General features: G+C 45.6%; 4 protein-coding genes across 9 annotated transcripts in view; 2 read left to right on the top strand and 2 right to left on the bottom strand.

Annotated features, from left to right (window-relative positions):
• Positions 1-1,433, bottom strand: part of SMCO1 (single-pass membrane protein with coiled-coil domains 1) — a 10,033-nt gene extending 8,600 nt beyond the window's left edge. The window contains 1 exon segment of the mRNA XM_019542990.1: positions 270-1,433. Within this exon segment, the coding sequence (XP_019398535.1) occupies positions 270-325 (56 nt within the window). The 5' untranslated portion in view covers positions 326-1,433.
• An 802-nt stretch (positions 1,434-2,235) lies between these two features.
• On the bottom strand, positions 2,236-8,511 carry WDR53 (WD repeat domain 53). Of its 5 annotated transcripts, none has more exons than XM_019542986.1 (3): positions 8,439-8,511; positions 5,853-6,348; positions 2,236-3,746 (listed from the first exon to the last, which is right to left on the bottom strand). In XM_019542986.1, the coding sequence occupies exons 2-3, from the start codon at positions 6,330-6,332 to the stop codon at positions 3,159-3,161; spliced, it is 1,068 nt and encodes a 355-aa protein (XP_019398531.1). In that variant the 5' UTR covers positions 6,333-6,348; positions 8,439-8,511; the 3' UTR covers positions 2,236-3,158. The 5 variants fall into 5 exon arrangements, with proteins under 5 accessions (XP_019398531.1, XP_019398529.1, XP_019398533.1 ...); XM_019542984.1 differs by lacking the exon at positions 8,439-8,511 and adding an exon at positions 7,957-8,047; XM_019542989.1 differs by lacking the exon at positions 8,439-8,511 and adding an exon at positions 7,957-8,048 and having other exon boundaries at positions 3,664-3,746; positions 5,797-6,348.
• Positions 6,440-17,382, top strand: FBXO45 (F-box protein 45). Its single transcript, XM_019543055.1, is given in 5 exon segments — positions 6,440-6,448; positions 8,168-8,383; positions 8,385-8,606; positions 10,005-10,361; positions 15,292-17,382. Coding segments are annotated over 5 exon segments (990 nt in total). The 3' UTR covers positions 15,478-17,382.
• Positions 17,383-46,415: 29,033 nt separating this feature from the next.
• On the top strand, positions 46,416-58,904 carry NRROS (negative regulator of reactive oxygen species). Of its 2 annotated transcripts, none has more exons than XM_019542983.1 (3): positions 46,416-46,501; positions 52,827-52,938; positions 54,732-58,904. In XM_019542983.1, the coding sequence occupies exons 2-3, from the start codon at positions 52,843-52,845 to the stop codon at positions 56,706-56,708; spliced, it is 2,073 nt and encodes a 690-aa protein (XP_019398528.1). In that variant the 5' UTR covers positions 46,416-46,501; positions 52,827-52,842; the 3' UTR covers positions 56,709-58,904. The 2 variants fall into 2 exon arrangements, with proteins under 2 accessions (XP_019398528.1, XP_019398527.1); XM_019542982.1 differs by having other exon boundaries at positions 52,824-52,938.
• Positions 58,905-70,525: the final 11,621 nt, after the last annotated feature.

Genomic DNA, 70,525 nt, shown 5'->3' with positions numbered 1-70,525 from the left:
ATGAAACTGCACTGCTGGTTGCTTTTCAGAGTTAAAGCAGCCCGAGATTCCCTGTGGTTGTGTTTACTCCGATAATCCCATCAATCTATGTCTACATTTATTTTCTAGGAAGAGGAAACAAACACAAACTCATGTAATTCACAGACCCATGATTGCTTTAGTGTTAGTGTCTTCCTTCATCCCTCCACCCTATACTCCCATCCCAGTAAAGTGGAGTCTTGCCTTATTCCTCAATGTAATACTCACAACACAACACAACACATTGTGACCTGTTTAATGTCTTGTTCAGGGAGCACAGCGAGATGGCCTCTTTAGTCATCTTCATGGGGAACAAGGATAGGAGAAATAAAATTTGAACAGGTTGGAATCCTGCTTGATCCTCTTCTGGGGCTGTCAAAGACGGCGTGGATCAGGGATCCAACTCCTGCTGGAGATCATTTTGCAGTGAAACTTTTTATAGACTGTACATCTAAATATAGTTCATAGACACACATGCAGGCACACATCCATGGACACATGGGTTATTGAATTACAATTTTAGTTCAGCTCTTCCAATATAATGAGACTCTTTTTCTTTATAGATGATCTGAAAAGGCATTTGAGTCCTATTCTGCTGCTTTTTGATGTATTAATTTGTTCTGGTCAGCATAATAGCTAATGTTTCAAGACACAAACAGCTTAGCTACTATGTTTGTATAGGCATCATGTAAAGGATGGATTTGGGTGAGGAGAGTTTTAATGGATGTTCACAAGGGTTTCCTCCCAAGTGTAGTGGGTAGAAAGGGAGAAGGCACAAAGGTACCCATTTGAAAATGTTCACACAGCTGGTGGTGTCTGATATTGGGGAAGCCTGAAAGGTTTCGTAGAGTTTGGTTGTTGTGTGCCTGTATTTAAAAAATGCAGATGCTATCTCAGATAGAAAACCGTTAACTAGATAACTTGTGACCACAAGGACCAAAGGCTCTTGAAACCAGAACTCGGTTGTCAGTTCAGGTAGTTAATGCATTTGTCCATGATGGTCTGGATGCTGTACAGATATTGCTGGAACATCCAGACTAGCATTGCTGCACCCAAAAGACAACAATGAAACTCTAAATTTAGAATTTTCTTTCTTATATTCATCCCTGACACACTAGCATCAATTACAAGCTGTGTCTTACGTCTGCTCCTCCTAAGAACGGGAGGTGGTGGGGGGTGGAGTGGGAGGGATAGGGTCCATGAAATGAATATAAATTGTTAGCCTTAAAGCTGTGCATCACTTTTTGCTCCTTTATTTTTCCTGTCTCCCTTTCATAATTAATTTCACTCATTCATTTCTTGTTTCTCCCATTACCCTTTTCCTGCTCACCTTTCCCCTTGCCTTCCCCTCCCCAACTCCTTAATTTGTGTGAAAAACTTACATATACTGTAACAATTTTTTAAGTACCAAGCAATACATTTCATAGTTGTTGAAGAGAGTAAAATGCTAATTCCAGAAGTGACTTAAGATTGTGATCCTCATGAGCAGAACCAAAAGGACAAAGATAAGAATAGCATGTGTATTCATACAGTAATAGCAATGGTACTTTAATACCTCAAAGTCATAACTGACAGTAAACATTACTTTATTGTGGCATTAGAATTGTAGGAGTGTCACATTTTCAGGAGAGCATAGAAGGGGTTTGAGTATATATAAATGTAAAGATTGTTTTTTTATCATTAACTGGTGTCTAAAGATGTCCATTGGATTCCTTGGAAACTAACTTTCAGTTCATAAATTTGCTCTTTTCTTATTAAAATAGTTACTCCATCTCCCTGGTTATATTACCCCTTGCCACGTAAAAACAGCTGCTAAGATTTACATTATTAAAGAGTTTAAATCAAAAGACTGTCCTCTGTGAAGAAGAATTTTTCAGCAGATTTACCCATTGTAGACTTCTATATGTACAAACCACCTGAAAATAACTAAATGTAACTGGGTGAACAGGTCTCCAACCTGTGCAATACCGCCCTCCTGGAACATCAAAAAAGTAGGATATGCTGAGAACATATATTCTTGTCTCCTTGGTCTACTTCCCTTTCAGAGAAGCAGAATATGCATTATTTAATTTTAAAATTGCAGGATTCCCTTTTATTTATTCCCATTTTTTTTAATTTGAGAAGCATATCTAAATCCACCTTAAGGCCAAATCTTGCTTGCGCATCTCATATCAGTATCCTGTGAAGTCAACAAGACAATATGTGTAAGGCAGAGAGTCAGATTTTGCCCTTTGTACACTTTTATTCTGCAGTTAAAGTTATAAAATGCTCTTCTTGACACTTTTGAAAGCAGAAGCACAAGGGGACAATGAGGGAAAAGGCTTTTATGTACAGATTTAATAGCTAACATCTCTTCTGGGACATCACACTTTTTTTTTAGCTTAGGCCAGGTAAATAATAATAATAATTCTTCCCCCCTCCTTATGTCTGCTCCATCATGAAAATCCCACTGAATTATTATTTACTGTGTTTAAGTTAAACATAATTCATAAATGTTTGCAGCCCATGCTTTCAGCTACTTCAGTGAAGATACTTTTCACTTATGAAATTATGTTCAGTTTAGGTCAGACTGCCAAAATTTTTGAAACACAAAAAGTAAAGCAAAAAACTAGAGATGAAGCAAAGAAAGCTAGTAGATTTGCTATTCTATAGGGATCTGGGTGGACTTCAGCCAGTTGTATCTTCATTAAAGCTTATCTCACCAATTGATTTGTTCTGGGATTGTTTTAGTTTACATAGGAGTCCATTACTTTTGTCAGAATGCAGACTTTCTTTCCCATTATCTCAGCATTTCCAGACTGAAACATGACTGAACCTGCTGTGTATCGCCTTCATGTTCTGAGGGTGCAATTCCAAAAAACATTTAACCAGCCACACTTCTATTTAAGATTTACATTGAAGATGGGCCACAACTGCAAAAGAATCCATGCACATATGTTATGCATGCAGGCAAGTGATGCCACAGCTAATCCCCCTGCCACTTCTAAATATGCAGGAGTTTTAGTTGTTTAAGCTATAGAAGGGGACCTCTCTAAAGGGTAAACAGAAGAGAAGGCGGTCAAGAAAAATCAGCTACCCCAACTTAAATCACCCCAAGGAATTAGCTGCTTGTGAAAAATTCCTTTAAACTCTTTTAATGTCTATGGCTCAGTGAGAGGATACACTGTTATGGAACTACTCTGATCAGCAACTAGTACTCTCTTGGAGCCTTTGAAGTCTGCACATGAAATCCAGTTCACCTTCTCTCCATGTTCAATGCTCAGTTTTGGTAAGATTTTGGCATGCTCATTTGTAACCACTGCATTGGGCTTCCCATCTTTTCTGGTTGAAGCAGGTCCCCTGGTCTTCCTCCTGTGGATGGATTTCACAAGACTTTTCTGTTGCTTCCCAACTTCACTGTTGATATCCCACAGCAACACCTTCTCATCATTTCCACCACTCAGCAACCAATAGGCTTCTGGCAGAAAAAGAACTTGTGATACTCCCAAACTGTGACCTTTGAACGCCAGCTCCTGTTCACACTTGACACCTGTTACCCTGAAGATCCTTATTTTACCATCTTCAGCACCACAAACAAAGATATTGCCACATGCAGCCACAGACAGAGAATGGGCTAGTGGAGGGTTAAAGAACTGGCCAGCTGATTGCTGCTCTACCTCTTCTGCTTCACAATCCTGCAAGGTTGTGGTCCACAGTGGGCGAGCTTTCTGTAGGTTCCACAGCATAACCTTCAAATAAAATGAGAAGAATGACTTCTGTAGCCCCAACCTTGTTTCCCAATTTGATGATAATACTAAAGCATCTAAAGGGAACTGAAAGTATCAAGATCTTTTCAGTAAGATTACACACTAAATTCCTCTTGCATGTCAGACTGCATTCAGATTGAACAGATCCTGCATCTCTTCCAAAACAGCAAGTGAAGTTCAGCTGCTAATTAAAACATCCTTAGTGTAAACAGAATTTTCTGCATCTAATGAAACAGTCTTGCTTTAGGATAACTAAACACTTTGATCTTTAGGGTGTAAAAGTAATGAAGAAATCATTCCCGCTTTAGTAATCATCTGGGGAGCAGCAGCCATGACACACTGAACATCTTGCTTGTAAACTGTGAGACTGAAAGATAAAGTTTAAGTGGTGAGCAACAATAGGATTGAGAGTCATTTTAAAATTTTAATCCAGTCCGTGCTTACTTTCTTGGCCTTTGGTACCCTATTTAATTTGCTTTTCTCTCTGACGTGGGGATAATGCCTATTTCACAGGGGTGCTGATTTTTTGTATGGCACACTGAATGTGTGGAATAATGGAAAACAGCATTTCAATCTCACGCTACTTTACAAAATCCAGTAATAAATGTTTTCATATTAATTTCAGTGTGTTGAAGAAAAAACCAAATATCCCCATTTCGTTTACATCCTTAGTAGCTTTGCAGCAGTGCATGAGAGTTAAATGGAACTGACAATAGGTGCATGTAGCTTCACTAGGCAAGCTGAGTAAAAGACAGAGATAACAAGTTATTTTTAAGTGGCATTAGATCCTTGAAGCACAACTTGTAAAACCACACACAAGGACTTTAGCTATATGGTTTCCATAATCAATCACACAGCAAACAACTCATATTTCACACACTGCTTACTGAAAGCATGAGGTGTTCTTAGTTTCTATACAGTCACTACCAAAACACTGTATTATGGTAAGGGATGATACCCCTAGGCAAGTGTGGTGTGAGATTTTTTTTTTTCTCTTTAAACACAGCACCACCAGAAAAAGCCCCATGGCAACAAATGTGCTTCCACGTGAGAACTCTGACTCCCTGCACAACCAGTAAGTATTCCCTATGAGCCATCCAACAGAACTAATGCAATAGTTGGCTTTGGCTACTGCTCTAATGTCTGCATATGGTATTTACTATTCTAAGTCTATCAGAACTCAAAGAACTAGACTCAATCTGTCTGATCACTGCACCATTGATGAACTGTCTTTATCAAACCCATTATTTTGTCATTAATAAACAGCACATCAATATCTATGAACTCCAATAGAGAGAACTTCTACATTAGACTAGAAAAATGGTTCTCAACCTTTTTAGATTCAAGACACCCCTACCTTGGCTTGTGGCACCCCTCATTAGACTAGAGGCACCCCTTGTAAAATGCTGGCTCTTAATTTTTGTTTTTTCTACTACCAAAAAATACTGGGGCAATTCTTCCATTGGAAAGAACTCAGAAAACCACAGATCAGAATGTTTTTGACACTAGAGGGTCCTATCTTGTGAATCATGGTTCAACACCCGTGTGTAGCATCTTGTTGCACCCTTGAAAGTATTTCAAGGCACCTTAGGCTGCTGTAATACCCCAAGCTGAGAATCACTGGACTAGAAATCTCAAACTGTGGTCCATGGGGGACATAGTTGTTGCATGCTGCTCATTGCAATAAGCTAAAATGCACTGATACCCAAACTATACATTTCCCTATGGCTGTTCTAAACTGCCATTTAATTTGCTTACCAAACTCAGCATAATGCAAATAAAATAGTTGTTCCCTTTTCCATGACAGCTATTGCTAATCTCAGGGATACTATTTGTTCAGGGATATCCTTAAAAAAGACTTCTAAAATAAGGGTTTGATCCTGAAAGCCCTAACCTCAAAGGGCAATCCTTTACATCAATGGAATTTCCACCATGATACAACGACATTAAGATTGCTGAAGAACCAGAAATTACTCTTACCACCCTAGAGTAAGAGAGAGGAGTGAGGTAGAATGAATATCTAATTGCATACCATTCAGCCAGTATTTAAAAATCTAGCAATCATTCATCTACTCCCATACAAATCACCTTCATGTCTAATCCACATGACACAAGACTTTGAGGCCTCTGAGGTCGAAATGCAACAGAGGAGCAGATATTTGAATGTCTCCTGAGGGACCGGCTGACTTTCTTGTTTTCCAAGTCTATAACCTTGATTGCCCCAGAATCATCAGCTGCAGCCAGGACACTGTCTGTGTCATTCACAGAAAGGCAATTGATCTCTTCCTCATTTACGTGGAAGCATTCAATAGGCCCCTTAAGGCATCTGACATCCAGCAAGCTAATGGTTTCCCCGTGAGATGTGTATAGCCTACTTGGGCAGGTGGGAGAGAATGCTACACAGGTGACATCATCTGCTTTCTGAAGCTGTATCTGTCCCAACAGAATCCCTTCCTCATTCCAGATAGCAAGCTCGCCTGCCTCTGCTCCTGAAGCTATCAGCCCTTCTTTGTTCACATTCAAGCACAGTATAGAAGAGGAATGTCCATCGGTCCACTTGACTGCCATGATGTTTCAAAGGATTCTGTGAAAGAAGGACAGAGTTAGGCAGTTTTTCCTATTTCAGTAGAAAGCTTATAAAGTATGTAAGACTACTGGGCTGCTGATGAAATAACATGCAGCAGGTGAGCTGCTAGTCCAAGATAAAATGGGCACTTGTGCAAGTTTGAGTGTAAGCACACCAGTCTGTATGATTACAATACTGACTCCTTAGAACAGTGGAATGGTATATTGCTAGAAGTGCTTGTATGCAAATTGTTGAACTACACCACCTTGTGCAGCTACCCAGATTAGGGGTTGGCAACCTACAGCCCATGGGCCAGCTCCAGCCCAGAGCCATTTAATGTGTCCTGCAGATGTGGGGCTTCAGCAACATTCAGTTGGCAGGATGGCTCTGGCAACAGTTGCTCTCCCCTGCCTTGGTGGGAAAAAAACAGTGGATAGGTCCTAGCAGTTGCTCCGCTCTGACCTGAACAGGGTCAGTCCAGGCCAGAGGTGACAGCTACAACTTGAAGCCTTAACCTATTCCTTTGACTATACAGTCACTAGGTCACCAGTAGCTAACTCACTGCAGTGTGACAGTCTTCGCTATCTGGAACAAGAAGTGATTCAGGAGGCAGATTTCTTTTCCTTCCTCTTTTTTTTAATCATCCTTGATCTACATGAGGGGTTGGCAACATTTTTGGGCTGAGTGGCAAAAATACCTGCAACCTTCACTTGGAAGATGTTGGCGTGCTTGTATGAATGGTGGGAGAGCTGTGAGGGGCCTGATCCTTATTGTGGCAGTGCAGCCCTTGCCCTGAGGCATGCATGCCAAATAAAATGGCTTCATATGCCATGTGGCACATGTGCCAGGGGTTGCCTACTCCTGAGCCACGCCATCAGCTTCACCTGGTTTTGCAGAGAAGCCCCCTACCAGGGAAAGCTTAAATCAGGTGGCTTTGCAACCAACAACGTTGTCGGCAATTCCCCAATGTGAGGACAATCACTATTGCGGCTCATCAGTGGCTTGAGGGCTGGACTCAAGACTCATCCACTGGCATCACTGGTTTTTCCGTAGGGGAGAGCAGATTGGGATTCCTCCCTTTCCCTTCCTCTGCTCTCTCCTTTGCTTCAAGGCCGAGATACTCTGCCAAGGAGCAGGCAGCTGCGCCACTGAGGCTGTGGCATCCGTGGGGTGGGTTGGCAGCTAGCTCCTCCCCACTCCCATTGGCCCAGGAGTGCTTGGGCAGGACAGGAGGCGCCACCCACGGCCCCAGATGCGGCGCTTCGATTCTTCCCAGCTCGGGGCCAGCAGCGTCGTGCTGGGGTTGCACAACGGGTGGGAACGAGCCTCGAAGCCCGTTGGGCGGCCCCGCCCCAGCACCTCCGGCCTGCCAAGGCCGCAGGGGAGCAGGAGCCGCGCGGGAAACACGAACTCGGCTCCAGCCTCTCCCTCGCGTGGGGTGCAGTCTCCTCGTCTCTGTCCATAAGGATCCCCCACCCGCGCGGCCACGCCCCGGGGCACGGGCACAGCCCAGCGGGGGGGGGCGGGTCGGCACAGCCGCGCAGACCACAGCGGGACCTTGGCCTTTCCCCTCCCCCCGTGGAGGTCTCGGGTCCCTTACGCCGGACAACAAAGGCGGGGAATTACCTCCAACCGCACCAACTCGGCATCCTCACATTTCTTCCGGCGCAGTTTGATAACGTAACCCAGGAAGGAGGGGGGGCCTTTTCTCTCCCTTGCATCACCACCAGAGCGTTCCCTACTGCGCATGTGCGCCCGGCTTCTTCTGACAGCTGTGCCCTCAAGTAAAATGGCGGGCCGCAGCCTCACCTCCCTCCTCCCTTGCAAGCAATGACAGCAGGGCCTGGGGCCGGGGGCAGGAGGAGGCGTCACGGCATGGCCGGCCCGCCGCTCTCGGAGTCGCGCCGGCAGTGAGAAGCAGCCGCTGCGTGTCCGGCGCAGGGCTCGCTTCCGCCCACACTTTGCCGCCGGGCGGAGCGGGCGGGGGCTGCTGGCGCCGCCCGGAGGAGGAGGAGGAGGTGGGGGAGGGGCCGGCGCCGGCCATGGCGGCGGCGGGCGGCGCGGGCTGGCGGCTGCCGGGGCGGGTGCTGGAGCTGGTGTTCTCCTACCTGGAGCTGCGGGAGTTGCGCAGCTGCGCGCTGGTCTGCAAGCTGTGGCACCGCGTCCTGCACGGCGACGAGAACAGCGAGGTGTGGCGCAGCCTGGCCGCGCGCTGCCTGGCCGAGGAGGCGCTGCGCACCGACGTACTCTGCAACGTGCCCACCTACAAGGGCAAGGTGAGCCGCGCCCGGCGCTCCCACCTCGGGGTGGCAGCGGGGCAGCCCCCGCCTGGCTCCCTGGAGCAGGCTGCAGCGGCCCCCAGCGGGACCGGCCGGGCAGCGCGCCCATGGTGGCCCTCGCCGCAAGTGGAGTCACTTGGGGATGCTGGTGGGGCATCTGCAATAGCCGGGGTGAGCCCGGGCGCTCTGGCTCTGTGGGGTGCTGGGAGCAGTGCACCTTGGGATGCTGGGGGTGGCAGCCTGCTCCTGTCTCTGTGGGGCAGACTGAAGGGGCCTTAACAGGAGCTGCAGGGCCTTTGCACCAAGCGGCACGGCTTCGAGATGCTTGGAGGGCACCTAGGAGTAGCAGATGAGGGTCAGGTGAGCCCCTGCACCAGCTCCATGCTGGCATAGCTCTGACTGGCTGCTATGGGGCAGGTGAGCAGGAGTGTGCCCAGGTGCCTGGTCCTGGGCTCTATCCCTGCTCTGGGGGTGGGGTGCTGGGAGCAGTGCATCCTGGGATGCTGGAGGACAGTAGCCTGCTTGTTTTGTATCTGTAGAGCAGACCTTAACTGGAGCTAGGGAGCATGGTCCAGAGTTAGCCTTTGCCTCAAGTGGTGTCACTTCAAGAGCCTTGTACCTAGCAATAGCTGGCAAGTTTTGACTTGTAGACTCTGGTGTTTTCCCTGCACTCAATGAGGTTGCCATGTAATGTGTCCATTTGTCCTCATCACCCATCTGGTGCTTGCAGATGATGTGAGCGTTGACTCTCAGGAGTGTACACCTCTCTGATTTGCTTAGGCTGCAGACAGATGTCGCATGTGTCTCAGGATAATCTGTTTTATCCTGGAACAAAGTGCAGTGTTCAGATGTCTGTCCATGACAAATCCTTAAAAGGTTCACGGGGTGAGAAGTAGTAATAGTTTATCCCAGGATATTGCCAGGTGCATCTGAACACTTGTCCTGGGGGTTGCATTGTGGAATCAATGGTAGAACAGTGCTACATTCAGCTCTTCCCTAAACCTTGATTAAAAGGGTGATTGTATGTACATACAGTTCCTGGATGTTTCTGTTCTGGGAGAAACACGGGTATGACTTGTGCAGGGACAAATGGAACATCTGTTCCTAGCCTCGGCCTGTAATTTGCATCTCTAGCCTGCGTTCTCTGTCCCTCAGCTCAGCTGCTCCTGATCTCAGAAGTCCAGGTGCACTCTGGTTCTCTGGCCTGTTTTGTATCTAGAGTCTTTGGGTAGCAAACCCATCTTCTTACTTTCTTGTGCCATCATATGCAACCATACTTTTTAAAAAACTATTGCTTGAAATTGAGTACAAACGTGCTGCAGGATGTTAATGGAACAATTGCATTCATGGTTTGTCCTCTCCAGTCCAAAAATTCTCTCCTCTCTCTTGTCTTAGGTACGTGCCTTTCATCATGCTTTCAGCACCAACGACTGCTCCAGGAACGTCTACATCAAGAAGAATGGGTTTACTTTGCACCGGAACCCCATTGCTCAGAGCACCGATGGGGCAAGGACCAAGATTGGCTTCAGTGAGGGTCGTCACGCGTGGGAGGTCTGGTGGGAAGGCCCTCTTGGCACGGTAGCTGTGATTGGAATTGCCACAAAACGGGCTCCCATGCAGTGTCAGGGTTATGTGGCGCTGCTCGGCAGTGACGACCAGAGCTGGGGTTGGAACCTGGTGGACAATAACTTGCTACATAATGGAGAGGTAAATGGCAGCTTCCCACAGTGCAATAATGCACCAAAGTACCAGGTGAGTGAGACTTGGAACTAGTCAGAGACTGCTGCATGTCTGGGCAGCTGTCCATCAAGAATAAGCCTGAGCACTGCTCTCAGTAGGGGTGCACCGATAGAGATTTTTTGAGCCAATATTGATGGCTGATTTTTAGCGAGCCATATTGACTGATCCCAGTCCAATTCCGACATGCAGCCAGGCAGCATGGAAAGCAGCGTCCAGCTGGTAAGTCTGCTGTGTGGGGAGGGCAGCTGGCCCCTGTGGTGAGGAAGAGAGGGAAGGGGGCTGGGGCAAGGGCAGGCACTGCACTGCCGGGATGGGGTGCAGGATGGAGCCGGGAGCGGTTTGTCTGGGATGTGTGGGGATGGAGTGGAAGGTGGCTTCTGCCACTGTACATACTCTGGGAGGGCATGTGGGATGTATGCCCCTGGATCTGCACATGGGGTGAGGGCGGCCTGGGGCTGGGGTGACACTGGGCCTTTCTCAGCAGTGGGCTGGGCTGTGCTCAGGATGGGCAGCGGCAGTGTTGGGAGCGGACCAATCGGAGGGGCTGCAGCCATCCTAAAATTTGCCATAGCCCCCACTCCCAGCGCTGCTGCCGCCTGCCCTGAGCGCAGCCTGGCTCAGTCTCCCCCCCACTGGGAAGAGCCCGACGCAGCCCCTGCCCCAGCCTGCAGCAGCAGCCCATGCTCACCCCGCGTGCAGATCTGGGGGCACATGCCCCCTGTGCCCTCCTGGAATGTGCACAACAGCAGGAGCCACCTTGTGACCCCCAGACGAGCTGCTTATGGGTCCATCCCACACCTCACCCCGGCTGGGCAGCACCAGCCCCTGACCCAATCCTGCTCCCTCCCTCACTGCCGGGGCCTCTGTCTGCCCCCTCCCTCTCCATGCCCTCCCCCGCTTCCCTCACAACAGACTTACCACTGAACCCGGCTGCTCTCCATGCTGCTGGGCTGCTCTCCTTGCCACCTGTGTGCTGTGCATGCACAGGGCATTCATTGGCCACATCAGCCAAAAAAAGCCAGTTGCCTTTACTGTCACTTTTTCCCTTATATCGGTGCCAATCTGATATGGGACCAATGTATTGGTGCACCTCTAGTTTTCAGTTTGTCACTTTTCCTTTTTTTATGAAAATGTCTAGCTGTTTCCTGAAGTGGTCTTATGAGGCAGCTTAGACCAGTTACCTGTTTACCTTATGAGGGTAATAATTTTGCCTTGTTACCCATTTTCTGCTTTGCCCTGTTTTTAGATTTCTTCCCTGTGTATTAAGAATTTCAGACAATTCTGAAACCTAAATGATCTCCTTCAAGGAAAATAAAAGACCACAGGTTTTATCTGAAATCTTAAATGAAATCATCCTATGTGTATGCATCTTATTTAAAGGCAGTTATTTTGTTTCTATTTTATTTTATTTTTTTAAAGAAAGGTGACTAGAATATTCTAGTTTACCCATTGCTATATCTAATAAGTGGTGCATCTTCTGGAAACACTTTCTAGTGTGAAGTGTTTCTGGTTGATACTTGGGTAGAACATCCCCGAGAATCCTGTGTAATGCTAAATGCTGTTTACTCACTAATTAGTACTCTTTAGAGGTGATATCTTTCAAATAAAACAAAATTGAGGTTTAGATAACTTGTGGTAATTAGCATATGTGATACTTTTTCCATATTTAGCTTTGATCTGACCCAGCTTTATTTTTAGGATAATTATATTCTACGTACTAGATTGCCTCATGCTGCAGTATCAGTTATGTGCAGTATACTCCTTGTCTCATTCTGTCAGGTAATGTTTTTGTGTGATATTATTTTATTTTTTTTTAGTCTGGAGGTGGTAGCATATCAGTGGTGGGTGAAGACTTTTAATAATTTTCTGTATAATGTCCCCAAACCCCACTTTAAGTAAAAATTGGCTTTTTTTGATTAGTGTAGTGAAGATGATCTTGAATAGGGGCACTGAAGTCTAAATTACATTTTTCTTTGAGATTTGTGCCTCCTGTTTTTAACAGTAGAAACCTAAAACTCTTGTGATTGGAAAATATTAAAGATTTTTCATTTCAGTTAATGCATTTGACATGGCTGTGTATGGTCTCTTTCCCCATTTATCACTTGTGTTCAGATTCTTTGTTTGGGCCTTTACAGGGAAAGCAATATTTTATAAAACTGCAGAAGTTCTCTTGGACTCAAGACTGTAGAGGATGTAACAACTGGTTTATTTTTACTTTGATTGAGTTTCAAGTTGCTGTTCTTAGAAATATATTTATGTAAAATAAACTAAATATATTTCTGTAAACTAAACTAAACTATGAAAATAAGGCACATAACACGATTTTTCTTTTTCTAAAAAAGTGAAAAAGGTGTATATTCTTTAGTGTTGTTTTACATAGAAGAAGGGCTTAAAGGAGATTATACAGAGGATAGTTTGACTTTTCCACAACATCCTAGGCAATATTGTTACTGCTTGTTGTTGGGGGCTGTTACCTAATTACATTTCAATATTGCACTGTGGGTAAATAGGTTAGCATGCAGCATCATGTTTATATGATGATCTGTGCTTTTTTTCCAGGTGCATTGAGTATCCCTTGCTCTTGTATAACCTTTTTTCTTTCAGTTTTCCCATTTGTTTTTGTCCAGAATATTTGCAATCCTGATGTGTTGGTAAATAAAAGATCAGTTGTGGTATTTGAAGCACAGGCATATCCAGAAAAGTTGTTCAATCTATCTTGCATATGCCCCCTACTTTCTCAGGTTGTTCTTTTGGCTTTAAAATTTACAAAGCCTTTTAACCACAAGTTCTTAACAGGCATATGCTGTCAAGAGAAATGCAGGTTAGAGGAAATTACTAAATTGCCGTATACTACAGAATAAATAGATGGATGTTAATTCTTAGGGTTACCGACATTTGTATGTAAAGGTAACATTTGGTGTTTCTAGCATTGTGGGGGTTATATGTACTCTGTCTGTTTGAAACAGCTATTGAGTGTTGCTAATCAGAATCTCTTGAGCATCAGTGAAATCGATGGATTTCAAGATATGCATTCATTTTTCTCTGGAAGAATAGAATGGCCAGCAAGTCCCTTCCAGGTCTGTTTGAGTCTAGTCCTCTGTGTCTACAGGGAATCATTTACTGAAAGGAATCCCAGAATTTCTACCTCAAACTCTCACAGGCATCTATAAAGCAGAGTACCCAGGACACCAAGAACACTTTATCACATACTGTAGACCAGGGGTGGGCAAAATGGAGGATCTGGCCATGGCTGGACTCCCATTTCCTGGCAGCCCCTGCCCGTGTGACTCCCATTTGGTCTCCATGGAGACCTGGGAATGCAGGGCTGTGACAGTGAGTGGCCTGGGCAGAGCTGCGGTGTGCTTCCTGCACACCCCTGCTTGCAGAACTGGGGCTTTGCCTCAGCCCCAGGTGCGCAGCTGGGTAGGGAGCTGTTCCAGTGACAGCAAGGAACCAAGACAGAGGCAGAGCTGTGATCCGCTCCTTGCATGTCCATGCTTGGGGCAGGAGTGTGCAGACAGTGGATCACGGCTCTGCCCTAGCCCCCTCCCTGTACTGTCAGTGCCCCAAGATCCTGTGATCTCCCTGGCCCCACTTACTCATCTCACTCCCAGCCATGGCTCCATCCCAGCTTCCTGGGTGTGTGTCTTGCTTGGGTCCCACTTCTGGTGGTGGTTGTGGGGCAGACAGGCCAGGGTGCCCAGGCATCAGGGCTGGGTCTGGCAGCAGCTGCCAGAAGGAGCTGGTGCCACAGGGGCTGCTGGGAAATAGACTCCACTGTGGGCTGGATCTGGCCCATGGGCTGGATTTTGCCCATCCCTGCCATAGAGGCATAGAAAAAAGCAGGGGAGAGGTGTTGGCATTGTCAATGCCTTGGTGCTGCAATGAGGCTGCAGCTGTAGGGAATAATTTAGTGAATGTTCAAAAGATCCCAGTAAAAAGACCATTTCCCATGCTATGGAGGAAAGCGAGGACCCCCACAACTTGTGTCAATCTGACATAATGAAAAAGTGACTCCATATTTGGCAATCAGTATGACTCTGAGCAGAAAAGCAAGAACTTCTAACCAGGAACTTCTGATTTTATTTTTTAAATTTTTTTAAAGCATTGACAGGAGCATCACTGCTTTCCTGTCAAAAACCCACAGTCTTGGCTTTGGCCAATGTTCCAATATTTCAGAGGAAGGTGAAACTCACTCCACCTCCTTCCACAAGTTAATAGGATTCAGGAGGGGTTGGGAAGTGCTTTCTTTTCCTTACTGGCAGTCAGTGAAAGCTCTGAAGTATGCGATTACCAGACACTAATTACACTGAAGGAGAGTTACATCTATAGTCCAATGTGGAAAGTGAAACTAAATGATTCCATGTATCTCACACCAATTGTTAAGCCAAAACTCCCTGTTTTACCATCCCATCCCTTCCATATACTTATCCAGTTCACTCTAAAAGTGTTTCACCCCACTACTTTGCTTGGAAGACCATTCCAAAAATACCACTTCTCTGAGAGGAAATTAGAAGATTTCCAACTGTCTTAAATTCTCCATAGCTGTTGTGGTCTTGTGCTGGTGATGTTTTACAGCTGAAAATGCTCTTCTCCTTTCCTAATATTCATTTCCTTGGGAATGCACTTGTAAAGGCTGATCACGTTTCCTCTTGGTATCCCTTTTGTTAGGCTAAACAAGCCAAGCTCTTCCATAAGAGGAGGCCTCCATTCCCTTAACCATCTCAGAGGCTCTTCTTTTAACACAATTCAATTGATCTTTTTTGAGCATTTGTACAAAAAAGACGCACAGAATTCTAAATAAGGTCTTTCCTTATGAGATCTATTGTTCTGCATGCTATTTTTAGTTTATTTTCCTTTGTTTCTCTTTGACTGTTATCTGATTTTTTTTTTTTTCTTCCTCTCTCTCTCTTTCTTTCTTTCTCTCTCTTTGTCTTTGCAGATAGGTGAGAGGATTCGAGTCATCTTAGACATGGAAGACAAGACATTAGCCTTTGAGCGTGGCTATGAGTTCTTGGGAGTTGCATTCAGAGGATTGCCAAAGGTTTGTCTGTATCCAGCAGTGTCAGCTGTGTATGGCAACACAGAGGTGACTTTGGTCTACTTAGGAAAGCCTCTAGATGGATGACATTGATTGGCTCTTTGGGACATCTGGATGTAGATGATCTGGAGGAGGAATCTGCATGTTGGTTAGAGGGAAACTCAAATTTGAATTAACAAATGGATGCATATCCAAGAAACATCTAGGAAAACAGTGGATTTGCTGCGGAGGACCAGCCATACTGCAGGGATTGTTACATTTCCTCTTTCTACCAAGCCAGAAAAATCCTCAGGGTTGCAGTTGGTTGAGTGGGCAGTTGACACATTCATGTTGCAACAGGTTTCATTGCTGAGATGGTAGTGTGTGATCTCAAATACTTAAGGAAGAATTTGATAGAAGTGGTTGAGGAAATTAACCTGAGATTTTTAAGTAGCGTGTTTTGTGAAAGACTCCCATTTTAAAACTGCTCGTTTGTTCCTTCCTTCCCTCCTTCGGGCCAGTGTGGGTACCAGAGGAGAATAAAACTGGTTGGTTTTTAGTTAAAATTTTTAACTTGCTGAGAAGCATGGTCTGTCTGGACTACTTCTTTAGTATATAATGAGATATAAAATGTGTGCAGCTATTTTTAAGTGTATTTTAAAGGTTGTATATACAGAACATGTAAAAAAAAAAAAAAAAAAAAAAACTTGCTCAAAACAAAACAAAGGATTTGCTTTGTTCTAACTGGGATATCATTAAAGGAAAAACCACTACATGGCATAAGAAGAACCTCTGACAGGTGGAAGACCTACATGCAAAAGTATATACATATATAATTTTTTTTTGTGTTGTAAAGCATCTAGGAATGCTCTTGTGGAGTAAGGTGCTACGTTAGTTCATTTGTATGTGGCTAAAAGTTTACATGGCTTCAGCAGTCTTTATTCTATCTATAAAAAACAAAACAAAACTCCCCATGAATTTTGTTTTGCCACAGATACGGATTCCTATGAAAAAGGGATGGCAAACCTGTGTGTGTTGTATTATTTCTCTTGACATATAAAAATTATCTTTAAGAGGTATTATGCTTCCTACTTGACATAAAATGGGGCTTTCAGAGTAGTATGAAAAATAATGTTGAACTTCTTGGGGCTAGATTTTTATTTTCTATTTAAGGTGGTTATTTAAGAGCTTAATTCTTTATTTTATTTAATTTGGTTTGAAAAGAAAACAACAACCCTAAATATTGAAGTCTGGGTTCTCCTTATCTGCAGTCAAAACTAAAGTCTTGCCTTTCTCAGGCTGTGAAACTAACTCGTCAGCATTACAGTATTCTTTGTGGAAGCTGAGAAGGATGTGAAGCCAATCAGTTGTGTGCTAAAGAAGTACTTGCAGGTGATATAGCAACTGCTTTCCCAAGAGGTGGAAAGCTCTGCAAAGATCTAGGAATCAGAACTCATGGTAGAGGTGATACCTTTTATTAGACCAACTAGATTTTTCCAGAAAAAGTCTTTACTTGCAATTGGAGAAAATCCTTTAATCACAATTAAAGAATTTTTTTTGCAAAAATCTGGTTGGTGTAATAAAAGGTATCGCCTCTACCACGAGTTCTGATTCCTTTTGCCTCTAAACTGATATGGCTACAGCCTGGATAGCTGCAGAGATCTGAGAACTTTCCAGCCTTTGAGTAGAAGAAGGCAGGATTAGCCCCAAACCTTGGTTTCCCCTGTGGTCATCTATATATCTTAACCTCTAAGTCCTGAGGCTTGCCCTTGTTACTTGTTTCCCTAGGCCCATTTGAATTTGCTCAGGATTACTGACGGAATACTTTGTAGTGAGAAAGAAGGAAACATTTATACAGCCTCTTTGTTTATCTCTGCTAGAAAATTTAAATCATGATCATCTTAGAGACACCTTTGTATGGGCAAGAGAAACATTTTTCTGAAGTTATTGCTAAGATTTTTGTTTGTTTGTTTTTAACCTCAGAGGAAGCCAGGGAAGATGGTACCCATGGCTGACTAGGATGTTTGGCGTGCTACTGAAGAAATGTGTTTGGAGTGCTTTTTACATAACAAGTAACAGGGCTTTGCCCTGGATCCAAGTATGTACATTGTTGCCACTTGAAGGGTTTTAAAGTATTTATTTGTTTTAAGTGTTGTTTGTTACTTAAAGGGAATATCTGTTGCAGTCAGTTTTTCTTGTCTGTTTGTTAGAAAACAAAGTCCACATTAAGAAATGTTTGAAAGATGGTACTGAAAACAACTGAATAAAGGCTAGTAACTTGCAGAGAAATCTGTTACATTGACTGTCTACACAGGCTTTACAGATACTGTAAAGTATCTCTCTATATCGCAGAAGCTTATGATGTCAAATTAAACAAAAAAATTAAGGCTGTCCCAAAATAAAAGAAGAACAGTTTGTTAGATGACTATTCTGTCAGTGTAACTGTGGAAGATGTGGCTTCTGCACTCGTTTTATGGACTCCAAGTAGATATAGGTAATCTAAGAGTTTTCAGGGAATTTTGTTTATGAATTAGGTTTCATTTCCATTTTTCATGTAACATCTTGCCCTATAATTTCTCTCGAAATTAGAAATGGTGGAAGCTAACATTCCTAAAGGGTGGGAGGGTATTCACTAATGTAAACTTATAACTTATTACTTGAGACCAGTGCTAGCTGTACAAAATATTAAAATAAACTCTGCTATAACACAGAAGAAATTGTTTGTGTGTGGTGTTGTAACAACATTTGGGGTGCAAGTGGGGAAGAGAGAGTAACATTTTGGAGTGTTTGGGACAACAAGAGTCAAAGATGAGAACATGGCAACTAATTTCTGTTTGATTGTTGGTGTAGGCACTCAAATGGCGAGAGACTGATAATCTGACTGGTATTTATGAGGGCTTGAAGTCAGTGATGTGTACACATGCTACTAAACCTGCGCTCGCAAACATGGGATATTCTCATGGGCAACAACTGGAAAAATTTCTAGCATTCAGTTGGGAGAATTCTCAAGAACCAGGATTATGTAAAACACATTTCCTACTGAGACCGCTCTGTCGTATTTGCAGTGCAATGCTGAGGTGTCATCCCTCAGATGAAAGATTCTTTTGGCTACTCTGGCTCTTGATTTGAAGTTAAAAACCTGTTGGAACACTTCCCCACTCCGTAATCTAATATGAAAGGTAATGTTTGATTGGAAATAAAGGACTTTGGGGTGGCATGTCAGTACTTTAACACACTGTTACTCAGATGGAAACCAGGTTTCCCTTACTTTCTTTTCAACACTGAAACTGTGTTCTAAGAACACTTTCCATGTTTTACATGGGATAATTGATTGGCAAGAGGAGATATTTAGTCATTAAGAGCACCATGATGACACAGTCATTTCCTTTCAGATCTCACCCTGGCAACCAGCTTTGTGGCAACTGCATTCATTCAAATAACATTTTGGGGTAATATGTTTTCTCATCCCTCGAGTTGTAAGGTATTTTACTATTCGTCATTTTGTAAACCTACTCATCTGTGGCTCATTTTCCAACTCTTTTTTTTCAAATAACATGTTTGAGAATTAGGAATGAACATTGCAAGGACTGTGCAGTTAGCCCAAGTCTCTTTTCTGTAGATTGCTATACTGAAATATATCCAGGCAATGTAAAGCTGAGTATTTCCAAAAATCTCTAAACAAAAGAGGTGACTTGGATTGGGTTGGGAAATAATTTTTCCACAGTCTGGATATAGATTACCAAAGGTAAGAAAGGTTGCAATCTTTGCCACTTTACGTACCTTTCTAACAAAACTCCACTAATCTGTTACATTTTAGGATGGTGTTGAGATGCCTGTAGAAGTACGCAGGGTAATTCTTCCCAAATGTTTGATTAAAAATGGGGTTCTGTATCTACATCTTGCTAGTTGTCTGTTTCCTTTACCTCTTGCTTAAATTACTCTGGCCGGGACTATACTGAAGAATTTTTATTAACTTCATGTGTTAGAAATGTTGCTTCCTATTACTTACTATGTTACTATTGTGTTCAGCTTGGAATGTATTACACTAGTTATCTGCAGGCTGCTCTGGCTCGTGCGCAGATGCTATTCGAGGTGATGTGTTTTGACTTGAGGTTCTTTTTCAGTTTGGTTCCTTGTTATGAGCAGACAACTTTCCTCTTAGATATTCTTTCTCAACAGAAATCAATTTCAGGTGCTCAAACCTGGTGTTCATGTTTGTACAGCTAGGTGGCGATGATTGAGTTCAGCTCTTCTTGGGTGAAATTATCAGAACATGATGGTCTTTGGGGCAAAATCCATATATTTATTCATTGTTTCCCTTGGAGGAAGGTGAAGTGAGGGGAGCAGTTTTACTGTGGAGGATTCTTTTCTGTTCTGGAGGAGTAAAAGAGCTTATTCTATTTTGCTCTCTGTAGGTTGTGAAATCTTGCTCATCACCAGAGCATGAGAGTGCCTTCCAGGAGTCTAAGTAACATGACTATGTTCTACTGCATGTTGTTTCTTTAATCCTCTCCCAACTGGAACAAATTTGTGCAATGGTGTGTTTTCTCTGGCCATCTTTTAAAAATACATATGTTTTTTGTTTTTAGTTCCATCTTCCCCCCAGGAGAATTAGGTCCAAAAATGCTAGGCACAAAAAGTATTGAGGTGTGTGCTGACCCTTAATTCCTGGAGGAACTTGGTCTAGTCCCAGTTCTTTTTTCTCATGTTCACAAGCTTTGCCCTTTTTTAAACCGTGTTTCTTTCTGCCAGAGAAAGATAGTTGTCAACCAAAATCTTCATCCCAGAACCTTAGATACATTTTTGGGCCCACTTTATGGAACAACTCACAGATAAAAATGGAGACTTTTGAACTTGATTCCAAATTCTGTGGGAAACCTGTCTAGAGGGTGGAGGACAGGACCAGTGTACTCATGGCAGGTCATGCTTCTGACGAAAGACATTGCAGTCTTTGCACCAGTTTCCTAAGCTCTGAAATTTTTGTGCTCAGGTATATTGCATTTCTGTAGTCCAACAGGTGTATGAAGGTAAGAATAATTGAGATCAGGTCAACATCCATTAGGATGTGAACAGAGTCTTCCAGACCAGCATTTCTCAACCAGTAGGTTGTGACCCAAAAGTGGGTTGCAAGAATATATGAAAGTGTTGCAAACAAACTTGAAAAATGGATTCTCCTTTAAAGGAGAAAAATGTGTGGAAACTGTGGCTTTTCCCTTGCAGGCTGGCAGAGTTCCAGTCTGAAAGGGGCTGCTTGGGACTCCCTGTGGGCCCCCACCTGTCCCACACACAGGGGTTGGGGCCTGGGGGCAGTGGGTTGGAGGTGAAGTGCATTGGGTTGGAACTGGCCATTGATGTTTACAAATGGGTCCTCGTCCAAAAAAGGTTGAGAACTACTGTTCTAGACAATTGGAAAGAGTGGAAAGCCAGCTGGAAGTGAGAGGATACAAGGAATACAAGATTACTAAACTGAGTGAAGGAGACTGCAGCGTGTCTGTGAATTCTTCAGAACACTTACCTTCTTCATACTAGCATCATCTCTTGTATGGCTTCAGCTTTAGTCAACTGATCTTGTCTCAGAACTGGGTCATCACAGTGTGGTCATATGTAGAAAAGGATAGGTAGAGCTGTTTGCCCTCCTTCTGTGACTAACACTTGATATGGTGTCTTCTGCTCAGTTCAGCTGGTGGCTGTTTGAAAGAGTGGAGAGAGAATTCATCCCTTTAGAATTGCTTTAGACCCTTCACTTGCAGTGGTGCTACAATTTGCTATCGGTACACAGAGCATGTGTACCTCCAGCAGAGACCCAGACCATGCTAGCATGAATTCCTGCTACCCAAGTCAGGCAAAACAGAAGCATCTTACAGTCCATAGTGTTAAATTCTGCAGAGAAGTCCAGAAGGATATGAATGGGTTTCCAGAAAGAGACCATTCATCAGTGCCACCAAAATGGTTTCAACTCCATGTCCTAGTCTGACTCCAGATTGGGACAAAACTTCAGTTAAATAGCTTGTAGTTGGTCTCTAGCTGGCTTGTTTTAGGAATGGATGCTTTAACACTGGCTAGAATGATGTATCCACAGAGTGTTTCTTAAGTATTTGTCAGACTACTGTGAATTTGAAGGGGGGTAAGGAAGGATACATTGGCTTTCTCAGTCGGAGACACCAGTTAGTTATTCATGAGTCAGAAGCCAGGAAGGTAGTGGGTTGGATTCACAAGTCTTGGGTTGAGGTCCTTTAGGGTTACTTGAACTTCCTAATGAGTTATATTGAACTTGGGATATGCATGTAGGCTGTGATACCTTTTTTTGTATTGATTCCAGTTTTAAATCTTTTGTTGCAAGCTTGCCTGGACAGGGAGAGGAGGGAGACAGTGTGATAGACACATGACCATAAAAGTCAGATGCCCATCTGTTCTTCCTGTATGGGAAAGCCAAATAGTGTTAGAAAGTGGAAACCTGTCAAAAACCAAGATCTCCTGTTCCTGCTGTGAAGAGTCATTCTGCAGGGGAACATCAGCCCCTGGACAGAAGCAATATGGTTCAAGTGATCACTTCATAGGACTAGAAGCCCAAAAGCTCTTTAGTTCTTAACTTGGTTATAGCACTGATTCCATTTTCTGGGTTCTGGCTTCTCCATCTGTGATATGAAAATCCCCAGAGGGGCTTTAGGGATAGTCTAAAATCAAATCAACATTATTTTGAAAATATACAGTGCTGTGAACATGCATTTGCTTTCATTTGCTTTTTGTGGGGGGGTGGGGTATCATTTTTCTTTTAATGTGCATTATGATCAAAGAGCAGTAGCAGTCAGAACTAACGATGAAATTGTGTTGCATGTTGGGGTTTGTTTGTTTGTTTGTTTTTTTACTAGAAGCAAAGCTACTTTGTGAGCCTTTACCAATCTTGGTTCTGTTTCAGCTAGCCTGGGGCAGACTGTTTTGACCAGAGATATGTTTGATCCTGTGAGTTAGACTTCTACATAAACATAGTAGTAGGCTGAGGTTTTTAATGGGTAGGGTGCATTTGTACTCTTTCTCCTCTATGCCTTCATATTCTAATTATAGCCAGATACAAATTAGCTTGTTCTATTGCTGATGTATCTGTATTTTCAAATTTTCTTAACACTAGGATTTGCCTTCCAGAATGCTGCCTTTTTTTGTTCAATTTCCATTTTGGTAATGATAACAACAATGAATCTAAATTAAAAAAAAGACTTAGATTTAAAACAATTTTGTTGCAAAACTGGTCCTAAAACTTTCTCATAGCAGTTAATTTGACATATAATTAATATTGGATAGTCCCCCAAATCAATATTTGATTCTGATGTTTGGCTATAGTGGACGCTCTGCCATTATGTCTATGAATACCACTTACCTTTTCATAAAAGAAGGAATATTTTGTGTCCTGTCAGTATTAATTGCAGGCTTTTATCAGTTAGACATTTTACTGTGTTTTAGTCTCTCTTGTCTAGAATAACTTGTTTCTAAATATTACCAAACAAAGATTTGTTGTTTTGTTTTGCCACATGTCTGCTGTGATTCCTCTGGGATAACATTCCAGCTACTGAAGTAGCTTTTCTTGCTGACTGGAATAGACTTGTTGAAATAGAAGTAAGAAAGCTGGCTGGCTGGCTGGCAGATTATGCCTTTGAAACTTTGTTCAAACAGTTTTGAGGCTCTATATTGCTTTCATGTCATTGATAATAGTGCTTATTCTGCTTGGTTCTTATGTAAGCAGATGTGTTCAGTAAGTTTGTGAGTTGAATTACTATTCTATAATACTGAAATCTCCTTAGGGCCTCTCTCTCTTTTTTTCCTTTAATTAAAAGGCCAAGATTTTAAATAAATTGAGAGCCTAAACAGATCTCACATTTAAAAGTGCTGAGCAGCCAGCTCCTACCACAATCAGATAGTATAGAAAAATTGGGGGGAAATTTAATGCGTTGCTGATTTGTGCTACATATTGAAAGGGCCGTTTTCAGTAATGATAAATTGGCTTCTTTGTGTGTACATAGTGTCTGCAGCATTTCTCATGCTAACATAGACATGCTGTAAGATCATGCAATGAATCATTCTCCGGTATCTGATAACAGTATACCAAACCTGGCTGCAGGTCCAGCTGGATTTCCATCACCTGCATATCTTCCCAACTGTGAAGAGCCTGTGACTAGTAACAGTGATGTCTTAAGGAAGAATAATAATTTGAATTTAAAAGCTAAAAGAAAGCATTAGCAAGAGAAGGATTTTTAAACAGCATTCCTGGATGTGCATTTTCAGTCTTTTTTTGCTGTGCTACAAGCTGAATAAGAGAGTTGTTCTTTCTCCCTGAGTTTTAGATGTGTTGTTTGTCAATGGGAATTGTTTTGTATTGAAAAGCCTTGCATCAGCCGTGGTCTTGTTATGAGTTATCCAGCATTCCATGCAGTGGTGAACCTGCTTGTGAAGCTGGCTTACGTTGGTGGATGTGTGTCCCCACGGCCTTCCTGCATCAAGTGTTGTGCATTTGGTGTCAACAGTGTTTTCCTGGCAACCTGGGTTGCCTGTTGGTGTACCTATGGGCCCTCTACTGCTCCAGGGTGATCTTACTGCGTACCACTTCTGATTACAAATGTGTGCACCAACAAGTGTCATTCCTGCCACTCCAGCTCCTTTTGGAATTTAACATGTATATGTGTCATCATCTTATATTTCTGGTTACCAGCCTGATGCCTCATGCTGCTTGTTCCAGGGTCTCATACTGAGGTGCTGAACTTGAGGAAAGGAACTTCATGTTGTCCTTCTGTCTGTCTGTACAGGGCAGGTGTGCAGGTACATATCACAGCAAACAGGTGACTAAGGGACCCAATTGAACTCTCTTCCTAGTGCTGAAGTAAAGCAAAGGAAATTGGGCCATGCTACAAAAATGTTCAGAGAAATGTGATGGTCTATTACTATGCAGCTCCTTGTCAGGTATCTGATGGATGCACCAGCACTCCACCAATTTGTTGTGCTCGGTAACTTATCTGCCCAACTCAATGTCAGTGTTCAAATAAACTTGGTAAACCTTGAGCCTGATGGTTGCAGAGGCCTTTAAACTAGCTAGTATCTTAAGATAGAAAATGACCTGGAACCCAACTGTGGATGAGATTAACCCCTATAAGTTTTAAGTCTTATCAATTCAATATACTTTTGGCATGGGGAAATAGTTACATATGATCAGCTACAGGGGGGATGCCATCCTGATAGTAAAGACTTTGCTGGAAGGGACTTTAAGGCCCACCCCTCAAGAGCACTGGAATTTGTACAACCCCTCCACTCTTGCCTTGATTTATGGAAACACTTATAACCTGGTATGCTGCCCCACATTTACTTACCAGGGTGCTTATTCTCATATCCCCTCTGCCTGCCTGACTCTCCTGCTATCCCTTGAACAAACTGGCTTGATTCTGAGACTGGCTTAATAAAGGAAGCTGTTTTAAGGAAGCCAGTTTTAATATGTGTACCTGCTTGTTTCCACTCCCCCCCCGCCCCCATAAGAGCAGCATGGAAGAAGGGGAAAGGAGGGATACAGTGGACAAGGCAATGGCACTAGTCTTTATGGAGCATGTGACCTTTTAGTTTGCTCCCTGGGTTCTACTACTAAATAATTTGTTAATATTAAAAAAAACTTAATCTGACTGCATTACCTCTTGTTTTGAAAAAGTAATTTGAAACATCTTTGTGTTTTTGAAGCTGGGTCTGGAGCCCTTTTCTCTGTTGTGAACTATTAACATCCATCCACACATAACAGGTGTGTCTACATAGTGTCTTTGGTGAAATCCAGCACACACCCAAGAAAGCAGCCTTGCCAATTTGCACCTGAATTTTGTGGAGCCCACTGCTTGTAATGGCCCTGGGTGCACACCCTGGGACAGAGACAGCCTGTGCAGGGTGCCCAGGCATGCACACAGGGTCATGCCGAAGCTATTTTGACTGCAGATTTGCAGCCCTAGGTGCTACAGAGGGTGTGGGTACATCTCTGTGTTGGGCCTTGTCTCCCTTGGGAGGTGATGTGGCTGTAACTAGCTGTCTCATACAGCCAGCGTTCTACAGCGTTCTACAGAGATCCCTGCAGGCTGCATGTGTAAAGCCAAACTTGAACTTGCGCGCATCACGAATTATTAAGTCCTTGCACTAGCTTACATATGCAACAAGCTGTGTAGCATTATTAATACATACCTCACATAAACCATTTTTCACAGGTTGTTTCTGGGTCCAAAATAAGGGGTAGGATGTTTCCTCCCTAATGTGTGCCTTTGAGTAGATGCATCATTCTGTAGAGACTTCCTAACTGCCTGTTCAAAACTTTCACCAAGTGTGCCCGCCCCTTCCTCTCATCTGCTGCAAAGCTCTCTCCCTTGTTCTCACATGGGTTGTGAAAAATGCCCCTTCTCAGTTTCTCCAGCCTCATCATCAGACCTGTCCAGCTTCCTTTCAGTCTCTAAAATGCCCAGTCCAAGGTCATTTTGCAACTATTCCAGCCATAGTTTAGTACCTTTCTTCACAAGCTAGGGAAATGGGGAATAACTGGTTCTCCCAGAAAGTCTGAAAGAATATCAGTGTCTTTGGGGACTAGGGCTGCATGAAGCTGATTTGATTTGGAGGAGATTCAGCCTGATTCAAGGACCGAATCTGAATTGAATAGGGAGACCAATGAAAAGCTCTGAATCTATTCAAAGCATACAAATGGATTAAGAAAAGCTTTGGAAAAGATTAGGCCATAGACTAAACAGGCAGCTGACACAGCTGTCTCCAGCTGGAATTCTGTTGAGGTTGGTGTTGGGGCTGGGACAAGCTGCCTAGCTGGGGCAGGGGGCATGTTCCTTGGGGAGGGGGGCTGGGGACATGGGATGGAGGTGCGGGAGCACTGGGAATGGGGGCTCTGCTCTGCTGCCACTTGCCCAACTGGGGGGGCGGGTGCAGCAGTGGTGGCAGCAGGGGCTATGCCCTGCTAGTGGCCAGAGTGAGCTGTGCTTGCATTACACTGGGCAGGGCAGCTATGGGGGCTTCTCCCATGGCCCTGCCCCCCCCACCGTGGGAGGAGAGGCAGGCACAGCCAGAGTAGCTGCAGGAGAACCTGCAGCCACACGGCTCTGCCTACCTCTCCCTGGGTAACCTGAATCTCTCCAAAACAGTGCCAGATCAATTCAGGACAGTGATCCGAATCGCCGAATGGAATTGCTGTCCTCTGAATCAGCTGAATCCAAATCAAATACTTCCCTATTTGCACAACCCTGTTGGGGACCATAGAAGTAAAAACTCCCCTAGTCATTATAAAGTTGGGATCCAAGATCCTTGTGTTGTCATGGTGGGTCAAATTTTTCATAAAGGGTCAAATTTGGGTAACCCTTCCACAGTGGTCAGGTCTTACAGCACCAGCACTGTTTCTGTTGAGCTTTGTGGGGGGGTAAGACTAAATCATGGAGAAGTAGGGCTGGAAAGGACCTCCAGAAGTCATTTAGCCCAACTGCCTGCTTGAGGCAGGATCATCCCTAGGATCATCTCTATCCAAACAATCTTGCACAAATCCATTGTCTGTCTTCTTAGCAAAACTACACAGCCAACCTTAACACATGGGTCCCCCTCCTGGATTCCAATGTAGAGAACAGGCAGGCCCTTTGCTTAAGTGTGCATTCCCTGGCTTGATGTCCTGTGGAGACCACACCTTCTCAAAAGCAGTACATTCCTCCATAGCAACAACTAAAATACCTCTATCCACAAACAGCAACATGGTTAGTCACTGAGTGGTAGCAACTGAAAGGTGATCAGCTGCGAAATAGGAATGATAACACACTTCTGCACTGTTGGGGGAGCTTTCCTGTAGGTGCTATGCTATGCTCCTGCAGCCCTGGTGTGGGCTCTGCACAGGTCTCTGCATTTTGACATCTTGCACTGATGGCCTTCCTAGGTTGACAGCACTATCCAGACCTATCAGCCAATATCAAGCAGTCAAGCACACAAGCAGCATTCCCAAGTGGCCAGCAAAAAATGCAAAAATGCCATCTCCTACGTCTGATGCCAACCTATTCAATATTCTATCAGCAGTCTCTTTACATTAATTATCATGAAGACTTCAGTTCTTGCCAATGTCTCCTCGGCTGCCTGACAGCACTTTGTAAATGGCACTGGATTGCCAAAAAAGTGACAAAACAAAAGAATTCTATGCAATTCGACAGCAACCCCCAGAATTCCATTGTGTTGCCATAGAAATCCCAGAAAGCAGATACAACAGCTGTGGAGCAAAGTGACCATGGGGCATCTGACCAGAATGCTGAGCACTTGCTCCTAAACATCGCTGGGCTATACGGTTGCAAAGGTCTGAGGCAACAGCATCTTGGTGATCGAAGAACAGTGGGGTATGTAGTCACTACTTACACAGCAGGTGTTGCAGATCACTTAATGCAGATGAACAAAAACCTGCAACAAGATGCATCTGTTACAAGCTTAATGTTCTCCCAGTTGGCTATGGACCTCCTGTGAGCCTCGAGGTGGTTTCAGGTAGCCCTCCTCTTTCCTGTATGCCTTATTCAGACTTGTTGCATTACTTGTACAGGAGTCATGAATTCTACTGACCCTGGAAGGGTCTCACTTAATGATCCCTTTGTTTCTGAGGACTTGCAGTCTGGTCCTAAGACTCTTGCCTGTGGGGAAAGGGGGTGAAATAGTTTGCTCTCCTCTGAAAGCCTTTTTTGTCAGCTGAAGTTCTACTGCTGTACAGCCAATGCTGCAGCATGTGTATGATCACATTTGGCTTTGTTTGCTGGTACAAGTGTGGCCGACAGCATCACATTTATAGACCGAAGCAACTCTCCCCCTGCCCCCAACTGTGATTAATTGGCATGTTTTGGAAGCAGTGCTCCTTTGCTGTTTAGCTAGCCTGCTGCAGGTCCTTCCTTTTGGCCTGGCATTCACCCTCCTTTCTGCTGTTCCTCAGGCTTCTGTGCCCTTTGCCATCACCTTGTCTGTGCCTTTACTTCAGAAAGTCCACAGTTGTGGCTACATGTGCTCCTCCACCCGTAAGGAAATCCCGTAAGGACTTTTTCTCAACCAAGCCTGTACAAAACGTAGGTGAGTAAAAAAAAGTAATTCCAAAGTATGCTGGGCATTTTTTAGGGGGTGTTGGTGGTGGTCTAGTCCTTGTGACCCCTGGACAGCAGAAGTCAATGTTTCAACCACAATAGTGGCAGATCCAGAGGAGTGAGGCAGTGCGGTCACACCTGTCTTTGACTCTGCCACTCATGAGCTCTTGGTGCAGGGTTTGCCTGGAACCCCTGCTTTTGTGCAGCTTGAGTGAAGGGGATGAGTCTGGTGCTACCACTCATCTTTTCCTTTCTCCTGCTGCTGAATTGAGGAGGAAGGGATAGGGGAAACAGCAGCAGTGCTCACTCCCTGGGCTCCAGAGCCACGTGAAAGCAGGGTGTCTTGCCAGACCCTGCCCAGTCAGCTGGTGAACTCAGAGCTCACTGTTTATGTGGAGCTTTGGCAGGGGCACTGCTGACCAGGCTGTGAGCTCAGAACTGTGCAAGGGTGTAGCAAAAGGCAGGGGGCACATCCCCTTGTCCCACTCCTGGGTCCACTACTGAATTGCAAACTTATTGCCAGAAAGCTGCTGATCACAGGACAGGTACAGCTACATCCAACCAGAGATTGTTCCAGTAGAAACAGAGAGAGAATTCAATACATAGGTCAGTCAAACTGGTTCAGTTTTGCCAGTCACGTCTGAGTGATTTGTTGGCAAGACTAAAACCACGGTCTGCTAAAAGAAGGCAAGTTCTGCTAGCAAAGCTTTCTAATGCAAACCAGACCTAATGCACCAATGCATGACCAATACAGACCTAACGCACTACATTTTGGGGAGCACAGTTTAGTGTTAATTCCTGAGCCCCCCACACCCCCTCCTCTGGCCTTGTTTTGTTACACTTGCCTATAGTTTTACTGTAATCAAGTTACTCTTCTAGAGGCAAGTGCTTTTACCTGACTCTAGGCAACTGATCTTTATTTAATTGAGAATCTGGTTAGATTTAAGACACTGATTTCAGGACTATTTATGTGGAGCTTCTGAATTTTAATTGAGATTCTTATTCAGCATTTCTATACAGCCTTTTTGCTGAAGATGGTTGGAGTTTTGTGCTGGCATTTGTGAATTTGGTGAAAGATTAATATATTTTTAAATTTGGTATTGCAGATTGGGTAATGATTTGAAATGAACTTCGTAATCATGTCTGAGATGATAATTTCTCGACAAATTTCCATTCAAGGTACTATTCTATGGACCAGTAGGCTGAGGTGTTAAAGAAGTGGCTCTTTATTTTCGATATTTCTAGCTTATAATATTCCATTGTGAACTCCAGTTTTTATGGTAGGTTGGTTCTGCAATGAGTTGAGGTTTATTTATTCAAAATAAATCCTGACTGGTAAAACTGGGGAAGCAAAAATTTACTTTTCACAAGAATGGAAGAGCATCTCATGTTTGCACTCCCTTCCAGTGCACCTGCATGTTGATGTCACAGTGATGAAATGACTGGACTTAAGATTTGACGGGGATGTGTTGGGTGGGTTCTGTCTAATGGAGGGATGTGTTCTACGGTTTTGCAACTCTTGCTCGTGGGGACACCCAACCCAACAGGAAAACTGGGGAGTTGATAGGTCTGCAATTAGGTATAGTGAGTGGGTGTGACCATCCCCTTCAAAAACCAGTGCCAAGTCTTCACCGACACCCAGGCTTACAAGCGGGAGAAGTACACTTCCCTGTTGACATCCTGGGGAGCTGCGGCTACAACGTGATGGTGGATGTGCTCATTGTGAGAGCCCTTGGAGCTTGAGACTCCAGCAACAAGGGTGTCCTGCATGCCTGCTGGATTTCCTGCCACTATGCCAAGCTGATGCGGTGCCTCATGGGGTCCGGCACCATCCTCTGGTCCCACGACATCTATGTTGAACATATCATAGGCCAGCACCAGTACACTGACCTCACAAGAGCAACCACCACCGAGGGGACTGCCTGAACCCCGCCTCTGCACCTGATGGACTCTGAGAGCTATTCTCAGCCAGGGACTACTCCACTCCACTGGGCAGGAACCCCCTCAATAGGGCTCCATGGACTTCTTTGTTCAACTCACCCCCTCCACCGCTGTGGACTTTTGTATGGGTTTGTTTGTATCTATCTTCTTTTCTCTCAGGGATGGGCAAAATGCGGCCTGTGAGCCAGATGCAGCCCACCAGGCCATTCTATCTAGCCCGTGGGGCCCCTAAACAAGTTAGAAAATTTAATGTTTATCTGCCCCTGGCTGCCTGTCATGTGGCCCTCAATGGCTTGCCAAAATTCAGTAAGCGGCCCTCTGCCCAAAATAATTGCCCACCCCTAGTTTAGATGGCTAACATTGTATTTATATAACCTAGTTGTGTTCCCCTTCTCACCCCCATCCCTCTTACATTAGTCCCTGGCTCAGGCACTGTATTTCCCTTATGGCCTTGTAATTCTTTTTCTATGATTCTTAACATTTTCTAATAAAGTTAAATCAGCTCTGCATGAGGAAGCTTCTCCTATTGCCTTGCTGTGCCCTGCCTTACGGAAGCGAGGCCATATGATCACTTAAAAAATAGTGTAATGATAATTCCCTTCAACAAGCTGTAGCATCTGGATTTCACTTTTATTAAAAGCCTCTGATAAAATCGGTTCAAGTTCAATCAATAGCCTTTTCAGGTCTTGGTTTGAATGCTGCATGGCTCAATCTAATCTTGTTTTGACAGCAGAGGGCGGCAAGTAACCAAACAGAGCAAAGAAGGCCAAGAAACTGGATCTGTAGGAGGTTGGAGAACCATGAAACATGCATCAAAGTCGACCTCAAAGCTAAACCAGGGTAATGTGGCAAGTACCGCTGTGCTAGTTCCTTTTCCATAAGAATTTTTTTCTTCTTCTTTTTAATACTCTGGGTTACAGAGAAAAAAATTTGCATACCATGCATCTCACTTCATGGGTCTAAGAAACCTTGTAAAGTAAGAGTGGAATTTATCAGGGTACCAAGTACTGTAATCCTGTCCTAAAGTTCCCCTCCCCTGAAATTTTATTTGGGGGAATAAGGGGGGGGAGTAATGAGATGCCTTCACACCCAAAGCAGGGCAAGATTACATACACCTTTGTGTGTCTCAAGTTAATGTGAAACCTGAAACATTCCTATACTTTAATCTGTTACATTTTAATTCTTGGAGCACGGGTCTCAGCTATGCTATATCCTAGGGCTTGCTTAACTTTCAGTACAGAAAGTAAATCTCCTGTGTGTGGCAGTTCTTCCAGCCTTCCTAGGCTGTGATTTATTCTTGCCTGACAGATGAGGTTGCCACTGCTCCTCTTGGAGAGCTGCCCAGCAGTTTGCTTCTTCTCATGGGTGTGTTTTATCATTGCCTATGCGTTGAATTGTCTCTGTTTTCCTGCATCACTTTCCCCTCTTATCAGTTCTTTTCTTTTACAGGTGAGGGGAAAATGAAAACACTGGCAAACAAGACTGGTAACAACTTTGCCTTGACTTTCTCTCTGGTATAACATCATCACCCCCTGGCATAACGAGGAATAACCGCTGCAAGTTGTTGGAGAGTAGGTTTAGATTAGACATTCGTAAGAACTGCTTCACAGTTAGGGTGGCTAGGATCTGGAACCAACTTCCAAGGGAAGTGGTGCTGGCTCCTACCCTGGGGGTCTTTAAGAGGAGGGTTGATGCCTACCTGCCTGGAATCATTTGAGCCCAGTTTTTTCTCCTGCCCAGGTAGGGGATCAGACTTGAAGATCTACAAAGTCCCTTCCGACCTGACTTCTGTGATTCTATGATAGTCAGTCTCCTGGGGTCCTACATAAGCAATGTGCTACCTTAAAATGGCCTTAAGGGGAAAGTCTGACTAGTATTTGTGATCACTTTCATTATGTTAAAGCCACTAACCGAATTCAGTAGGATGCCTCCAGTCCTTTTTTTAAATGTATGTTGCCTTGTCTCTGCAAACTTCTTTTCAAGGAGCCCTCAGTTAATGCAGACCTGCAAGATGCTGTTATGAAGATAGCATTAATGTTTGAAAGTATGAGAAAAAGGAGGAGTTGCAGACTGCTGACTGGGGACACTTCTGTTTAAAGTGAAACTGAGGTCATTGATTTCCTTTTATTCACTGTGAAAGATTCCATGCACGTGAATTTGTAGCGTCTAGTGCCCACATGGCTGGAATGGACAGCTTGCTTGAGGGGGTAGAGGCCTGAGAGGACTCACTATAACACTTTCACTTCCCTTAGCATTAATGACTCTTAAAGAGAAGTGAGAAATAACAGCAGGAAGAGGGTATATGTGACTGAGCACATGCGAGTTGCTATTTTGCCATTCTTGCATTGCTGAATGATGTCAGTAACAGAGAATTATCATTACAATTTGATCCTGGATGTTTTAGAACTCATAATCTTGAAAGGTTGACACTGGGAAAAATTAACAATGTTTCCCACCACTGGCCTAAGGGTTAGAATAGGTACGGTTTAGGTGTTTTCTATACTCCTGATTCTCATCCTTTCTAGACTCAAGGCAGCCCTTGTTAAACTCAAAGTACCCATCTGCAAATGCTAGCACTTGGCTTTCGCTTGTTTCTTGACTATGGAAATATAATACAGTAATTTATCTGTTGCAAAGTCCTCAGAAAGGCAGCAACAGGGGAGAATGTTTTTGATACTATGGATCCCTGTTTGAAATCTCTGAGTTTATCTTGTGACTTGTGTAGGTGTTTGCATACTTAACACTGCTAATACATACATAATTTTATGTAGGACCCTGTGGCACTCTTCAAAGTATCCTTGAGACCCCCAGGAGAACCATTGTTTTAATTTACACCTTCCTCTGAGGTGCTTATTATGAATGCCCAGCAGTAGAAATGCTTGAGGTCAGTCTATGTTACCATTAGCACTATGGCTGGAAAATGGTTGCAAAACTCTCCAGTGTTGCTGTAACCAGAGAGGTCAAGTGTACCCTTCAGCCACTCCCCTGCGAGTCTCCTCGCCTCTCTGTAGACCAGGCCATAAAGAAATATATAGTCTTGTGTATTTTAAACTCTTTTTCTGCATTTCTGTGCAAAACAATTACCAGCGGATTTCTGGAACATCTAATCTCCTGGTATCCAGAGGCATAATAGCAGCACATGGGGCGGCACCAGCTGCTGTGGTGCTGATGGCAGCAGTGCAGCTAGATTCCTGCTGTGGTGACTGCTATTTTTTCCATGCTGCCCCTGGAGCCGGTGCCCAGGGCTAAGTCCCTGGTTGTCCCACTCGGTTATACTTCTGACAGCTCCTTTGTTTTGATTCACAGATTGTAAGGAGGTGGAAACATGAAGCCATGAGTTTAATTCAGACCTGCAAGATGCTGTTATGGCAACATTTTATGTTTGATATTCCAGGCTTTGTAGTCCTCTCCTATTCACTATCCCATGACCTGGGATGGGAAGTTCATGTTCTCGGTACTTTTGTACAGTGAAAGTAGGTTTGTAAAATTAGTGGTTTCTCTGAGCCTGTATGTTGATTCCCAGGCCTGTGACTGTCCTAGCAGAGGCTCTCCTGTTAGTTGCTGACTCCAAATTCCTCAGTTGATGCTCCTGGAAAAGGTGAGTGAGTGGATATGAGAAGCAGCAGCAGTACCTTCCCACAAGGGTGGTATATGTGGGGGGTAGGTGGGGAAAGAGGGAAGTGAGATCACTTCTGTGGCTATCTCCTCCCTGGCCCACTTCCTCCTCATTTAAATGTCAAGTTCTGTCATAGCTGGCAGGAAGAAGAAAAGATGCCACCAAAGCCCCTGTAGCTCTGCAGTGCCTCCTTGGCAGAGGTCCATTCTCTCCCAGTCCCCTTCTGCAAAGGAACCAGAGGTACTCTAGCCCACTTATACGTGACCTGGTAAAGTGGATGTGGCTGAGCCACTGACCAGCTCACCCCTGAATACTGCTACACTCTTAGAAGTTTGGTTTTGCTTTCTACTAAGATCTCTGACTTCCTTCTGGCCACCTTTTTCATGGTAAGAATTTAAGGGTAAAAGGGTTGATCCACTCTGAAAGTAACTACAAATACTTTTTGGGGCTCTGTGTTCACCTGTGTTGTTGGATCTTGCATGCTCAGTTCCAGATGGGAAGACAGTATTCCTGTTGCTAGATTAGTCCTGCAAACTTATCTGGGGGTCCTCTGCTTCTTACAGCTTATAGTACAGCGTCATTGTCTCCAGGGGGGCTTCCCCAGTGGAAGCTAAGTAAACTGAGCAGTGCAAGACATCAAATGCAGCTGTGAACCCCCTCCTGCCAGCTGTTTTGGTTCTGGAGGGCTAACAGGCATGTAAGCAGCACGTTGCTACTTAATGCTTTGTAGTTAAGGGTTCCCAGTGCCACCCCCCACCCCACCTTAGGGTCGTTTTTCTGTCTGCTGTATAAACACAGAGAAAGATATATTTCCCTGATGCAGAGCTTGTAATCTAACAGAGGCAAAAGGCAGATGTAGTGTGTAGGTGTTTGGGGGGGGACAATTTTTGCCACTCTGGCAGGTAGATTGATTAAGCTACGAGGTGTCACTTTTCAGAACAGAAGTGCACTTTAAACAGAGTTAGGATGAATGTCTCTTTCAAACCCTCTCCTTTGCATGCATAAAACTGTAGCCTGTGCTCCCATGGGCAAACCCATCAGAATCAAGAGCGCTATTGATCTATGCATGGCTGTAATATCTGGAAGCAAAAGCTGAGCATACAGGGCTCGCACTTCCCTGTGCAAATTAAGATTTGTTGTTTTAATGGAAGGGGAGGGGGGCAGAATAAGGACAGCAAGATAAATGTGGTCATTCTGCCTGTGTGTGAATAAAGAGGTGAAGCCCCAGGGCAAGATGGCCACGGAGATCCTTGCTGTCCAGTCAGATTGGTGAAGTAGGTGCTAGAACCTGATCACAGAATGAAGGCCCTGCAACAGTTAGTCCAACTCCCAGCACTTTGACTCTTGGGGACACCTTGAAACTAGGAGCATCTGTAGCACAAATTTTCATTTGAGGAAGAGGTAGAAGTCTCAGCCCATGTTCCACAAAGGGAGCTGGAGCAAGGAAGACGTGCAGCTGACTGTTTAAATAAGGAGAGAATTTTTGCTGCAGCCAAGGAACAGGGAGACTTTGAAGTTGGTTGGAAATTGATGACTTCTATCTATCAAGTATTTCTTGTAGCAGAAACTAAGATGCAACATCCTGGTTTCTTGTAAAGCTGTAGGTAAATGATAATATTATGATACTAATCCTATGAAGACTTCCAGGCTCATGTAACTTGACACTAAAGCAGTGTTTCTCAACTTTTTTAGACTCAAGACACCCTTGTTAGACTTAAGGCACCCCTTGGAAAATGCCAGCTCTTATTCACTTTTTTTTTTACTAGAGCAAAAAACACTACAGCAATTCTTCTGTTGCAAAATGCTCAGAAAGACCACAACAGGTCAGAATGGTTTTAATACTATGAAGTGCTATTTGATATCTCTGGGTTTATCATGTGGATCAGTATGCCTACCAAACAATGCTAACATTATGCAGCATTCTTGGAAGAAAATAAGGGAAAATAGGGCAGAAAATAAAGAACCTGAGGAATTCAGTCAGCAGGGAGACCTGTACCCAAGTTTGAGTTTAAAATCAAGCCATTATATGCTGTTTAAACATCCATAACTGTTTTCTCTTACTTAGCTGACAAACAACAGCTTGCTAATTTTTGGAAGGGAATGTGAAAGGGAGAGGGTTTTTTTTATCCCTATGACTCATTTTAAAATACATGCAGCTGTGATTAGCATTTTCTGCTTCTGAGAAATGGTGGAACTTTGGTTTCCTATTAATAATGAAATCTTGAAATAGCACCAATGATATAATTTCCTAAAATCTGTTTATATCTTTTTATGATAAGTAGAAACATAATTTCCTTAAGATAGTGCTCAGATGCTCTGGGTAGAGCTGGTGGTAGAGAATCCTAAGGTAGATATTGCTGGAACATAAGAGTGATAAGTATTCCCATGCGTTTCAAGAGCCACTGTATTATTATTCTTCTCTGGAAAAGAAAACTCAATAAAGTAGAGGGCGGGAGGGGGAATAGAAAAGAAAAGAAAAGAAGCTATTAAAGAAACATTGCTTTGCATACATTACGTGGACACTGTTAATCAGCCTCGCTGTAAATGGGATGCCAGGGAGTTGAAGACTGGCTTTGATTTTTCTTTCTCCTTTTTGTTTTGTTTTGTTTGTTTTTTTCAGTTGCTAATGAACGTCATATTTTAAACAGAGCATTTAACAGGAAAAAGCCTTTTCCCCCTCAGCAGTAACTGGAGACAAGTGAACAAGATCTACTAAAATGCCACCCTTGACCAGAATTGAGACTGCTGATTTAAAGAGCATTGCAATTCCCTAAGTTTTTCTACAGAAGCAAATATTTCCCCTCCTGATGCCAAAAGGCAACATTGCAGTAGACGTGAATGTGCCGATCAGTATCAGTAGAATAGAAATACTGTAGCAGTGAATTAGCAATACTGATACTGAAAAGTTCAGTAACATGGTTTCAGAGCAAGCATGCTATTGAGAGAACAGGTATGCCTTTCAAAGCTATTGTTGCAACTGTCTGCAGATTCTGGTGGATGTCTCCATCAGTAATGCATGGATTATAAAGGTTTTCTCTACAACCGTAAGGGGTAGAATATACCTAATATTTAAAAATGTAAGGTTAGATTCTGGAGCATGAAATGAGTGGTTACAAGAGTAAAATGCTATGTGGCCAATCAGGTAGAGTGTGAATCTTGTGTCCTTTGGACTGAGATCAGACTTGGAAATAGGAAGCATAACAGATGCTGTTAGAGCTGCATAATACTTTACAAGCTTATAACACAGGGTGTCTTGCAGTTTTCTTAAGCCTTATCAGGTGCTACTTTTTAAAATCTTAGTTCTTTAGGTCTATCTCTGTCTCAGATTTCCCAGAATACTTGATTTCATGGACCTGTCAGCTTGCTCTTGCTGATGGACACAATTCACTCATGACTAGGAAAATGCCTGTTACCAACTCCAATCTAACGGAGTTCTGATAATGCATGCATCATCCTGAAGGCCCTTGCCCTGTGTCGATGAATTTCTTGTTAATTCTTCTCAGTACTAAAGTCAAACTGTGAGTAGATGTGGCTTGTCGATTAAACACCTCTATTCATTTCTATTCTCACTTACCCGGGGGTTCATTCCTCTGCTTTCTCAGCAGCTGCTTGAACTGTGGGTGACCTGTATTCTCGGTGGTTCTACGTTAGAAGAAATCATGTTTCAAACAGGAAAGAGAATTGAGCAGCAAACAAGGGGCTGCTTCTCTACCAGCTACTTTCTGTTGCAATTTCCCCAGCCCAACTGCCTCATGTTCAGTGGACACAGGTCCCTTGCTACAGTGCAAAGGCTGGGAGGCAGGCCAGGAAATCCAAGCCCTGCTGTGCCTGGGGGTTATGATGGTTTGGATCCATTTCATTCTAGGATTCTTTTAGCTCAACATAGGCAAGCTCATGGGGATTTGAGAGAAGAGCATATCAGAAGTAGATTGTGACTAGTTTTTTTCTCCCCCGCTTCTTTTTAATGCCACCCTCTGTCTGTCTTCCTCTTACCTTGTCATCCAATTCAAGACCAAATTTTGATTCTAGCTTAGTGAGCTAAAAAGGGACAATTGTTGGTGGCTTCTTGTAACAACGCCCCTGGCTAGGTTGTCTATAGGGATTGAATTTGGGATTCCTAGATCTAAGAGCAGGGGCCACCATGCTTGAGTTATAGGTTTGTTCCTTTGGAGTCAAAGGCAAACTAAAAATGAGCAAGAGCGAGAGTGAGAGAGAGTGAGCAAGCCAGGAAGAGGGTGGAGGCCTAGGGATGACAAGCAGGTAATGCTAATGTGCGTTACCCTTCCAGCTGGGAAAAGTTATCCTGAATTTCAGCACTTCACATTAGTTTAAATCCAAGCATGGGTCAGTGCTCATGATACACAATCCCTCCTGCATGTAGAACTCGTCTTATCTGAGAGGTGAGTTGCCAGGGAGAGTCAGCGTTTACCATGATTTAGTCCATAGTGTGTCCTTCTGTGAGTGAGCACTTTGGAGTTCTTCACAATTTTCCTTTGTTCCCTTGTGCCTCTCTCATTCCAGCTTCTCCCTGCGCCCATGCTGGAGGACTTAGCTTACAGTTTCTAAGAAGAAGTTGTAATTTTGTTGTGGCTGAGTTGGAGGCAGTCAGTTGTGATGCCAGCCATGTTGCTCCCTTGTGTTGGATTGGCTACAGAAAGCAGTGTCCCTTTTCCAGCTGAGCGTGACCTTTGGTCTCTTTTAAGTAGACCCTGCTGTGAAATCTCTACCCAAATAAGGATTCTGCATTCCACCTGCATCTACATTTTCATTATGAAAAATCAGTTGAGGTTCCCAGTGCTACTCCTAGGTAAAGCAATGACCAGCTTCTCATTACAATCCATGGAAATAAAATCATCTTAGAAAAATCTCAGCCTTTATACTGTAAATAGTCTAGCTTTGTGATGGAAGCTCATTGCAGGGGGCTTTGGTGCTTTTGAATTTAGAACACGAATACTGAGGAAATTGTGATGTGAGGGAAAGGAAGAAGGAGGGATGGGCAGCTGTTTCAGGAGGGATTTGAGAGGTTTTTATTTGTAGGATGCTGGGAATGTGTTGTGATGAGACAGCAGCAGTAGCCTATGACTGTCTGGTCTGCAGCCCCATACCGTGGAGCTTGTGAGTCTGAGAAATAGTATCGGGAATGATTGCTATTGGGCCTTCCACATACATAGCAAAACCCTAACGGACGAGAACTTAGTGAAAGGAGATGTAAGTAGGGAGAGCAGGACTAAGAACTTATCTAGGTGTAGATCTTGGCCTCATTTATCTGAATTGGTACAGCCCCCTCATGGATATTGTGACTAGATAAGGGTACTTGATGTTAATTTAGTATAAAGTTGACTGGCTCAAACTGGGTGGGTGGAGACTGAGCTGAAGAATGTGGAGAGATAGGACACCAATGGAGAAGACAAAAAGATGAAAGAACCAAAAGGAGAGAGGAGAGAAACGGAAAACGGAAAGGAAGTATATTCTGTGTGAGCAAAGTCACTAAGCCATGGTGTCCTCATACCTTTGGTATGAAGGTATGGTATAAGGGGGGTTATTTTGGAAGCATAGTCTTGTTTTTCAGTTGCTTCTTCCCCTCAGCATCTTTCTTTGTCTTTGGAACCGAGAAATCAGTGCACCATTGAGCCAAAATGTTTCTTTAGGCCTGCCTCCTTCTGTACCAACAGACCAAAGCTGGTTAAGATATTTTTAGATTTCTGTTGTTAGTCATGATGTAGCCCTTTGAGGAGGTGGCTGGGACTGGCTGAAAGATCAGGAGGTTTCTCTGCTCTGATAGCATGCAAATTTTTAATCAGAGAAGATGATTTCTCTGCTGGTTTGGCAGTTCTCCCTTTCACTCAGCATTTGTCTCTCCTGTCTCTGCCTTGTGTGCCAGCCTCTTCACTCCTTGCACTCCCCAGCACAGCAGTTTTGCCTCTTCCTCCTCCTTTTCTCATGGCAAATTTTAATGTGGCCACAGCCATTAGCAGCTGGATCACAGAGGCTCCTCCCATCAGCAGTGTAGGGATGGAGCCAGGTGCCCCAGGCAAATTGGAAGCAATGACTTTTAGTTGGTGCCTTGAACACATGGTTGCCAGCAGCAGCTGCTTTTTTTTTTTCACTTCCCTGCCCCCTGCCCCAGTTGCCAGTATTGCCTCCCTAGTGACATTTTTGTTAACTTCTGCTTCTATTCCATTGTCTAGTTGCTTGCCCAACTCCTCCATTACCATTCCATCTTCTGTCTCCAGTTTCATTAGTTCTCTCCATTCTCTTTATCTGGTCCTGCAAATGAAGGTCAAAACAATCAAAATCAGTCAAGGTGAACAATTCTGTGCTTCAAGTTCTCAGTTTTTCCAGCAATCTATCTGGATTGTGAAGAGTTGATGGGGGAGGGAGATTAGGTTTGGCTTTCCCATTTCATACCATACCTTTGTGTGCAGTATTTGAGCAGGCAGTGCAAAGAATTAAGTAGGGCTTCTTCACTGGAGAGCCTGAGCTATGAAGGTGTAAAATAGTTTTGGGAATAAGCTGCACTCTTCAGATACTTTCAGCCACCCCAGAATATAATTGAGGACTTGTCCTGTCTCTGTGTAACTTGGAGCACCTCCTGGGGTCTTTGCCCAGTCCAGAAGCTTCTGTTTCTGTTCCATTTAAGCAATAGATATTTCTCACTTTTCCTTCTTGATTTGTATTTGTTTGTTTGTTTTTAAAGTGTCCTTGAGGAGAGAGAAATGAAACCACAGTGCTGTGCTAATGAGGTGTGAGGACCCAATTTATTCCCTTAAAAGAAATGAGGTTCATAGTGAAGGGTGTGTGTGAGAGAGGAGACATCTAGACAAAAGCTTTGGCTTCAGTGGATTGTCAGGACTTTCCAGAAGAGAGTATTGGGTGAGGAAGAGAACATGAGGTCTCATGGCCATTCCCTGCTTTCTGATGGCATCCTAAATCATCTGAGATTTGGTTTGTTTGTCCCTGCAGCAGCAAAACTAGCTAACAGATTACATAAGTGTTGAAATGCCTGGCAAGGAGAGGAGGTTTAACAGTTTTCCTTCTGTGCTATGTGAAAGAGAGAATGGAAGGTTGCATGTCTTCACCACCCCCAAGCTGCAGATGTTCATTTATCGGTGGGCCTGATGCTTCCTGCAATACTACAAAATCCACCTCTTGCAACAGCACTGCAACCCTGAATTTCTGCTAGTATTTTCTAGCCTGGATTGTTGCCAACAGAGCCTTAAAAACATGAGCCAAGCATCAGCATTCAGTGTTGTCTTGCCAAGGCTGAAGACAGGCTGAGTGTGGAAAGATCTGGCCTTGTTACTGGTTTGCTGGCTCTGAACTGTGAAGTGACAGTGCAAATGGGATTTTTTTTTCAGTGTTGATCTTTATAACAGGAACAACTGAACAAGTGGATGCAGGCTTAATCCAAATGCTTCCTGAGGACTAGAGAGGAGGGGTTTTTGTGATACCTTGAATTAGACCAGCTGTAGAATTGAGAAGGAGATGCTGGACAAGCTTCTGGACACAGTGTCCCTCTGCAGGACTTGGAAAGAAGCAGTCGCAGGCTAAGCTAAGTATGAGAAACAAAACAGTGATTTGTGTTTAACTCCTTATAAAAGAAAGCATCCAGCTAGGCCAGGTACAGACGCTCCAGTCACTTACACCAGTAAAGGTAGAAACCAGTCTGTACCCATTAGAGAGCAGAAGTTTGGCACACAACACCAGTTTACAAGCCCTTGTAGCAATGTAGATCCTGCTCACTATAGGGTGGAAGGCATCATCTTTGTAACCTCACTGTTATGACTCTTGCTTTTAGAATTAGAACTGGTCAGGATTTTTTTTTTTTTATATGTTTTAGGGAAATGCCAAGTTTGTCAAAACTCAAACTCCTCATGGCAATGGGCCAGTTTCAAGAGCAGTTTTCCTGAGAAGGGCTTTTCTGGCCCAGAGTAGAACTTCCGGTCAAATTTATGAGCAGAGGGATCCCAAAATAGCCAGGAGCCCGGTGGTCAGTGCTGTCACCTCAAATGAGGAAGACCAAGACCCAGCTTGGTCATGGCAGTTGCCTCAGAAAAGGAAGACCAAAAGACATGAACCTTGTACTTCCCCGGCAGTGTGTTGATGCCCAGGCTTTTGGGATGGGTATCATTTAAGCCCTTCCTGGTACAGCTGTGGCATTTTATATGAATAATTAATAATGAAATATTCACTGGTCTGGAGAGAGAGGCTGATTATATTGCTCAGTGTTTAGGGCCCTTTCCTGGCAGGTGGAAGACTGAATGTCAGAGCCATTGTAGAGCTCCTTCTGGTGGACACTTGCAAGCCTATTGTGCTGGTTCTCAGTTTTAGTCCTGTGTGCTTCCCTGGACCCAGGTGGGTGGTGGCTACTGTTTCTTCCCTTGATCTCTCCGGCACAGGTGATCTGTCTCTGCTACCCATAGTGGAAATGGAGCCTTATGGTCTGGCTGCCCTCGGACACCCAAACCACTGCTGATGCCCCAGACACTCTAGCAGTGTGAAGCAGACCCTGTGCCACAGTGCAGCCGGGTGAGTGGGCTGGCCTTGCAGTTGAAGTCTATGATGGCAGCACCCAGACTTTGCTGAAGATCCTACCACAAGATTCTACTTAGCTTGCATGAGAAACTGAAAGATGCATATGAAATAATAAACACTTGTTTGCACATTCATTTCTCTGCCTCCCATTTTCTCACCTCTCTGGGGAGTCTTTGGCAGAATCCTATAAAGAATCCAGAACCTCATCGTGTACATGGTCTCATGGGCCACAAATACACGTGCAGCGAGGCTGCTCCAATGCGCTGTAGTTACAATGCGTCAGAGCGGACTTGATTAATCGAGTCTACCAGAGTGTGGTCATTACCGTGCTCCAGCAGACTCCAGCATCACGTGTATCAGTGTCCCTGCACTGAAAATGGTGGCTAGGGTGCTTTAATTACGGCTTATTTGATGAGCTTCAGTTAAAGTGCCCCCGCCGGCATTTTTCAGTATGGGGACACTGACACTCCGGGTGCTTTAATTGCAGCAGCTCTCGGAGCTGCTCTAATTAAAGTGCCTTCCCCCACCCTCCCAACTGCTGGACCACATGTATAAACACATCTCTTACCCTCCTCCAAATCTATTTCCTTTAACCTTTACAAGCCCCTCAGTTATGAAAGCATGCTCTTCCTGTAATCCTCTCCCCTGCTCTTTGTTCTGGCGTCTGTTGAGTTTATAGATCCTATCCTTGTTGCCTGGTGCCTTTCTTCTGCTGCTGAGGAATTTTTCTACTGTTCCAAATCCCTTCCTGCTGGACAAACTTGGCCGAACTGGTTTCCCAGCTTTGGCAACATCATCAGCACATGCAGTGGTCTGGGTACGGCAGTTATACAATGCTGACATAACAGTAGATTTTACAAGCACCAAGTCTGTCATGTTACAGCGAATGTATAACCTCAGCCAAAGTACTCCAGCAGCTAGGGTCTTGAGGGAGAACTGGGGTTGGGTGAAGACCTGGAAGTAGAAACTGGGACTGGATGACTTTGAGGTCCCTTCCAGTTTTACTTTCTTATTATTCCTAAAACTTGGGCTTGGGTAAAACTTGGCGAAGTTAACTGTGCTTTGACTTGGCTCAAGTTTAAGTTCAGCAAGTAATGGGTTGGACATGCAGCAGATTGAGGGTGAAGCTAAATGTTATTTAGGCCATACTAAATTTGTGGAATATAAGTGGCATTAAATTTAGAACGTGCTACGAGCAGTTGCATGTTAAGGGTTAACACCATTTTTTGCCTGTGCTCCAACTTGTCACTAGAGAGCTGGCAAGCAGGGGCATGGCTAGGAGCCAGGACACCTGGGCTCTATTCCTGCTTTGGGGTGGGGGATGTCTTGGAAGTAGTACATCCTGAGGTGTTGGAGGACTGCAAATTGCATTTTTTGTCTCTGTGGAGTAGACTGAAGTTACCCTAACACAAAATAGGTAGTACAGCCCAGAGTTAACTCTCATCTGAAGTGGTGCCATTCTGAGAGGTTCAGAGGGTGCTTAGCATGAGTTAACAAGCTTTAACATGAGGATGCTCGTGTTTTAAATACCCTTAGTATGGTCTAAGTGTAATGTGTAACTTCACCCTGAGTTAGTGACCCATCCATTGATAACACCATTGCTCTGCTAAAGTGAGGGTGTGGTGTTTCAACATGGTCACCCTTGCTCCACATCCACACAGAACAGGGCCAGCTGGACTGCAGTGATGCCCGTGTGTTAACTTGGACCAGTCCTTGCAGTGAGCCCTGAAACAGGGGTGAGAATTTGGAGGTGTGGAGGCTGGAATTGATGAGTGAAGAAAATGGGAGAGGAGCCAAAGACAGGTTGAAGGAGAGTGTGTGTGTGTGTGGTGGGGGTTATATCTAAAGGTCTCAACCCTGCTGCTGACTCGGGGATAAAAATGAGATGCAGTATGCTGGGATTTCTGTTTTTTCAGTCTGCTTGCTAAGAACCAGGACATCTCTGACATGCACACACTGCACTAAAAGAGGGTTGTAAAGGTTGCAAAGTCCAGAGCTCAGAAACTAGAAACGTAGAAATGCCAGAATTAAGGTTGCCCGTGCAACATTCACATGCCCACTTCGTGCATATACTTTTTTTTTAAAGAAATGTTTTGTGTTCCAAGCCAAATCCGCCAAATTGAGTCCAAATCCTTGAGTCAATCCAGAATCATAAGTGACTGTACAAGTGGCAAACATCCTCCACCCCCACCAGGGGCTTCAGATATTTCCAAAGTCTTTTGGCAGGTATCCAAAGTCTTTTGTACAGGCCCAATCCTAGAGGCTTGGGGTTCAGATGCCCCCAAGTTTTGCCTGCCCTTAGCCATATGGCTGCACATACAAGCTAGGGAGAAGCCTCCCATTTCCATAAAATGGGCATTAAGCCCCAACACTTGGCAGCTATTAAACCACACCAGAAGAACAGTTATTCCCAGGAGGCTTAAGAAAAACTGCCTTCTTGGACCCAGATAAATGGTGTTTCCCCTGCCCTTGTGTATATACATTAAAATGCAGGTGCCAAGAATATTTGTGCTCTGGGCTAGGTCTCGACCCACCTCCAGTGCAGGGCAAGCAGTGGCAGAATGAGTGGTAGCAGGGAGCCATGGGGGTTAACACAGCTCTTGCTGACCATGCTGCTACTGAAACACATGCCCAGTAGGGTTTCATACCCTGGAATTTGGTAGTGTTCCCCTTCCCCTCCCCCCTTTGCCCTGCCTCTGAATTCTTGATGCCTTCAGGAGCCTCTGGGGCTGGATCCCGCCCATGGGCCATAGGTTTGACAGCCCTGCATTAGGAGAGAATCCTTTACCGTATGGCAGCAGACTAGTTTTCCATGTGATCCCTGTCTCATTCAGGATGGACCTGTCTGGAGGACAAATCAGGCAAGAGGGACAGTTGCTCATAGGATCCTCTATTTCTTTTGTTGCCAAAGCTGGAAGGTGTGCAGTAAATGGGGCACGGCACTGCAGAGAGGGAGAGGGTGATCTCACAATTAAGCAAGCTGAATGAGTGGGAGCCAACCTCTGCCTCTGCTGCAGAGCTCCTTTATGTTGCCAGGCAAGTCACTTACACCAAGCTCTGCACAGGTGGCTGCTGACCGTGTGTTCCTCATTTGCCAAAAGTCTGACTTGAAACCGTGGGGTCCGATTTGCAGAAGTGCTGAGCACTCATGGTCACACAGGCAGCTGTGCTCAGAGCAGATAAGATGCTATAAGGACTCTGAAAAAGCTGGGTCTGAGGTGCGCATTTTGAGATGCCTAATATTGGCACAGGTTTTTCCACCTTAATCTCTTTGCGCCTCAGTCAGTTCAAGGAGGATGGTGGTGGCCCCTTGTGTCCCTGGAGTGCCGCAGTGACAAATGTGGTCATATTTGTGAACCATTCAGGTGGGTAGTGATGGACACCTGTGAGGCAGGTAACCAGTCTGTCTGCAGAGTAGGGCTTGAAGAGGATAATGCGCCAGGCAATGCCCACTGGACAGCAGAGGGAAACCAAAATTGGCTCGTGGCCCCCTGGGTCAGCCCTGTCCAGCTTGAGCCTCCAGTGCCTTGCCAGCATCCTTGTGGCCCTGACCAAGCAGAGGAGTCCTGAGGCAAGTACCAGAGCAGCCTGCTTGCAGGGGAAGCTAGCCTGTCCCCAGGAGGAGCCCAGAGCCACCAGCACAGAAGTTCAGAGCCTCCCCCAGGCCCAGCTTGTCCCCTCCCCCCTTGGTTCCTTTTTGTTTCTTGAGTGACTTGCAAGTGCGTGACCCTGGTGTAAGTGCTGAGATCAGTAAGCAAAGTGGCTTGCATGGCGTCCATGTGACTGCCATTTCCGTTGGTTCCTTCCGCAAGATCTAAATTAACCTTGTGCTAAGTGAGCGAGAGAGAGAGAGAGAAACCTCCTGGTTGCAGCTCTTCCAAGGGAGAGCAGGAGTGTGGCCACACTCAAGATGAATCCCTGCGAGCTGCGCGCGCCACCTCAAGCGGTGAGTAAATCCCTGGGCACTGCACTCTGCCACACTGAAGCCAGCGTTCAGGGGTGAGATGTGAGGGAGGTCACCGAGGTCCCCTGGTGAGGCTGGAAAGTCATTTGTCTAAAGGGCGTCTCTGGCTCACTGTGCTTGTGGGTCTGGGCGGGTGGGTGGAGGTGGTTTAGGGGTGTTTCTGAGGTCTGTGAGTGATGAGGTGTCTCAGTCGCTGGCCTGTGTGGGGCACCGCTCTGGTATGGCATGGCCTTCCTGGGCAGGACTGGCATGTGCAGCGATGGGGACAGGGCCAGGCCAGGCCGTGTCAGCAAAGCCCTCACTCATGTCTGTTTTTGTCTCCTGGTCTCCCTGTGGGATGCTCCTCTGACCTGTGTCAGGCGGATGCTGCAGAAGTCGCACCCTGCCGCTGGCATCCCAACAGAGCAACACAGGAGAAGAAAAGGAGGGCGGAAGGCTGGGCATGGAAGGCAGGGAGCTAATGGTGGGCAGAGCCTGGCATGGAGGTGAGGAAGGGAGAAGGAACCTAGCCAGCAAAGAAGCTGACAGTGGGGGAGTGACTGACTTGGAGGAGAGAAAACTGCCTGAGAAGGGAATGACGTAGATGTAGAAACAAAGAGAAGCATTTAAAAAAAGATTAAATGTAGTAGAGAGTGTAGTGGGAACAAGGATAAGGGTGCCAGGCTTGGCTGCCATGAGGAGGCATCAAGTCATTCTGCAATAGGGTTTTTATGCAGCCCCTATTACTGTGGTATCTCAGTGCCAGTGGAGTTGAGGCCCCATCATCAGCTGAGGTAGATGACTTTAAGTGGGATGACTGGTTTACACCAACTAAGGATCTGTCCCACAAAAAAAAAAATTAGAGAAGGGGGGAAACCCCAGGAAACCGTAACAAGTGATTTGTGTGATAAGAGCTGGGTTTGTGCTTTTTGATTCTGGTGGTTTGGAGATCCCTTGGGGGGGAAAAAAAAATTTGAAAATTTCCCCAGCTCTGCTCAGGATCCCAGGCCCAAGGTACACATTACATTTCTGGCACAATTAACATGTTAATTGTGCCATAAATAGCATCAAGCCACATGTTCATTATTGTTTATGGTGCTATAAAATGGGAAAGCAGCCACTCAACAAGTGCGTAATGTCTTTGTGGTTGGCTTTTATGGCTTCACAAATTGAACATGGTATACTTCACCATCCCAATGATGATAATCAGCTTATTATCAGTATCAGAACATGAGCATCCCCAGGTCTGGAACCTGGATGGGGCTGCCCTGGTCCCAATGCTGACCCTTACTGATTGCCCTGGTCCCAATGCTGACCATTGCTGATCAAGATGCACGGTTGCCAGGACCCAGCACATTAAACAGCCCTACCCTGCAGCCTCCGCTCTTTAAGATGCCCAGTTTTGGTGAGCCTCATACCATGAGGCAGCTCCTGTGGCAGGGATGCAACCCCCCCCGTCTGATCCCAAGGGTAGCTCTGGGTCTCATCCAAGACTGGGGTTGTCCAATATCAAATCCCAAAGCTCAGCTGAACATCAGGATTCAGCATGGGCAGCCTGGGGTCCAGGGCAAAGCTGTCCCCTGCTCATTTGGTGGGATTGGGCTGGAGGCAGCTCTGGGTCCTGAACCTGCCTGCCCCTATGCTCTTTCCTAAGAGAATGTTGGGTGCAGCTTAAAATGGGTGCACAGCTGAGGATGGGGGAGCTTCTTCCACTCCCAGCTGCATGTACCAGTTAAGAGGCAGCTGACACAAGAAGCGGGGTATAAGGAAACTGCACACATTGTACGTGCTGGGTGGCTCTTCAAGTGGGGTGAGCAAGCCTGATATCAGGCATACAGCTCCCATGAAACTCAGAAAAGCAGGTGGGCATTTCCAGGCACCTGTGGAAGCAGTGCATAGGGAACAGCGCTTTCTGCAATCCAGCAGGTGATCCCCTCACTGCCCCCCATACTGACAGTCACATGATTGGGAGTGAAATCATTTTATGCCCTATTTCCATAACTGTGTGACCTGCCAAGTATGTCTGACATAAAATTCCTCAGATCCCGAATTGCACAGTTGCATTAATGTTTGCCAGCAGCCCCAATTCACCCACTTTGACTGTCAAAGAGAAACCTTAGTTTCTTTCAGAAATGTTAACAGTTATGAACGCTCTGCTCAGAAAGCCCCTATGCAGAGTAGCATGGGCAAGCATCCGTGATTATTTGCCCAGGGACTTGGACACTTGACTTGTTTACACTGATCTAATCAATCTTTACACTGGCATCAAAAAGGGATGGATTAATGACATACAGCTCAATGCTGGTGTAACTTACTTGAATCTGGTGTAGACTTCATTTTGGCCAGGATAGATTGAGTTTGAGGCATAGCTTTTTTGGCCCACCTTTTCTAGGGCCTTCCTCAAGAGAGGCAAGCAGGCCCCTGAAGACGCCTGCTTGAACACCTTAATAGCTGGCTCAGGTTCCTTATGCCCCTTATGAAGTCCTGCGACCATCACACCAAGACCTTTAATGTATACACTGGGGCAAGAGTATGGAAGAGTGGTATGTGCCCTAGATCTACCATCTCCCCTTTACACCACTGAGACAGAGTACAGAGGCCAGACTGAGTTCACACATTCAGGGCCTCAATGGTTGTAGGTTCTGCCAGAAAACAGCATATTAGAGCTGCTTCTGACTGCCTAATGCTTCAGTGAAGGTGCATTTCTGCCAGGGTGATGCCCTTTAGTCTTGCTTCAACCAAGGAATACCCTCAAGGCTCTGAGGGCTAGGGTTCAGAGGTGCCCTATACTCACCTTACTTTGGAGGTTAAAATCATAGAATCATAGGGCTGGAAGGGACCCTGAAGGATCACTGGGTCCAGCCCCCTGCATGAGCAGGAAAGACATCTAGGTCAGATGACCCCAGCCAGGTGACCGGCCAGTCTTCTCTTGAACACCTCTAGGGTAGATGATTGCACTGCCTCTGGGGGGAGCTTGTTCCATAATCTGGACACCCTAGTTGTAAAGAAGTTTTTCCTAACATTTAGCCTGAAACTGTCTTCCAGGAGTTTGTGGCCATTGTTTCTAGTTTTCCTCCAGGGCGCCCTGGTGAACAGTTGTTCACCGAGCCCCTGATGTATGCCTCTGATATAGTGGTAAGCCACAGTCAGGTCCCCTCTCAGCTTTCCTTTCTTTAGGCTGAAGAGTCTGAGATCCCTCAGCCTCTCCTCATATAGCTTGCCATGCAAGTTCCTGATCATGCGGGTGGTCCTTCTCTGGACCCTCTCAAGCTTTAGTACGTCCTTGTTGAAGTGCGGTGCCCAGAACTGAATGCAATACTCTAGCTGTGGCCTCACCAATGTTGAGTAAAGTGGGAGAATTGCTTCTTTGGATTTATTGGAGGTGCATCGATTGATGCATGCCAGAGTTTTATTGGCCCTAGTGGCTACTGTGTCGCATTGCTGGCACATATTCATATTGTTACCCCCAGATCCCTTTCATTGTAGTGGTGGTTAGGTTAGCGAAACCCAGCCTGTAGGTATGCTGGGGGTTCTTCCTTCCCAGATGCAGCACTTTGCATTTCTCTACATTGAACTTCATCTGGTTACATTCTGCCCAACATGCCAGCCTGTCTAGGTCTGCTTGTATCTGCAGCCTATCTGTGGGCGTGTCTGCACAACCCCATATCTTGGTGTTGTCCACGAACTTGGCCAATGGACTTTTCACCCCCTCATCCAGGTCGTTGATGAACATATTGAAAAGTACTGGGCCAAGTACTAACCACTGGGGTATGCTGCTGCCCACATCTTGCCAGGACGACACCAATCCATTCATTTGGACTCTCTGTGTCCTACCCTGCAACCAGTTTTGCACCCACTTGACAGTCCTGCAGTTGAGCTCAATATCTTCCAGTTTTCTGATCAGTACCTCATGAGATGTGGTCAAAGCCTTCCTAAAAGTCAAGGTATATGATGTCAACAGCTTTTCTCTCACCCAGGTGACGAGACACCTGATCACAGAAAGAAATGAGGTTGGTCAGACAAGTCCGGCCTGCAATGAAGCCTGCTGGCTGTCATTCGGTATCAAGCCTTCTTCAAATTTGTCACATATAGCCTCTTTGATGAATATTTCTAGGATTTTCCCTGAAAGAGAAGTTAAGCTAATTGGCCTGTAGTTTCCTGGGTCTTCATGCTTCCCCTTTTTGAAGAAGGGCACAACAATAGCCGTCTTGCAGTCCTCTGGAATTTCTCCAGAGGCCCATGATTTTTGAAAGATCTTTGCCAGGGGCTCTTGCAATTACTTTGGCCAACTCTTGCAGCACTCTTGGGTGGAGTTCATCTGGTCCTGCCGATTTATATATGTCTAATGCCTTTCATTGATCATACACCAGTTCTATAGCAATGGTGGGAATGGTGTTAATCCCACCCTGCTTGCTCTGTGCCCTACCTGGCATGTTGTTTCCCTTGGTCTTGTGAAAGACTGAGGCAAAGTAGTCATTTAGGAGTTATGTTTTTTCCTGAGTGGTAGTGAGCGGGTATCCTGAGGCATTAAGCAGCGGCCCCACACTCCCATTAGTTTTTCTTTTACTCCCTATGTAGCTAAAGAAGGACTTCTTTTTGTCCTTGATTCTTGTAGCTCGTTTTAGTTTGGTTAGCTTGCCTTATCTGTTTTTTACAAGTCCAGGTCATTGTCAAGTAGTCTTCCTTAGAGGCTGTCCCAAGCTTCCATAGTTTGTATGCCTATTTTCTTTTTCTGTAGGAGGGCTGCAACTTCCCTGCTTAGCTAAGTGGGCATTTTGACCCTTCTGCTACTTTTTCTCCTTAAAAGAAATATTGCAACCTTGTGGTATTTTATAGGAGCTACCTTGCCATGAGTAGCCCCACCTTTGCCACCAGGGCCTCCAGTCAGATGCAGTTACCTTGGGGGAAAACAGCATAAGTAGTGTGTGTCTGCAGCTATTCTGGGATAACTGTTTACTCAAGACAGACAGACTTCTTTGCGCTTCCCTACTGCCTACTTGTAAGATGCTCATATATAGCTGCCTACTGTGTGTCACTACCTGTGGGATAGCTGATCATTTGTCTGCTCTGGATCTTGGTGCTATTTATGCCAGTGTGCAAAAGCAAAGTAAATTGCACCAGTGTAAATGTGCTGCATATCCTGCCCCCTAGGTTTGCATTTCTCTTAAGTGAAAATGCTATAAATAGATGGCATCATCAACCCATTACTTTTTATCAAAAGGCAGTAGGTTCCACTGATATGGACCACTGGACTGTTGGTGAAAGAACTGATTTTTCAGGACAATTTGGGGCTTGGTTTGGTGGACACCCAGCACTTTTGAAAATCCAGCCCTTTGTTTGTTAATAAGACATTAGATAAAGGGAATGGTCCATGTGTGGGATTCTGCTGCTTCTCTGGAAGGAAACTTTGTTTTGATACGCTGCAGGTGGATGGAAGCATCTGTTCTATGAGGTGCTGTGGTTCCTCTGAGAAGGGTTTTCATGTCTTAACGTTACAACATGGTGTGTCTCTGCACACTCGCTGGTCCTGTGAACTGATCCTGCATGAATTTCTATTGCTTGCATTACAGTGGGGTCTGGTCGGAGGGGAGTGGGGGGGTGGGGGGGAGATCCCTTTATGCTAGGAATATGCTGACACATTGTAGGAGATGGCCTCTCAGCAAAAAGTAAGATGAGGCTATGAAAGAGGCTCAGGTCGTCAGATCAGAGGAAGCTGGGGGAGAAAGGTGTCTTCAGTCCCTAAGTGGGTCTCAGGCCAGAGTCTGGCCTCCACGGAGCCCCCTATAGGTAAATATCCACTATAATCAGAGCAGCAGCTGCTGGGAGGTGTGGGCATACCTGAGTTCAGGTACCAGCAATCTGTAGCTAATTTACTTAGCTTCTCTACCTGTGCTGAGCTTGTACCCAGGTATTTGGCCTAGCTTGTGAACATCCCCTGTGTTTTGCTGCTCTGTATTAACCCTCTAGGAAGTATTCCACCAGCTTGGGGTGTCACTGATGCCCCACCTGCTCCATCCCCACTTTTATGTATCCCCCTAGTCCAGAAAACAAAGGAAGTGACAGTGAGTTGTTAGGCCCAATGTGCAAAGACAGCTCTGGTAAGCATGCAGCCTCATAAGAGTTTTTCACAGAGCAGAGCCAGCTGCAGGTCAAAGTATTCAGGGCCTGAATCTACATTGTGATTCAGTGTAAGACTGTATTTGAGGCAGTGACCATGCCATCTTGTGTTTCCTGAGAACTGGCTGGACCCTAAAATAATCCTTCCCATAGGATAAAGGCAGGCCAGGCCTCTCAAGTGTGGTCTTATCCTGGGTTTCTCTCTTAGCAGGAGCACTGCTGTTGAGATGGAGACAACGGTGCTTTGGCTCTGCCTGGGTCTAGCCTTTCTAGGAAGAGGATGGGGAAGCCACACTGGAATGTCTCATGGGGTTTGCAAACTGGTGAGTTCCCTGGTGCTAACTCATGTGGTTCCAAAGCGATCCCTTCTCTTTCCCCCTGACAGCCTGCTTTCTACCTAGCTAACTTTTTATTTAAAGTCACCAATAGTTTGGCTTGATGTGAAACTGTGCTTTCATCCAGATTAACTGTTTGTCAAGAGGGGGCAAAAAAACCCATTACCTATTTTTGGCAGCTGCTGCTTTAGGGATGGTGGAAGAAGCAACTCCAACCTGTTTTTCCCGTCATCTGTTAGACTGCAGCTTTATCTTGGCCCAAAGTTGTCTTTTTTTAATTAAATGTAGGTGGAACCTAGGCTTGCCTTTCTTGAATGTGAAGAGAGCATCTAACGTGGTGCACAGTGAATGAAACAGGGAATCCTGAGAACAGCTTTTTCCTGGGGAGCTGACTAATAAAGTGGGAGAGGGCACAGCAGATCATAGAAGAGGCATTTCCATAGTAACCGCATTTATTAACTTTGTCCTCACAATAAATAAAAAACAAGATGTGAGGTGGAGGAAGGGAGAGAGGGAGATCAAGAAGGAAGCAGCGGGATCGGCACCAGACCTGGATTTGTGGGTAGTTTGGGGTGGGAATGGAAAGAACCACTGTCCAAGAAGACGTTGGCTTTTTGGGTGACTGCTGTGATGTTGGGCTTGATTTTTATTTTTTATTTTTTCAGAAGTGCCAAGCACCTGTAGCTTCCACTCTGAAAACAAGCATTGTGGGCTAATCAGTGAAGTAGGCTTAGTGCTGTGCAAAAGGCAGTGGAAGATGCCCCCCAGGAGCTCCCATCTGAAGGGCTGAGTTTGACATATCAAGTTTTCTAGACTCTAGCCATTTATTCAGATGACTAAATAGGACCTCAGCTGCTGCTGTGGGTGCTGAGCCCCCCCGGAGAACTTGGCTTTGTATGGGATGTCCCTTCTGTTATTCATTCCTGATGAAACCTAGTATATGACTCCACCACAAAACCAGTGTGTCCCTAACTCAGTCTGACTACCCCAAGTTGGCTACTTAGGCTAGAACAGCTGAAAAGGCAAGGTGATACAGCTTTTGGCTCAGGTTGGCAGCTCAAGTAAAAGTTATTGGGGAATATGAGGCTGAACTTGATATTAAGTCATGTCAGTCTCATCTTTGCTGCTATTGTGACTGGATTTAGCCAGCCTATGGTAGGAACATGCTCCATTGCAGTGTAGATCTACCCTTAGATTATATCTGCATTGCGTCCCTGTGCTCCCAGAGATGGATACTCTTGAGTAACCCCATCCCACCTACATGAGCCAAACCTGACAGTGTGCCAGGAAAGCCTATCTGGGGCCATCCCTTGATCTTTGGTATGACTGAAAGTGGCTATGGGGGTTCTCCCATGAGTAGCTTCCATGATGCGTGCAAGCTGGAGGTTGGGGAGGGTGTGCTGGAAAGCAGGATTCCTCGGCACTACTGAGGACACACTGTAAGTATACTCCTAAAATCCAAAAGAAGAGGATGATCTGACTGAACATTTTTGGAGGAGTCCTGGGGAACACCATCAGCCCCTGCTTCCTCAGTAGAATGCCACCCTGCTCTTCACCATCTGTCCGAAGGGCTCTCTCTTTCAGTGATTGAGGTAACCATTGCTGTGGTTACAGTTCAACACTTGTCCTATGAAGGAAGGGGAAGGGATTAGGGGAGTGGTGATGGGGTGTGTGTGTGTGTGTGTGTGTGTGTGTGTCTCCCAACCTGAACTGCTCCTAGGCCTTTGCCTCTGGGCTTACTCTTTCCAGTCGTGTTAACGGCCATGTGTTTCTTGCTTCAGGGGCATGGAGCTGCAGCTTGCAATGGGAGGGAGCTGAAGTTGGTCCCAGCAGACCTCCCAGCTAACACAAAGGAGCTCTTCCTAGATGACAACACTATACAGATGCTGAGAAATGCCTCTCTGCTGCAGTACAGGCAGCTGGGGAACCTTGGCCTGTCTGGAAACACACTGAAGCTTATTGAATCTGGAGCCTTCCTAAACAACAGAGACCTCCAAGTTCTCTCCTTGGCGGATAATGCTCTCTTTACCAACTACTCTGTGACAGCAGCTGCTCTTTGGTCCTTACCAGCCCTGAGGAAATTGGACTTGTCTGGGAACCAACTCACTGAAGACATGGTGGCTACCCTTATCCAGAATCTGTCTTCCTTGGAGTCCTTGTCTGTGGCTAGGAATGTCATCATGAGGCTGGATTCTTTTATCTTTGAGAGGCTGAGCCAGCTGCAGGAGTTGAACCTGGAGAAGAACTACATCTTTGAGATAGAGAGTGGCACCTTTGAAGGCCTACGGAGACTGCAGAGGCTCAGTCTGGCCTACAACTACCTTCCCTGCATTGTGGAGTTTGACCTGACCCAGCTGAAGATGCTGAATGTCAGCAATAATATCATCGAGTGGTTCCTGGCTGTAGAGAGTGATGCTCTATTTGAACTGGAGACTTTAGACCTCTCCCATAACCGGCTCCTCTTCTTCCCATTGTTGCCCAGACAAAGCAAACTGAACTCCCTGCTGCTGATGGACAATGAGATGTGCTTTTATAGACATCTTCCCAATGCCACATACCCTCCGAATGTCACTGTGCAGTTCCTTCTGATAGATGGCAATATCACTAACATCACTACGCTCAGCCTCTGGGATGAGGTCATCCACAGCAACCTCTCCTCCTTGAGGTTCCTAGACATGAGCCAGAACCAGTTCTGGTATCTGCCTGAAGGGTTTCTGGCAGGTATGACTTCCCTGTCTTATCTGAAGCTCAATCAGAACTGCTTGCAGACCTTTCATATATGGGAGGAAGAACCTCCAGGCATGCTTATTGAACTGGACCTCAGTCAGAACCAGCTCTCAGAGCTACAGGTGGATCTAGGTTCTGAAGGCATACTGCCAAATCTCAGATTACTTAACTTGAGTGCCAACGGGCTACAGAAAGTACCTGCTAAACTCTTTGCCCACACACCTAAGATCACTACAGTGGACCTAAGTCACAACCGGATAGATGTCTGTCCCCAGCAAGCTAATGCAGATGGTAGTAAGTATTCTGTCTGCATAGACTTCAGGAATATTATGACCCTGAAGCAACTTTACTTGGCTGGATGTGGTCTAGACGTGGTGGATGGCCATGCTTTTAGTGGAACCTCGCTAACACACTTAGATCTCTCTAACAATCAGAGAGCCCTGTCCAGGAGCCTGAGGCCTCTGCAAGATATTGCACTAACACTCCAAGTTGTCTCTCTCAGGAATGCTAGCTTATCTTGTGCAACAGCAGATATGGACTTCTCTAGCTTTCAGAACCTGTTAAGTTTGGATTTGTCTGAAAACTCCCTGGACAGCTTCCCAGAGTCCTTGGGTAGTCTGAAGCTGCACACCTTGAACCTCCAGAGAAACCTTCTCACCTCCCTGTCACAGGATGCCATGCAGAAGCAGCTCGGAAAGAGTCTTAACATGCTCTACCTCAGCCAGAACCCGTACAACTGCTGCAAACTGGAATGGTGGGACTTCCTGCACAGTCTCCAAACAGTGCACATTGTAGACAGGGTGGAGGTCACCTGTCTCTACTCCTCCAGAACGCTTCATGCAGCACAGCTGCCCGAGTCTGTCCTTCAGGCCTGCAGGTGGATGACGGTGAATTTGGCTTTGTTGTACCTGGTGCTTGCTCTTCCCATTTGCTTGACCTTGCTTGTTGCCTTTGCTATCATGTTCCTTACTTTCAAGCAAAAGCTGCTTCAGATGGTGAAAAGCCGATACAGGGTGTCCAGCCCCTACTGATGGCTCTGGGGAAAGTAGTAGGCATTGGCACCCAAAATGAAGGTGGGATGGCACGTCTGAGACCTTTTTTAAGCAGTCAAGTCCTTGGGTGATGAAGTGAGTGGGTGCAAGGTGTGTGCTTTGGTGGGAGAGGCTAAGAAACCCTCTCTTGGGCATTCTCAGTGCTGCATTTCAGGAGCACAGTGCCCTGGGGTTTGTTCTCCCATTGTGTTGGGCAGGGCTGGGGCATCCTGCCAAGCATGACAATGGAAGCTGTCAGAGTCGGAATCCATGAGCAGAGGGCTGAATATGGCGAGTCAGAAGGACTGGTAACCCATGAATAGAATAAGCAATGCAGATCTTCAGAGACTGGGAATATATGTAACTGGGAGGGGAATTTGGAAGAGAAGAGAGGGTCATGCTGAAGAAGGTCTGAATAAAAAAATGAAGAAGAACAAATATGAAGAAAAATAAATGAGGCAACAATAAAGTGGGAGGTGTTAGAAATAAGGCCTGATGAGCAGCCTCACAGCAGGTGAGAGCTATTGCTGTTTACTAGAGAGTAGCTTAACCTGGGACAATGGAAGGGAGATGAGAGATGAAAACATAGCTCTGTGGAATATAAAGTGAAAAGGCATTTGTGCATGCTAGAAATATAAGCTTGGTGAAGCTGCAGGTCCTGAGCTGGGACTTAGCAGGGTGTGGTTTCTTCTCAACAGCAGTCAATTCCACATGACAGTTACTTGAATTTATGTTGAAATTGAACACTCAGTCAATCAGAGGTCATGGGTGATGTGCAGTTACCCACCACTATCTCAGCTGGGCATAATACATTGATTCATTGCTGTACTAGGTGGGGAAATGCATGGTTTTCTCAGATACATAGAATATTGTGCACTTATATAATCACCTGAACTCTGATTGGCCAAGGGCAGGGGCGGGAGTTGGGGGGAGGGCGGGAGTTGATATGCATAGAAATGAGCTAATTGTCAATGGAGTCATTGGGAGCATTGTATGTATGCTATATAGAATGTGTGCATTATAAATGACAGTGGAAACCATCATCACATTCCTTACAAAATGGTTATTGCCCAGGCAGCTTTTCAAAGTTGACTATCTGGCCCATTTAAAATAATTTGGTTCCTTGCAAATTAATGGCTGGGAATAAACTGCCCAGATGGTCCCCATGCTCAATTTTGCATTTTTAATCTATTCTCATTTTGAGTAGCAAAATGAAAAAAAAACACCCATCCCGTTAGTGATTACACATTCACATATATGACTTTAAATTTATGTTGTTTTGAAGATGTGGATTTATTAAAGATAACCTTTGTGCTGGGGTATGATTTAGTGGGTCTCTCTCACCCTTGCTGAACCTGGGAGCACTCTGAGAAGCCTCCCCCACCCTCGTGTTCCTGTTCTGTACGTGCTAAATTCCAGAAATTAGGCAACAGCTGTATTAACATAAGCAGTGCCATACTGGGTCAGAGCAAAGGTCTATCTAGCCCGGTATCCCCTCTCTGACAGTGGCAAGTAGTAGTAGGTGCTTTAGAGGGAGAGTATATGTACAAGGCATGTCTACTGTAATCCATCCCTTGTCATACCTCCCTGGCATCAATCATCATTGGGTTAGGGTTGTCAAAGGATATGTTTCTGACTGTTGTATTTTAATAGCACATTGGTGTGATATTAAGCACCTGCCCAGAGCCACTCTTGGCTCTGTCATGGACATACTTATTGGTGTGTGCCCACTGTGAGTGGAGGGGGCATGCTTCTCGGGCACTTGTTGGCTCAGTCTGAAGGCAAGGGAGACATACCTGGTCAGTTAAGTGTTGAGGGGATATTGCTGCAGATTTTCATAACAAACCTCCAGCAAAGAGGTCAAATGAGATGTGGAACTGAGGTCCGTATCCATAGCAATAATTATGGCTGTATGATAGCAGACATCTCTTGGGTATGCATACTGCTGTCTTTAAAAATGAGCATTGGGCAGTTCAGCTGAGATCCAACCATTGTAAATGCCTGGTTGTTGATGGTATGTGCATTTGTGGTGACTGTTTTTGTGTCCTATGAGAGAGAGATTACCAGTATGGCTGAGTATTTCTTGGCTTATCCACTGTAGTTCTAAAAATCATCTGTAAGCAGCTGTCCAAATTAAATGAGCCTATTAAATGTGTTGAAATGTAAAATAGTGAATAAAAAAAAGACCAAATTATATATACTTTACTTATCATAATTTTTTCTTCTTTTAAATCTTGGCAATGTCTGTGTTGAGACCAGGAAAAAAGGAGCCACAATACATTGTAAGTGGAGTTGTAACCCTTCTTCCTACATAAAGATTCAATGGAGTCTCGGGCTAGAGGGGCTGATGTTGGCTGGAAGCTGGGTCAATATTGGAGTGTCTTCAACAGCCACTCTACCTCCAGCAAGTGCAGGCAGCTGCTCTGCAGGGAGGTTCCAACGAAAATCGATACCCAACCAAAGAACATCCTTGTTTAACTAAAGAGTTGTTGTGGGTAGTAAATGATGGTATCTCTTGTTGACTATTACGTCTCATCACTGTACTATCCACATGACTGCTAGTTCTCTGCTGACTGCATTCCCTACACAGAAGCCTGAAAGAAAGGAGACATAGAAGCATGATTCTTATCCATAGCGAGCCTTTGGGTCACCACCCTGGCTTAACAGCCACTTAGCTCAGCCAGATGGGGACTGTAGTATGATCCAGGACCTGGTCAAGAGCCCTCCTGGTTGAGGGGGTTCTTTGCAAAATGATCTTCCAGAGATTAGACTGATCTAGGGTTTTAGCTCCAGCAGGGCTTGTTGTAGGAACCCACCACTTTGATGAAGGCTTCTCTCCACAGCTGGTAAGGAGTGACCTGTGGAAGGGGAGAGGAGCCTAGGAAGAGGCTGAAGATAAGGATGACTTTTCCAGCAGCATGGCAAATCAATCTCCCCAGGAGAGTGCTCAGATGCTGTATGAAAAGGCATAGAAAACCCTGAAGAGAAGTCAAACAGGTAGGTAGAGTGGTGAAGAGATCTGTGCCAATCTGCAGAGCTAGGAGAATCTGTAAGTGTGTTTCTGACCTCAAACCTTGTGTGAGGAGAGACACTGAAATGAGCACTTCTAACAGTCAAAACTGGCTCATGTCTAAGAAGCATCCACTAATGCAAAAACTCAATGCCGATCTGGTTAGAAGTGAAGATTTTCATCCTCCCAGTGTGGGGGGTTTCTCAGCTTGATTTTGACAATGTTACTGGAATGCCTTTGGCTAAAAACAGTCCTGAGGTTCACCAAGAAGGGAGCTGCAAAAAATAATCATTATCAGGGTTGCTTCAATTCAGGTCAACTGCATCAAGTCCATGGATGCTATTGCAATTAGTTACAATTTAGAGCAGCCCTAAGACTGCTCTAAATTGTAGTGGGATCTGAACCAGAACCTGGCTAGCCCCATTATTGATCTTATTGTCATCCCTCTCCCTCAGCTCTTTGGAGAAATCACCAATGGCTGAGGACTGAACTTTTCAGTTCCAGTTTTGCTATGCTTTGTCATAGGTTTTATAAGTTTGTAAGTGATTGTCCATAGAGGAGGCAGGCAGCGACATTCTGTGTGACTGGAAGCAGAGTCAGTGTGTTAAGTCAGTGTGCTGAAAAACTGTTAGTCGCTGAGATGGTGATACAAATTTTAGCACCTTGTCAGAAGGGTGATACAAGTGGCAGCTTTCTAGTCAAGGCTTAGGCCACAAACAATGAATGAGACCTAAGGGACAGAAATATGTCTCTGGAGTTCTTGGGTTTTTTAACACTGGAGTGGACAGACACCAGGAGTTGGTGGGTCTGGCTTATTCCAAAAAAAAGCATGGCCCCTGATTCAGTCAAGTGTTCAAACATGTACAACCAGCACGTGGATGGTCCTTTGGAAGTCAACGGATGACTCCCATACTTAACTGCACTACTGGACCAGGGTCCATCAGAGGAGGCATAAGCGTTTTGCCTTGTCCCTGGAAGAGGAATAGGGAGTCCACCCACCTGCATTGGATTCTTGCCTCTGCCACTGAGCAAGTATGGACCTACAAACAACCTACCCTATGTGATGTGGAAGGGCAGGGCTTGACTCTATATCAGTTGCTCCACGATAACAGCACAGGAGCTTGCTTTTATTCCATGGTAAGTGGTGGCAACACCACAGGAATGCCCCCATCTTTCATTGCGAGCAAAGCTTCCCCTGTTTAGCTTTCACTTACCACAAGGTAAGAAGGTACACATGAGCAGGTAGCCTGGAGCAGCTGACAGGCAGAGAAGCATTGCCCCATTCCCCCACCGCAGTATATTGTTTGTCTGTCCCTACCCTTTGCAACTAGAAATGTTGCTTTCTAATCAGTTGAAAAATACTTTAAACTGAAAGGTGCTGCCAAGCTCAGACTGCGTTGGAAAGGACCTTGTAGTGTCTTGTGCTATTAACAGGCCTGGTCCTGACAGGCTGTTTGCAACTATCTCCCACTGTCTCTGCACCTCTCAGGATTGGGGCCTCCTGGCAGCACTGAGACCAAATGCCTACACAGCTCCTGTGGGCCCCGGTGTCTTGGGGGCTGCTCAGCCCATGTGCCTTGGCTGGCTTTCCTTTCTCTGGCACACACACATTTTCTCTCTTTGGTTTGAGAAGATGGGTTGTTTGCTGATTTGGAAAAATCCAGAGCCAGAGGGCCCCCTTCATTTAAGGGAAATGCAGATTTGGACATTAGACATCCAAATATTAATAATAAAAAAGGCTGGTTGTTATTTCTGTATCAGACCAAAATAGCTGAGACCAAAGTCAAGCCCAGGGCTGGGGAATCCCTCAACCAATTTTAGTTGTTCTGCTCGTAACTGGTTTGTCTAATAACATAAGTGAGATGATGTCAAGCTATAAATATACGTGCCTCTGAAGACCTGGAGATATGCCAGCAACGCTTACTCTAGTAGCCCATCCAGGCTGGGAGTAGCAAGATCTTATTTGGACTGTACAGTTTTGTTTTTGCCTTTCTCTATGGTGGAGGTGGGGGTGGGCATGGCCCTCTTGCTTGAGTCTCTCATCCATTTGGCTTGTGGCAGCAGGACATTGATAGTGCCCTCGCTCCCCCTGCTCTGCCTGTTAGCAGGTTAGGGTGTCCCTGGTGTTTTTGGGCAGTGTGCCTTGTAGCTGTGTGACAGGGTTGTTACTGTGCAGTCATTTAGTACTTGTATAAACAAGTACTAATTGACCGTGCAGTAACCAGAGTTACTGCATAGTAGTGTCAAGGAATGGCTTTTTCATGACTCTGACTGCGCAGTAGCTCATGACTACTTCACAGTACTGTCATGTCATGCTTTCTGCCACACGATGTTACTCCATAGTAGCCACGGGCTACTGCTTAGTTAGTGTCTTGTGTAGATGTGACCTTTAGAATAGATTAGTCAAATACTTGGGTGGGATGGCATGGACAGGGATGTTCCTGCCTTGAGCAGGGGGTTGGACAAAATGACCCCTGAGGTCCCTTCTGGTCCTATTTGTCCATGATTCTGCGATTCTGTTTTTTGTCCTCTTTTTATTCCCATGCCTCTGGAATGGGGTGGAATCTGGGTAGGAGCAGGGTGGAATCTTAGTAGTGAGAAATAAAACAGCCACGTCAACAAACCTGTATCTTCCAAGGCCTGTATCTTCAGAGCAGGAGCTGAGCTGGAGGAACAAGAGTTACTGAAGGCCAGGGGAAGTAAAAATGGCAAGTTTGGTAACATCAAAGAAGATAGTAAAACCCTCTCTTTGAAATGCCAGTCTCTGAGTATGGGTGATCTCAAACAAATGCTGCTGTTCAGTGACGGGTTTGGCAGTATGGACAGTGGGCTGGCTGGCTGACGGTGTATACAAGACTGCATGGGCAGATCCAGGATTTTGTAAAGGGTGGCGCAGCACTGCAGAGGTGGCTCTACCTTGCGTCCCATCCTCCTGTCACCAGAGTGAGCAAACTGCATTGTGACAGCAGCTGGGATCTTTTTTTAGGTCCCTCAATCAGGTAAAAAGCTTCCTCCCTTTCTCTCTGTGTTCAGTGGCCCTTCTTCTTACTCCCCCTCTCCCCTGCGCACCGCTGCTACTGTCCCAATCTGTCCTGGGGACCATGGGGGAGGCTCCAGATCCATTCCAGCCCCGCTCCAGCAGGAGATGATGCCAAGCTATAAATATACATGTTTCTGAAGACCTGGAGGTATTTCAGCAACATCCACCATGATAGGAGCTGCCAGGCTGGGAGTAGCCAGATGTTATCTGGACTGTATGGTTTTTTGCTTTTCTCTATAGTAGGGGGTGGGCAGTGGGATGGACAAGTTCATTCCTTGGCTGGGCAGGAAATGACAACTGCTGTTCCCAGAACTGCTTGGTGTTAGTTACAGGCTTAGTCACAGAAGAGGCTCATTAGTAATTGGCACATTAGATTCTCCCCGCCCTCCCTTTCCATGATCTCCATCCTAAGCTCACTGAGTTAGAGGCAAAGCCCCCACTGGCTTCATGGTACAGGATCAGCCCTGGGAACAATGCTATGAGTGTTCGGATGTTGTGTGGAGCCAGCCAGTGCCCTTCTAGGCAGCTGGCCTGCCTGGCTCGCTGAACTGCTCTGACTTCCTGAGGCCTCCTTGTGGTAGAGGTTTGCAGGCAGGAAACCCACACAAGGAGAGCGTAGCCAATTCTCATTCTCTGCACTTGGGCGGGTGCACCCTCCCCCCTTCCCCTCTGTGGTGCATCTTAGCCATCTGCTAACACTGTAGCAACGGGACAGAAGAGCCTGTCAGGGTGGTGATCATCCAGTGCAAACTGAGGCTGGGATTACTGTCGTAAACTAGAGCCGCCCGAAGTTTCATGCAGATCCAGCAATGCATGTTGTAGTATGGTTGCTGCTTTGCCGAGGGCTGGATCAACATGGGTGTTTAGCAATGGGAACAGGCTAAGTGCATGTATGCAACAGTCATGTGACTCTTATCAGCTTTAAGATACAATCTGGAACCCTCTCAACTCCTGTCCGTGTGATGGGAGGGAGGAGGTCTAGTGCTCTCTCAAGCTCATGCTCACACATTCACAGCACTGCACAGCACCTGCCCTCTGAGGTTTTCACACAGCTTTGGAAACACAGGGCTACGTTGCCAGTCAGTGTAAAGGACGGCAGTTCCATTCAAGGCAGCCATACTGGTGAACACCAGTTGGGATCCTGGTCTCATTGAGCATGTCAGTGGAGCACACCATACCCCAAAAGTGAACAATGCAGTTTCTGTGCTCTTGGCCAAGTCACTGGAGGTGGGGGCTGCAGCAGTAGCAGCCACCAATCATGCGCTCCTTCTAAGTTGGTGCCCTGGGGCTGGTGACTTGGTCACTCTCCCCCCACCAGTTATACTACTAATGTATGCACCATCGGATGCTCTGTGTGCCTTGCTCCTTGCAACTCCCCTGTTAGGTAGGTAGGTGAGAATCATAGAAAATTAGTGTTGGAAAAGACCTCAGGAGATCATCTAGTCCAGCCCTGTGGTCAAAGCAGAAACATCACCAACTAAATCATCCCAGCCAAGGTTTTGTCTAGCCAGGTCTTAAAAACCTCCAACGATGGAGCTTCCACAAGCTCTCTTAGTAACCTGTTCCAGTGCTTTACTCACCCTACTAGTGAGAAAGATTTTTTTCCCTAATATCCAACCTAAACTACCCTTGCTGCCATTTGAGACCATTGCTCCTTGTTCTGTCATTTGCTACCACTGAGAACAGTCTAGCTCTCTCCTTTTCAGCTAGTTGAAGGCTGTCATTAAATCCCCCCTTAGTCTTCTCTTCTCCAGACTAAACGGGCATTTATACATGTACCTTTTTGTCCTGTGATGCACCAGAGATCTGTCGCATGCAGTTGTGTAAGTGGCTAAGTGTGCGTCAGTGCACCAAAAACACTCCTTGTAAGCCCCAAAGGGTTGCCCCAAGGATGGGGATTGGGAAGAGGCTCCTTGGGTTTCTTACACAGGCTAGACCAGGTGTGGGCAATTATTTTGGCTGGAGGGCTGCTTAATGACTTTTGGTGAGCTATTGAGGGCCACAAGTGGAACCCTGCCTCCAATCACCATCTTGAGTCCAGGCGTCCCACCCCAACCCCAGACCTTTGCCACTGGAAGGTCCCCCCCCTTTCCCTTAGCAAATACCCCTCCCCAAAAGAGTATTTCTCTCTTGGAACCAGGAAAAAAAATCATATACTAAAAATCAAACATCTACCATAATATATTTACGTTTTATTTGAAACAATATTTTTGTCCTGATTTTATGTATTTGCAGCGCGTATATATGATTGCGTAATAGCTCAAAATAAAGTCTTACTCCTGTATATTGTGTGTGTGATTTGTGGGGGGAGTTGTGTGGGCTTTGTGAAGGGGGTGGGTGTAGGCCACCCCCACATGGAGCACAGCCCTTGCTGCTGGAGGCAGCAGCAGCAGCAGCCGGCGGCAGGCCATCAGGGCACTCCCAGCCTGCGGCAGGCACAGCCCCCTGGTAGCGCGTGGCTTCAGCTGAATCCGAGCAGTTGCACACAGTGGCACAGAGCCTGCCTGGCCCAGCCCACTGCCACATGCCAAGCCGGACAGGGCTGGCTGCATGCCAGCAGATGAGGCTGCCAGCACTGCAGGCAGGAGCCAGGAGCCATCGCGACAGGCCAGCTCTGTGCTTCTATGTGAGGCTTTCAGCACTCCAGCAGGGAACTGCGCATGGAGGCCCAGAGCCTGCCTGGCCCAATGGCATGTGGATCAGGAGCTGTGAGGAGTCATGTATCATTGGGCTAGGTAGGCTCTATGCCACCATGTGCTCCTCCCTGCTGGAAGCCCCATGTGGAGGCATGAAGCTGGCCCAACCCGATGGCGTGTGGCTCCTGCCTGCAGTGCCAGGAGCCCCATGAGCTGGTATGGATCCAGCCTGGTCTGGCTTAAAGACGCACACCAGCAGGCTGGGCTGGGCCAGCTCTGTGCACCATATGCATCTCCTGGGATTCAGCTGGAGCTATGTGCTGCCAGGGTCTCTGCCTGCTACTACTGCTGCTGGCAGGGGCTGTGTGCCGTGGCAGGGGAGCCCCACACACACCCACCCCTCCCCCTTCTCCAGGCAGGAGCTCCCTTCCCCACTCACCAGCTGTCTGGTCGTGTGCCCTGGTGCTTGGTGCCTCTGCACAGAGCCCACCTGGTCCCATGGCGCATGACCTCTGAAAGCCCACTTCCTGCTGGCTTCAGAGGGGCAGCCGCAGGCAGGTAATAATTGGTTTTTTGGATGGGGCTCTGTGGGCTGGATAAGGTAGCCTGGAGTGCTGAATCCATCCCACAGGCTGTGTTTTACTCACCTCTGGGCTAGACCATTGTAGGATCATGTGCTGTCTCAAGAGGACAGGGGGTGGGTTCCCTGATCTGCCTGACTACCAGCAGGCTTGGCAGCTCAAACCCTGTGGGGTGCAAAGTGGGCATGACTATGGTTGCCAACTCTGTTTGAATCTATTCCGGGAGGTTTCTGGAATACAAATGTGCTCACATGCTTGCGTATATCAATTACAGATTACAAGGCATAGACTTTGTGTCAGGGAGGCAAATACACATTACTATGACATTTTAAAAACCCACTGGACTACTGTATACATCAGATTCAATGTTTAATATTTATTTTAGTGAATGCCTTATTTTTTATCTGCCAGATGACTCTCAGCAGTCTCCTGGAGATTTATATCTAATTCCTGGAGGCTCTAGGGCAATCCTGGAGGGTTGGCAGCCCTAGACACGGTGCTTCCTTTTGCTCCTCTCTCCCTGGGCTGTCCTGGGCTTTGCAATGATGAGCAGCTCTCCATCTGCTCTGTCTTCTGGACTAAGTATGGACTGTTGGCCCAGAGCAATCCCTCCCAGGCAGTCAGGGCCGGGCTGTGGGAACCTCTTTGTTTCATGCTCCAGGCAGTTGCTGTCAGCGCTGTTTGTGGGAACTGAGAGCGTGGCTTCTGCCTTATCGGGCGGATATGTTTGCTTCCTCTACTGTGCTGAGCAGCAGTAAGCCTCATGTTGCTTCTCCTTTTTGGGGGGAAAGGCAGCCTCAAGCCCAGCGTGTAGGTGGGGAAAATGGGCATCTGGCATTGCCCAACAGGAAGTGGTTGGAAAAAGCCCAGTTTTATCTGATCATGTTAAATCAACGTAGAGAAAAATGTGTCTGGCTAGAGACTGGAAAGTAGAAGGTGCTTTCTGAAGGTAATGAATTACCCCAGCTGGAGGAAGCCTGAGACTGAAGAGGCCTTGCACCGATGGCTTTGGCTTTGCTTCTAGAGCTGTCACCCTTTAGAAGGGTTGAGTTCAAGAGGTCTGTGTCCCTTGGGGTCAGATGGTCATAGAGGGGCCATTGAGGTATGAACCCTTGTTTTGGGGTGGAGAGGAGAGGAATTGGGAATACAGTAAAGGGATTTTTCTCATCTGGGAGCGGATCAGAGCTTGGGCTGGGTGTGACAGCTGTAAGAAGGAAGTAGATCAGTTTCTGTAAGGCGGAGTACAATTGAGTGTGTCCCAAGCCCTGGACTGAGAGCACCAGAGCTGGTTGTTAAATGGGGCAGCGGAGTTCAATGGAGGGTTGGGTGGCTGGGAGGGGAAGAAGAATGTTTGTGGGGCTAAGATGATAACCTGTACCTGGGAGAGAGGCCTGGACAGCACCTTAGGATCATAGGAAAGCAGGGCTGGAAGGAATCTGACAAAGTCATCTAGTACAACCCCCTGCTCAAGGCAGGATCATTCCTGATTAAACCATCCCAATGAAGTGTCTGAGTAACTTGCTTTTGAAAGTTTCCAAGGATGAAGATTCTAAAGATCTCTAGACAGCCTGTTCCAATGCCTGACCACCCTCTTTTAAGCTTAATTGAAGGTTAAACCTTCCAGGCCCAGGACACATCTGTCTCTTGGCTGGGCTGCCACTGTAATAATCAGCAGAGGCACCTGGGTTGGATTCCCCAGGATTTAGGCGAGTGCCTGGGCTTACCCTTGGAGTTCAGTCCTCCCCTTCCTTACCTGCAGCAACTTATGCTGCACCATCAGCCACAAAAGCCTTCAGTTTGTGGGTGTTTCCTGTGGAACTGAGAGCCGAGGCTTCTTATCTCTGGGCGTTCCTACACATGAAACTTCTTGTGGGTTTTGCGTTTCTGCCTGACGTGATCCACAACTAGCGCATGAGGAGCGCACTTGAATCATGCTGTGATTCTGCTGTGAAGGTACTATTTGCCTTGCATCACTACAGCTTCACAGTACTGCAGTAATCTGAAATAAGCTTGTAGCATTCAGAGCAGACAGCCCTGGTGCACCACTCCATCCCAGTACTGCATACCCTCTGGGATTTGTCTACCTCCTTAGTGGCTTATAAAGCTGGGCATGCAGAGGAGGTTGGTAATAACTTTGCACACCTGCAAGTCTTGAATTGTATTGGGAACAAATGGCCTGTTTCTCACCCTCAAAGCAGGCCTCAGCAGGAAAGAGAACATTTCCCCAAGGCATTGCCTGGAAGTCTCACTGACATTTATATGGAGGAAAAAATCTAGGGGCATCAGGATCTCTTGTGGGGGAGGGTTTGGACTGCTTTGCACAATGTCCAGTGGAATTTTTGCTTCCCCAGTCCGTGTAGACATTGAAGTTTCCATTCTTCCAGACCTTCTGGGAGTTGGCTGCTACATGGCCTTTTATGGTCACTTAGACAGGAGAAAAGCCCTATCCCTGGGCATTTGGGAAACAACACTGGAACATGCAACTGGAAGACTGAAAGGCATGTGGGGAATCCTGGTATGAAGGCTGGAGACAGATGAGCCTCATGTTATTCATTTGTATACCACACTCATCTATTTCTCTAAAATTAACAATTGACAATTGGAGTGCATGTCTTAAATGAGGAAACTAATTCTGGAGCTCTTGATTAAAGGGAAACCCCTCACCCTCTTTTTCCCTTCATTCTGCCTTCCCAAAATAAGGTGCATGTCTTATCAAAGGAGGGTGGGGGCATGGTATGTAAGTAAATACAGTATCTGCCTTCTAAATAACTTCTTACAATGTTTTGCATACCCATGGTGGGAGCGAAGGAGAGAAACTTGCATTTGGGTGGAACAGAGGAGGACAAACCTGCTGAATATTTTGGCAAACCAGAGAAAAAGTCTCTGGGAAGTGCTACTTTGGGACACAGAGGGCCTGCCTGCGTGGACTTTCTCTGACTCCTGATCCACCAACAATGAAATTGTGCCTGGTAGTCCTATGTGAGGGTAGTTTCCCAAGTTTTTAAGGACAGGTTAGAAAAACACTCAAGTAGAAGGCAGGGCAGATTTGCACCTTTTATAGACCAACCAACGTGTGTATGTACATGTGTTGTGGGAGGCGTTGTACAGCACAAGTATTCATGGGCTGAAGCTTACTTCATCAGATGCTGTGAAAGGATGTGGAGAAAACAGAATATAAGAAGAGAGGAATTAGATTACAAAGATGAGGAGTGGAGGCAGTGCTGGGAGAGATGAGCAAACAGGCAGTAAACCCATGGGAATAAAGGAGTCACCACAGCTAACTCAGATAATGGGATAAGAACCCATAGTCCCTGTTTAACAAAGTCCAGACTCTGGATGATTTCGGATTAATATGGCTAACTGTGTCTCACCAGGATAGTTAGACAGGTTTGATCTTGTCTTGAGCAGGGGGTTGGACTAGATGACCTCCTGAGATCCCTTTCAGGCTTACTTCTCTGTGATTCTTCAGTTCTGCTGGGCACACAAGACACCAGCAAGTAGGCAAAGCAGATGATTCAGAGGGGCCCAGAGTGTGTGCCTCAGGGTTGTGCTCTGGCTCCCCACTTTGGAAAACCTAGGGGCAGAGGGTGTGTATGTGGGGGGGTGCAAGTGCTCAAGTCTACTCTGAGCTGCTTGGAGCTGCTTCCGTGTGGTCTATTCTGCTCAGTTACCAGAGGGTGTGTGGGCAGGGCTTAGTTGGCAGTAGTCTTGGGGCTGGGATAGAGGCTGCAGCAACACGGCTAGTCACAGAGGCAATGTGCTTTTATGTTCAGGACAGGAACTACTTGTGAACAAGGAATGTGCTCATGGCTAAAGCTTTATTAATCATTACTGCTCATGTATTCAAGTGCAAATGGATAGGTGTGCAGCTCTTCCCAAGTGCTGAGTGGGAGATTGCAGCCTGCTTTGGAAAGAGGTGTCAGTATAATTAATGTGAGAATTGAAACCTTGCAGGTGTTTGGTTTCTGTTGTAGGGGAGGTGAAGAAGCTACAGAGGTGGGCATCCTATTAGAATGGTGAAGCAGGCCAGTTTTTTAATCCTTCAAGCTGCAGAGCAGGGAATGCAAACACATTTGCTGCACATTTTTAATACATAATGGGCATGTCTAAATGTGCATTTAAGCATGACTAAATTTAATGTGCATTAGGCTAATGTGCATTAAGCATTTTTTGGCAGGTGTCCACATGTGCAGGGACTTGGCACTAAAGTTAGTGCTGGGTTGTGTCTACATGTGCATTAATGCACTTTAACTAATCACACCTAAATTTGATACCTGCATTAGTAGGTATCAAATTTAGATGTGATTAGACTAATTTCACCATTTTTAATGCACATTAAGGGCACACGTGTGGATGTGTGCCCGTAATGCACTCTAAATTAGGCTAATGTGCATTAATGCATCTTGTGTAGATTTGCCCAATAATAAGCCTATTGATATAAGTGTTTTGCATGGCTAAAAGACACTGTTGCACATGCATACCTAATGATGTGCAAATTCAAATCCCAGTAGAAGCCTGGCAAGAGGAATGAAGCATTACATTCACTTAAG

The sequence above is a fragment of the Crocodylus porosus genome, unplaced genomic scaffold, assembly GCF_001723895.1.
Source record: "Crocodylus porosus isolate Cpor-Errol unplaced genomic scaffold, CroPor_comp1, whole genome shotgun sequence".
Classification (NCBI taxonomy): Eukaryota; Metazoa; Chordata; order Crocodylia; family Crocodylidae; genus Crocodylus; species Crocodylus porosus.
The sequence above is the reverse complement of the archived record's forward strand: the minus strand, read 5'-3'. Positions and strand labels throughout refer to the sequence as shown.

Excerpts from the sequence above, each read along its gene's own strand:
- WDR53 (XM_019542986.1), bottom strand. The coding sequence starts at position 6,332 with ATGGCAGTCAAGTGGACCGATGGACATTCCTCTTCTATACTGTGCTTG. Across the intron at positions 3,747-5,852 it reads CATGTGGATTAGACATGAAG|GTTATGCTGTGGAACCTACA; the intron begins GTGATTTGTATG and ends TTTTATTTGAAG.
- NRROS (XM_019542983.1), top strand. The coding sequence starts at position 52,843 with ATGGAGACAACGGTGCTTTGGCTCTGCCTGGGTCTAGCCTTTCTAGGA. Across the intron at positions 52,939-54,731 it reads CTCATGGGGTTTGCAAACTG|GGGCATGGAGCTGCAGCTTG; the intron begins GTGAGTTCCCTG and ends TTCTTGCTTCAG.